At 38.9% G+C, this 72,089-nt stretch overlaps 2 protein-coding genes and 2 pseudogenes across 2 annotated transcripts; 1 reads left to right on the top strand and 3 right to left on the bottom strand.

Moving 5' to 3' along the window:
• The first annotated feature begins 13,971 nt into the window (after positions 1 to 13,971).
• LOC143880362 (TOM1-like protein 6) lies at positions 13,972 to 65,560 on the top strand. Its single transcript, XM_077383278.1, has 9 exons — positions 13,972 to 14,355; positions 17,721 to 17,799; positions 35,032 to 35,130; positions 36,876 to 36,989; positions 47,132 to 47,295; positions 47,464 to 47,545; positions 61,557 to 61,642; positions 63,410 to 63,688; positions 64,472 to 65,560. Exons 1-9 carry the CDS (start codon positions 14,249 to 14,251, stop codon positions 65,322 to 65,324), a joined length of 1,863 nt encoding a protein of 620 aa, XP_077239393.1. The 5' UTR covers positions 13,972 to 14,248; the 3' UTR covers positions 65,325 to 65,560.
• On the bottom strand, positions 30,466 to 31,793 carry LOC143878094 (heat shock protein 90-5, chloroplastic pseudogene; annotated as a pseudogene).
• LOC143878092 (heat shock protein 90-5, chloroplastic pseudogene) lies at positions 31,903 to 33,438 on the bottom strand (annotated as a pseudogene).
• LOC143880363 (pentatricopeptide repeat-containing protein ELI1, chloroplastic-like) lies at positions 64,391 to 67,694 on the bottom strand. The gene is made up of 2 exons (XM_077383280.1): positions 67,437 to 67,694; positions 64,391 to 67,345 (listed from the first exon to the last, which is right to left on the bottom strand). The coding sequence occupies exons 1-2, from the start codon at positions 67,476 to 67,478 to the stop codon at positions 65,660 to 65,662; spliced, it is 1,728 nt and encodes a 575-aa protein (XP_077239395.1). The 5' UTR covers positions 67,479 to 67,694; the 3' UTR covers positions 64,391 to 65,659.
• Between the last annotated feature and the right edge of the window lie 4,395 nt (positions 67,695 to 72,089).

The raw sequence follows: 72,089 nt of genomic DNA, 5'->3' as shown, positions 1-72,089 counted from the left end.
GATTGCCTAAATGACCAAATAGAAGGGGTTTCTACTGACTATGACATTTCAAGAGGGGTGTTTTCTAAATCACCAATTAAGAGTGCATATGACTAAAATGCCCTTGACTCTCTCTCTCTCTCTCTCCCCCTATCAAATCACCTTTTTGAAATGATTACATTTAGAGAAAAACAAATCCCAAAATCCACATTTTTCCCTCTTCTTCTTCTTCCTCCCACCTACCAAAAAACGTACGTATGAAAAACCCAAAAACCTCCATTTTTGAAACCCAAAAACCTCCATTGTTAGATGTCAAAAGCTCCATTCTATTGCTGAAAACCTCATTTTTAGATGTGAAAGCCTTCCTAACCCTTCATTGCATTGCACAACGCCTCCATTTTCAACAAATATTGGAAAAAAACGTTATTGGATTTGGAAATCTTAAAAATCTTCACTAGAAACCACCATTCCATTGCAGAAAGCTTCCATTTAATGGAAAGGTGTGTATTTTTACCCTTCTCCTCTCTCTTTCCATTATAAGGCATGTTTATAAACTTGAATGAAAGTTTTTCATGTTAAACTACTGTCTTCCATTGCAGAAAGCCTTCAATCACTATTTAATCTTATTTAAATTACTTTAAACACTTTATAATCATTGTTATTTTTCTGTAAACCACTAATTTCTTAAGTTTAACCAGTATTTCACTACCATAAACCGGTACTGAAGTGGGTGTTTATAAGTGGTTTATATAGCTTCTTTGGTTAAGAATCCTCCGTAGTGGTTTATAATCGTAATTAGTGGTTTATTAAGGCTTACCAGTGGTTTAGAGTGTTTATAATTGGTTTATAAGGATTTATAAATGATTTATACAGGGTGAGCAGTAGTTTATAGTGTTTATAAGTGGTTTAGAGTGTTTACAACTGGTTTATATAGGGTAAACAGTGGTTTATATAAGGCTATCAGTGATTTAGAGTGTTTATAAGTGGTTTATGTAGGCTTATCAGTGGTTTAGAGTGTTTATCATTGGTTTATACAGGGTAAGAAGTAGTTTATACTGTTTATAAGTGGTTTATATAAGCTTATCAGTGGTTTAGAGTGTTTACAACTGGTTTATATAGGGTAAACAGTGGCTTATATAAGCCTATCAGTGGTTTAGACTGTTTATAAGTGGTTTATGTAGGCTTATCAGTGGTTTATAGTATTTATACATGGTTTATACAAGGTAAGAAGTAGTTTATAGTGTTTGTAAGTGGTTTATATAGGTTTATCACTGGTTTAGAGTTTTTACAACTGGTTTATATAGGGTAAACAGTGGTTTATATAAGCCTATCAGTGGTTTAGACTGTTTATAAGTGGTTTATGTAGGCTTATCAGTGGTTTAGAGTATTTATACATGGTTTATACAGGGTAAGAAGTGGTTTATATAGACTTACCAGTGGTTTTAGAGTGGCTTATCAGTGGTTTATAGTGTTTATAAGTGGTTAATATAACCCTATCAGTGGTTTAGAGTGTTTATAAGTGGTTTATATAGACTTACCAGTGGTTTTAGAGTGTTTATAAATTGTTTATTTAGGATTACCAATGGTTTAGAGTGTTTATAAGTGGTTTATATTGGCTTAACAGTGGTTTATAGAATTTATAAGTGGTTTATATAGGGTAAGCAGTGGTTCATATTTCCTTGTCATGACTTAGTAGTGGTCTAGAGTGTTTAAAAGTGGCCCGAATTGTCTTAGTAGTGGTTTATGTTGTTTTATGGAGATTTAGTAGTGGTTGAAGTTGTGTATAATTCTAAAATGGCTGCTTTACTTGTTAATTGGAATGATTTTTTTTCAATTGGTTATTTTGACAATAGTTTAATTTTGTGTAAACAGAAGAACGGTAGAACGAAGAGCTTCTTTTATCTTACACGTCGACGGCTTTGTAAAGGATGCGGTATCATTTGAATACATCGGCGGGAAGAAGTTGCCCGTAATTGTGGGTCGAAAAAAAATTGTGAAAAAATTGGAAGCAATTAGGGGTTTAAACCAAACTTTAGGGCTCTAAACCATACAATTCTAAGAAATTAGGGGTTCAAACAAAACTTTACGACTTTAAACCATATATTTCTAAAAAAACATAACCAAACTTTAAGGCTTTAAACCATAGATTTCTAAAAAAAATTAGGGTTTTAGTTGCTGATTTTTCAAACTGAAAGAGAGAGAGAGTACCAACCCTAACTTATTGGTTTGAGTCTAAACTGATTTGGGAAAATTATAGAGTTTTCTAAACTGATTTTCCAAAATATACGGTTTTCTCAACTAATTTGGGAAAATATAGGGTTTTCTAAACTAAATTTCTAAACCAAACTTGGAGGTTTAAACCAATAATCTGTGAAAAATTTGGGGAAAATTAGGGGTTTAAACCAAACTTTAAGGCTTTAAACTAGGGGTGAACATGGTTCCGGTTCGAACCGAGGAACCGAACCGAACCGGCACATATGGTTCGGTTCGGTTCGGTTCTATATGTATATGGTTCGGTTCCGGTTCCGAAATCCGGGAACCGGTTCAGATTCGGTTCGGTTCTGGGTTTCGGATTCCGGAACCGAAAATCGAACCGAGAACCGACCCTCACCTTAAGTTCTTAAAATCACCCCCCGCCAATTTGATAAAATCACCCCACTATCTATATAAAGTTATAAACACTCTGGACTGCCAGAAAAATGGAAAATGGTACAATAAAAAAGTGCATGAGAGGCCTGATATACGCCCACTCATGTCAGATAGTGTGATCTGAACCCTTTATTTGGTAGACCCTGTTGTGAACATGACATGATCAGAAAATTAGTCTCACCGGATGATCCCAAACATCCAATCAATGCCTACAGACAGACAGCTGCAAAAACAGAGTAATATCCACAATCAGGTTGTATGGATGAATTGTTAGAAATTAGGGGTGGACATGGCCTAATAAACAAGGCCATTGGTGAAGGTTGGGTAAACTCGGAACCGAACTGAACCGAACCGATTATATATGGTTCTGGTTCGGTTCGGTTCCATATATATATGGTTCGGTTCTGGTTCCAATTTCAGGGAACCGATTATATATGGTTCGGTTTTGGGTTTAGCCCAAAACCGAACCGAACCGAACCATGTCCACCCCTACTTTAAACCATAGATTTCTAAAAAAATTAAGGGTTTAAACAACTGAAAGGGAGAGACTACCAACCTGTGAGAGGAGGTTCACTCAGAATAAGAGGATACCGGAGAGAGGTGCACGAACCTGATGGGCATTGTGACCCTCTAATGGACGGTTGGGATCATCCCATGAGAGAAAAGGGCATTGTGGCCCTCTAATGGACGGTTGGGATCATCCCATGAGAGAGAGAGGGGCATTGTGACCTTCTAATAGACGGTTGGGATCATCCCATGAGAGAGAGAGAGGGGCATTGTGGCCCTTTAATGGACGGTTGGGATCATCCCATGAGAGAGAGGGGGGCATTGGGGCCCTCTAATGGATGGTTGGGATCATCCCACGAGAGAGAGAGAGAGAGAGGGCATTGTGGCCCTCTAATGGACTGTTGGGATCATCCCATGAGAGAGAAAGAGAGAGGAATTGTGGCCCTCTAATAGACGGTTGGGATCATCCCAAGAGAGAGAGGGGGGCATTGTGGTCCTTTAATGGACGGTTGGATCATCCCATGAGAGAGAGGGGGGCATTGGGGCCCTTTAATGGACGGTTGGGATCATCCCATGATAGAGAGGGGGGCATTGGGGCCCTCTAATGGACGGTTGGGATCATCCCACGAGAGAGAGAGAGAGAGAGAGAGAGAGAGAGAGAGAGAGCCCTCTAATGGACTGTTGGGATCATCCCATGAGAGAGAAAGAGAGAGGAATTGTGACCCTCTAATTGATGGTTGGGATCATCCCATGAGAGAGAGAGAGAGGTGACGGTATTTTAAAAATGAGGGTATTTTTGTCCTAAACCCTTGCAAACCAGTCACCATCACTATAGATTGGTTATTTCCAAGTCTCCCCTCTTCATATGTCATAGTCAGTAGAAAGTCCTTTCATTTGGTCATTTTCCCTAATTTCTTCTAGCAATGGGATTTTCCTTCAAGGGCATTTGTAGGTTCATATAATTACATTTGCATGATTTCACGTATACGTACACTTGTGTTCTAATGTAGGACCCAAAAGCCACTTTTTTACCGTTGATTGTAAAAGTACTGACTTTCAATCGTAGTAGCTCACTTGTAAGTTTGTAACTTAGATTTATGCCACTTAATCCTCAAATATACCCCTGGCAGAATTGGAACAAGACAGCACCCTAAACAGCAAACACATCATTAGATATTTTCTTTTTCTTTTCTTTTTTGAATGATACATCACTAGATATTTTCAACTCATCGTCAACGTTAAAACACTAGGAAAATTTTGTTGCGCATAAAAGCTGATGATGTGTTTGTGTTTAGATACAAACTACTAGTGCTGTGAAAGGAAATGATATTTCCTCCCGGTTTTTACTAGGGGTGCAACTCGGGTCGGGCGGGTCGGGTTTTCCAAAACCCTACGCTTCCCGAGAATTATCTCGGGTCGGGTCGGGTCTAATTTTTTACATGAAAACCCGAGATTCCTAAACCCGACCCTACAAGATAGTTTCTCGGGTTGGGTAGGGTCGGGTTTTCATTTTTTAGTGTAGGATAGTGGCTAATTTTAAAGATTGTATAAAAAACAAATCTTCACACCAAAATTTTCTAAATTTATGTCATCAAGTGTATAACTTTAAGAAGGACACTATATTTTCACATAACAGACATGATCACCTCAATCAAAACAATTGTATCAATATATTGGAAACTAATTTTCTATGTTATTCAAGAGATATTTAAGAAAGTCACAGTGTACCCATATGAGTCGGGTCAGGTTTCAGGCTTTTTATCTTTAAACCTGGCCCTACCCAAGATTGAGTCGGGTTTTCCAATTTAGAACCCGACCCTACCCAAGACCCATGATTTCTAAATCCGACCCATGTTATTTTTGGGTCGGGACGATGCGGTTGCAACTCTAGTTTTTACAATATATTTACCCCACTTTTGTTGTTCTTCCCTAAAAAAGACTACATGCCCACCTACTTTTGTTAGTCTTCTATTAAAAATGAAGTCACTTGTAAGAAAAGACAAACAGTAAGGGATGTGAATATCATTTGCCTATTATTTCTTAAAATGCATCTTTTCATTAAGAGGCAGTTAATCTACATTCCAATTAGAGAAGCTTGGAACGAACAAATCAAAGAATGATTGGAATCCTATGGGGATTGTTGATTTGGTGATTATGGATTGGTTCTAAGCTAACTATATCGTAAAAGCGTATCCCTTTGATTAATAGGATCAAACAAGTTTCTCGGTGCAATTCTTTATTTCAGGATTCTAGTTTCTTTTTCTTTTTCTTTTTTTTGGAGTTATATTCGAGTCAAAGGTATTACAATTTTGAATGCCTAAAAAGTGACACCAAACCATGTAACTTTTGAAATTCACTCCATTGCCAAGTTACATGGTCAGTTAACCCCCCACACCCCCTGGCAAAAAAAAAAGAGTAGCAGCAGCAAGTGAGTTCCTTGGTACTATCTGGACGGATTGGATATACGCTCCTAATTCATATAGTGACCAGAGTAGAGTGCTGGTAGAGGAGTTCCTAGGAATGCCATTTCCTACATGCCCTACATGTGTGCCAGACTGTCTGTATAGTATGACCCACATTTAGGGCATCCAAGGAGTGGAACTCTTATGGACGCCATCTCCTGCCTTCAAAGCTTATGGACACCATCTCCTGCCTTCAAAGCAGCTTTCATCTAGCTTTCATCTAGACTTAGCCCGCATATGTGTGGTTTTTTAATATTAAAGAGTTGGTACGTGTGGTTTTCTTAATATCAAAGAGTTGCTGGGGTTTGAACAGTGGACATGCCGCAAGGCACTAACTCCGATACAATATGAAACGGCGTTAATCCAAAAGCTTATGCTATTTGAGATGGTGTTATTTAATCAATCATCTGTATGTAAACAAACAACACCGCCCTCTCTTTTCATCTCCTAATTATTTTCTATTCATTCGCGACTGATCATCAACCCACGGCCCAGATCGCACCTGATTGGCTTTGGAACGTCGAGCATGAATGAATACAACACAATTAACAGTCTGGATCATACCCGATCGGACACTAGCCTTTTGGCACGATCCAACACACCACTTTTAGCCCGATCCAGCACTAGCCGTTAGACTCATTCGAGCACGATCCTCGGGCCCGGATCGCACCCGCTCGGGATCACCATCGAATCGTGATGCGTACGTGTACAGTGCAAAGTACACCCCACTGCCCACGCCGCGTGCTCGGATGTAAAACCAGTAGTGTGGCTACTGCAAGGCTACTGTGACAAACAAGGTCCAGGTTGTGGTGAGGGCAGGGCCATACGATTAACGTTTACAGAAACACCTTTAGATAATGGCTATTATTATAAATATTCTGAGGGTATTTTTGGAATCTGTGGAAAAAAAATTTGGATCGTGACTCCTCGACAGTTTTTTCTTTCTCGTCTTGATTCGATCCAAAAATATTTCGGATCTTACGGTGGAGATTGGAAATATGTCCATGGATCCCCTTTATGTGCCTAGATCCCTTCCATCAAGGTTTGAATTCTGATTTTTTAAAATCTTGTTTTTTGAGTCAAAATTATCATTTGGAAAATATTTTCTTAAAGCATTTGGAAAAGAAAAGTTTTTCTTTTGGAAAAAGTCGTTTTTTACAAGAGCAAGTAGAAGTGAGTGCAAAAAGATAGTCCCACATTGAATGTTTAGAATGTTGGACAGGCTTCTTATAACCACTTTACCCGTCACTAATTTTTTTTTTTAAAGATATGCGTGCTTTTCATTGGGATGAAGATTTTAGAGTCTGAATCTGGTCACCATAATTTTTGTGGAAGGAATTTCTTGAATTTTTTTTTTTTTTCCATATCCGTCTAGATCCGCCATTAATTTTGGTGGTTCTCTTAGCACAAGAAAACAATTGTCATATATTAAAGCTGTTAATAGAAAATGCAGAAGGTAAATGGTTTCCATTGTTAGTGTTCGATACAATATGAACACCGGCAACGGATCTTAGCGATTCAACATTAAGAAAATCACAGATAACAATATGGAATAAATTGAAATAAGAAAAAGACATACCGGAAGCCATGCATCTTGTTTTTCTTTCTCTTAAGGTTTCTCTTTGCTACACAATAGTTGGTGATGGGGACCGGTTTTCTTTCTCTTCAAGCGTGGATTCTCAAAGTTTGGAAACAAATTCGTTGTGTGCAAATAGGACCCAAGAGTTCTTTTTATAAGTGTTTGTGGGAAGAGATGCGACTCCTCATCGCGCCGATCCCTCTCCCCAAACATCTCTTTTAAACGTTTATACCTTTTCACATAAAGTCTTTTCATTAATGACTTTTCACAAAAGTAATTAACTAACCAAATGATCTCGACCATCGATCTTGCAAAAGCCACATCCACCGTTAGGATTATTTCCTAACATCCATCCCTTTATTTTTCTTTTCTTTTTTTCCTAAGAAAATCCTAGTTTATTACAGAGTTGTCTCATAAACCATGTTCAGGAAACATTATGAAAAGTTGAGTTTTTTTTTCCTTCGTCTTACCTGATTTTACCTTCTTTTTTGAACTTAGAGGAACTATCATGGATACACAATTTGTTTATATTTGCTACAAAGCTACAATTTGCATTTTTTAAGCAGTAAGAGATTGGAAATGCAAAGCACATGACCACCGTATTAGTAACTCACACTAATTCTGTGGCAAAATTAAAAGAAAGCAATTCATTCTAGATGAAAATGTCATCATGTTAGCAGATACACAGATGTTCGTTCCCAGTCATAGTAGGTTAGGTCCTTGGAATGTTCATGTTTAAGAGGAATCATATAAATCAATAGGATAATTAATACGCCAATAGTCAAAGCAAGTTCATAATAATCTGCATGTGTCATTCATCTGGTCCATCTAAATAAGTGCCGTGAAACATATATAAAGGGAGAGGATTTAAACAGCCTCCCGCAACACACAACAACAACAACAACAACAAAGGGTAATGTGCCCCCCATTTAACGTGATTTGACGTAAAAAAAACGTTAAAGTATGCCCACAATTCACGTTATAAGGGGGGCGCATTATCCTACATGGGGCGAAAAAATCATCTCCCCGTATAAAAGTGCATATGTATTTCAAAATGCACTTTATTGTTGTTAATTACACTACATTCTTATAAGTAATTTAGATTAGTTTATTGTTTACCAGCATTATTTTACTTGTTTAAAAGTTTATATTAGTTATATATAAATGATTTAGTTATTTGAAAAGAGAAATTATATGGTGGACACCTTTTACATATAATGGGCAAGGAGAGAAAAAATCAACCACGTTGATTTTTAATCAAGGTAAAAGTCAAAAATGAGAGTTTGACCTGGATCAAAAATCAAGGGGGAGAGTTTTTTCTCTCTCTGCCCTTTCGGCCACCATATAAAAACTCATTTGAAAGTATACATAGAGACATTCTTCTTAAAATTATAATTATGTACACTGCTTAGTAGGGCCTATTAGGGCACTCTATGGACGGTCCGATTTGAAATGGATCGTGACCATGACATGGAAGTAAGATCTAAAGAACAATCCTAATCCGATTCGACCGATGAGGAATTTGAATGGATCTTCAGTGGGACATAGCTCGATCCGATCTGAAGTGGATCCATCAACACCCCTAATCGTCACCCCTTTCCCATAAGTAATAGCAGTAAGTAAGTTCCTTAGTACTATATGGACAGATTGGATGTACGCTCCTAATTAATGACCATCTTAGAGTGCTAGCAGGATGTATGGGAGTTGGAGTCTCTAGGAGTTTCATTTCCTTTATGCCCTACATGTGTGCCAGACTGTCTTTTTAGTATGACCCACATTTTGAAAATATGACTTGCCTGGGGCAGAGGCCATGCCACTCCACCCCCCACGCACCCACACACCACACCCCGGCCCAATGATATGCAAAATCCTTTTTATGGTTTATGGCCTTACATGCATGCTTAGCTAGTTCAGTGGCTTTACATGCATGCTTAGTTGCCATGGCCCCCCAATGACCAATTCACGCAACTGTAAATTAGTCCCGTCCCCCCAAGTGTAAAATCCTGGCTCTGCACCTGACCTGCCGCGAGGCAACAACTCTGATACCATATGAAACTATCAGTTATTCCAAAAGCTTAGGCTATTAGTGTAGGTGTTATTTAATTATCTATACTTCAACAAACAATACCACCTCCTCTTTTCATCTACAAATTATTTTCCATTCAATTAATGTTAAGGTCACCACCTGGATCAATATTTCCTCCCATGCTAGCTATATCGAGCCGCCCATGTGGCATGGATGTAACCATGTAGTAGCCAATGTTGAAACGGAAGAACCTTGGCCCCACTATCAAAAGGGACTTTTAAACTATATTTGATCGAAATTTGACTGTCAATAAGTTTGAGGATTGTGCAATTTCGCAAAAAACTCATTTCACAGTCACTTTTGCAATAGAGAACAACTTCCTCAGACCGGTTAAAAGAATATGACAAAATTACTAGGTGCCTCTCACAGGGGTGCAACTCGGGTTGGGTTGGATCGGGTTGAGGCCAACCCTAACTCAACCCGAGATAGCATTACCTCGACCCTAACCCAACACGAGGAGCGGGTTGGGGATGGTCAACCCTAATCCAACCCACCTCTAAAATCAGAGGACCGAGGTCGGGTTCGGGTCAAGTAGGGTTGGATTGGGTTGCCAAGGCCTCAACTCTAACCCAACCCGAAATTAAATCGGGTTGGCTTTTCCCAACTCCAACCAAACCAAACCAAACCCAATCCAAGAAAATGCCAACCCAACCCGAGCCAAAATCAGGTTGAACCGGTCGGGTTCGGGTTGATCCCGATTCAAGTTGCACCCCTAGTCTCTCATGAAAACGTAAGCTGCTGAAAGACTTTTTGCGAAACTGCCTACACAATCCCATAATTTTGCAGGCTAGATGAAGTAAACGACTTCTCGCTGCCTTTAGTTGACGCCCACCATATCAAAGTCTCCCCGCATCTCATTCTCACACGAGGGACCAACAAAACCTTGTTCGCGTTTGAGTCTAGCATTCCTTGCCTAATTTATATCCTTTTCTATCACGTGCCTTCCACGTGCCTTTAACAGGTATAATTGACTAATTTAATTTATTAAATAATGCCCGATATGCCACTCGGAAAGGACCAAATCATTGTCCTTGTTCGGAAGGCATTTTCTTGGATCAGCTTCATTATAAAAGGTATTATCGTAATTTAACCAATATACCGGTGTATTTCCGTAAGTCCTGGATATAAACCCTCTAGGGCCTAGGCTCCTGACACCATATAAAAACTCATAAAAAGTAGTCAGGCTTTTAAATGAGAGAAATTTCCTTTTGCTTTTTTGTCCTTATATATTGTTCGATGCACCGGTTTGAGACGCTAAGAAGACACTTATTTGATCTCCACCGTGAAAAATGCCTCAGTGGGGCCCAACCTCATTGATTACAATGTGTTGATCCAATTACTGTGTACTGGGTCCCACCCATCATCAATCTGAACCGTTCACTTTATAGGCCTTGCTATAAATCTTCTATAGCCCAAAAAAGTAACATAACATGAGTTTTTAAATGATGAAAGGCCTTAGAGTCCATTATTTTCAAAAAGTACCGTACGGCCACACTATAGGATGATCCAAACCGTCCATAAGATGAGAAACAACCTAAATAGGTTGTGCCCAAAAAATCATTTCCATAGGTTGAACCTAACCATCCGATCTATGATCAACCCTCTAATGCGCGATTTCTCTATAGATCGGATGGTTAGGATCAATCTATGGAAATGATTTTTGTCCCATCCCATGTTTGGTTGCCTTTTAGCACTATAATTTTTTTAATCACACTCTTGTAATGATTGCTTCTGTTGTGACATGGACTCCTTGTCCCCTCTTTTTCTTTCCTAGAGAATGATGTCCTATCTCTTTCTCTCTCTCATCCCTTCCCATATTTGGTAATGACACCCATAAATTTGGGCAGGAATTTTAGGAATTGTGGGGAAAAAAAAAACCTCGCAAATCCCGTTGACTTCACTGTTTGGATTAAAAACTACCTAGAATAATAATTTTACTGGCAACCAAACATAGCTCATGAGAGGAGAGGCAAGGGAGGGGAGAGAGACTCAAGAGGGTCCAAGGAGACCTTAGCAAGAGGCTAAAAATCTAAGAAATAAAGACCTATTTTTTAAAAGGGTAGAAAACCCTTTCCTTTCTATCTCTTTCAACCACTTTCCAGCAAACCAAACAGGCCTAGCCTCCTATCAATTCTCACTCAGCCTTACTCCACCTGCCTCTCTCATACAATTGGCCCCATAAATACTTCATGAAATATTTTTTCACTATTTCCAAACATGTCTTAATTTATTTTTATAGTGCACTACTAGCATGCTGGAAAAAAGAACAGCCCACATAGCCACATAGATGGATGATCTAAGCCATTCATTTTTGGGCTTATCGTAGATAGGCTGTGCCTCAGATAGAAGCCATAGGATGACCCTCCATTTGTAACCCGTTAAGATGCAATAAAAGGTAATTTTACACATGTTTTTAGAAATGCATGCAATTACCTTTTTATAGCACCTTAAGGGCACTGGTTAGCAAAAAACCCTTTGGCTCTGTTCACTTGCGTTCCCTGGAAAGCAAATCTCTGGAAAACAGCCTCTTTTTTCCTTGACAAGACAGAATTCTGGTGTTCACTTGTTTTCCAGGAAAAATAGAATTACACATGTGGAATTTCTGCAATAAGTCAAAAAATGACATGGAAAAGCCCATTTTCCCCCTTTTTAGGTATTTCATTTCCGACAAAAAATACAAGGATTTCGTTTCCCTGGAAATCTAGTGCAAAAAGAAGGGCAAGCAGTTTCCCTGGAAACCTTTTCCTGTGCAAGTAAACAGTCGAGAAATAGTCTAGGGAAACATATTCCTGCATAGATTCCCTGGATTTCTTTTCCTAATGCCACATCAGATTCCCGGGAAACATTTTCGTTTCCTTTCCCGGGAAACAAGTGAACAGAGCCTTTTTTTGAAAGCACGATAATGAAACACTCATCAAATCGAAGGGTTCAGACTAATTCAACAACACGGCCCGAAAAAATAAGGGCGCTGATATCCCTCCCCCCTTTGACGGCTGGCTAACGTTAAACGTTAGGATATGTCACTTTCCCACCATTTGACCTCTCTCTCTCTCTCTCTCTCTCTCTCTCTCTCTCTCTCTCTCTCCCTACACACACAACAGGACCAGTTGGTGGGCCCAACAGAAACCGTTGGTGGAATGGTGGGCCCATCTTTAAACAACGTAGGCCCCGCCCATACCACCGTAGGATAATCCAAACCATCCATTTGATGGGCCATAAACGTTAATAGGTTGTGTCCCAAAATATCATTTCCATAGGCTGATCCTAGCCCTCCGATCTAAATAGAAACTACATCTTATGCAACCTCTATAGATTGTAGGGTTGTGATCATCCCATGGAAATGATTTTTGGGGCACAACCTATTTACATTGTGGCCCATCAAATGAATGGTTTGGATCATTCTATGGAGTTGGTCGTAAAGTAACATTAAGGCCGTCCACAACATAGGGCGATCCAAGCCGTCCATGGTTTGGATAATCCTATGGAGTTGGTTGTACAGTAACATTGAGGCCCAATCATAGGCCCCATCGATTTTTTTTCAAATTGAAGCGTACCGTCCACAACATAGGATGATCCAAGCCGTCCATGGTTTGGATCCTCCTATGGTGTGGTTCGTACAGTAACATTAAGGCCCAATTTAGGCCCCACCCATATTTTTGAAAATGAAGTGTACCGTCCAAACCATAGGATGATCCAAGCCGTCCATTTGATGGGCCATAACGTAAATGGGTTGTGCCCCCAAAAGGGTTGGCCCATCAAATGAATGGTTTGGATCATCCTGTGGTCGTACAATAACATTAAGGCCCGTCCACAACATAGGATGATCCAAGCCGTCCATGGTTTGGGTAATCCTATGGAGTTGGTCGTACACTAACATTAAGGCCCAATCGTAGGCCCCATTGATATTTTTCAAATTGAAGCATACCGTCCACAACATAGGATGATCCAAGCCGTCCATGGTTTGGATCATCCTATGGTGTGGTTCGTACCAATTTAGGCCCCACCCATATTTTTGAAAATGAAGTGTACCGTCCAGACCATAGGATGATCCGAGCTGGCCATTTGATGAGCCACACTGTAAATAGGTTGTGCCCCAAAAATCATTTCCGTAGGATGATCACAACCCTACAATCTATAGAGGTTACATAAGATGTAGTTTCTATTTAGTTCAGAGGGCTAGGATCCGCCTATGGAAAAATATTTTGGGACGCAACCTATTTACGTTTATGGCCCATCAAATGGACGGTTTCGATTATCCTATGGTGTGGTATGGGCGGGGCCTACGTTGTTCAAAGTTGGGCCCACCATTCCACCAATGGTTTCTGTTGGGCCCACCAACTGTTCCTGTTGTGTTTGTGTGGAGAGAGAGAGAGAGAGACCGGTCAAATGGTGGGAATACGTTAGCCAGCGGTCAAGGCCGGGGGCGGGGGAATATCAGCGCCCAAAAATAAATGGTTTGGATAATCTACTCATGTAGGCCCCACAGGACCCAATACCTTTTTGGTCTGTAGGCTGTAGCTGCATGCAGAATATAAAACTCAATAAAAGAGGCTGCCCGTCTTTTTGGGCATGTTTGCCACGCGGACATGGAAGCACCAATAAATCTCAACCCGATCAACGGTCTTGATTGCAAATAAATCTTACCGTCGTGGGACTCGTAAATTGATCATTAGGAGGATTGACCCCAATGTGGAGTGTCCGCCTAGTCGTAGTCGGACACAAAATAAAACAGAAAAGAGAAAAAAATGGAACATGTGAAAGAAGAGAGATACAGAGAGCTCTTCAAACAGACCTTTCTAGGGTTTTAATTTATTCACCTATTTGTTTTTATTATATTTAGTTTTCAGTACTTGGAAGGTCTTCTCTCCCTTTTCTCTGCATAAAAAATCTCCGCCTTTTTTTCATGCCCTAGCTTTTCTTTTCTTTTCTTTTCATTATCTCTCTATCTTTCTGTTCTTTCTCGAATTGGAAGACCTAGGGAGAAATATGTCGTCGGCTACGGTTCGAGTCGAGAAGGCGACGAGCGATCTTTTGATCGGTCCCGATTGGACGATGAATATCGACATCTGTGATTCAATCAATACGGATCACTGGTAAATATATATGCCTTTTATTCCTTGGGGATTCTCGTCATAGGTACAAATTTACGCGATTTTTGTTCCTGTTCTCTCTAGGTTTTTTTTAAGAAATTTTTTTTTAAACGTAGTAGAAATTGGATGCGTAATGATTTGATTGCTTAAACTCTATCCTGAAACGAATCCGTGTGATTATTGGATATTCATGCTTCTTTTTTAAATTTTCATTGTTTGAATTTGCTATTGGATTATGAAGTTTATAGATTTTTTATTGAATGGCATGAAGTTTATTGATATTATGGGGTTGAAATTTAATTCCTCTTTTTTTTAGCAAATAGAACCTTATTTTGTAAATTTTATAGTATGTTTGATGGAAATGGACAGTATCATAGAAGCACGAAGCCAGTGCGGGGGCGGGTGCGGATGTGGGAGCGGGGAAGCATGGGGTCTAGAAGAGTACGGTTGGGAGGGAGTGTTTATGTAATGTTTTCTATATACGTCTTTGAGTAATTTCTAACCATCTTCATATATATATATATATATATATATATATATATATATATATATATATATAGAGAGAGAGAGAGAGAGAGAGAGAGAGAGAGAGAGAGAGAGAGAGAAAACGGTTCCTACAGTTCTCTACACACTAGCTTAAAATACAGTGGGGCCCCACATTGTTTGGGTGATCCAAGCCATCCATTTTAAAGGCCCTCACATAGATAGGGTGTCTACAAAAAATCAAATCCATAGGATCATCCCAACCCTACGATTTGTGGAGGTAAAATGGATGTCTTTAAACCTTCACAAATTAGTCCATTTTTTGCCTCCACAGTTCGAATGGTTAGGATGATCCTATGGATCTGATTTTTTGTGGACACCCTATCTATGTGAGGGCCTTAAAAATGAATGGTTTGGATCACCCAAGTAATGTGGCCCCCACTGTATTTTAAGCTAGTGTGTAGATAACTTATCTACACATATGTGTAGGAACCGTTTTCTCATATATATATATATATATATATCTTTCAAAATTTAAGTACATTGAAAAGTAGTAAGTTTCTAACCATCTTCATTTTCGCGCCCTCTTCCCTCATGCCTTCTGAATATGCCTTTGTGCTTGCTCCAATGAAGTACTTAAAAGAGCTAGAGGAGTTTGATGCGAGGCAGTTGGTGATGGTGAGACTGGCGGAGTAATAGGGGCCGGTTAGGAGTGACATGGGAGCGGTTTCCGTCTCTTCGGGGTCGCGCTCCCTAGAAGCTCCTTCCTAAGGAGCACCGAATCGTGGTTCCGGGGAGGGAGCGACACCCATGAGGGAAGATTCCTCCTTCTAAGGATAGTACAGTACTGGCGTAAACGATAGTTGGCTTTACAGGTGTCTAAATAAATTTTTCGAATAGATAACAGTGATCTTGGTTTTCTAAGTGTTGTTTCCTTGTTTAGATACTGTACAAAATTCTTGATGAATTCTACATTTCTTCGTAGAAGGCAAGACTCAATAGATATTCCTTGTGAAAACTGGTCCCTAGGGTCTTTAGATGCCCTTGTGAAAGTCTGCTTCTTTGTGAAAAACTTTTGATGAAAGTCCTAGCCAATTTTCCAATTTACCAACTGTCGGTCTTCATATGCCATGTGAGTGTCATCAGTCGGATTGAGCAAATTCAGAGGAACTTCCTTTTGAGGGGGGCGGTCGGATGACAAGAAAAAAATCCATCTAGTAAGTTGGGAGGAAGTGACAAAGCCGATTAAAGATGGGGCTTGGAATCAGAAAGATGAAAGTAGTTAATGAAGCTCTCTTAGGGAAGTGGTTGTGGAGATTTGCTGAAGGAATGCATAACCTTTGGGTGAAAGCCATAGAAGGAAAATATGGGGCATCTTCGGGCCATTGGATACCAGTTGACAAGTTTGGGTTCAGAGGAAAAACTATTTGGAGGGATGTGTTGGCTCTTCCGGGTCTTTCAGTGTGAAATCATTCCACTTCAGAATTGTTGATAACTCTGATTCCTCCCGCCTAGCCAGAGTATGGAGCATCCCAACTCCTCCCAGGGTGTGCGCATTTGGACGGTCGGCTCTGCTTGATGTAATTCTCACGGTGGATCATTGACGGAATCGCCAGATGGTAATTGTAGATCACTGCGCTCTATGTTTGGAGGCGGGTGAGACCGTCCCTCATATATTTATCCACTGTAAGCTTGCCAGGTTTGTGTAGAGTCGGATTATTTCGAGGTTTGGGATTTCTTGGGTGTTCCATGCTCATTACCAGATTTGTTGGAGTCTTGGTCTATGACCCCATGGAGAAAAAAAGGAAAAATACTATGTAAAGTGTCATTGCTTGCTATTATTTGGGTGCTCTGGAAGGAGAGAAATGCCCGAGTGTTTAGATGTGAGGTGAAAAGTCCTTATTTCCTTGTTACCAAGGTTATAGCTCTGACTATATTCTGCGTTAGGATCCTCCCTGAGTTTTGATCTGTGTCAGCATATGATTTATGGTAGGAATGGCGTGAGATATGCTATAGCGAGGAGCATCGTCGGACTATCTCTCCATGTTGGGCCCCTCCCTAACCTGGGAAGCTCAAACTAAACTTTGATGGTTCAAGCGTGGAGAATCTAGGCCTTGCAGGAATAGGGGGGTTGTTAAGGGATGAGAGGGGAGTGACTTCTTAGTCGTTTCGGGCCCCATTAGCATTTGTAATTCTAATGAGGTGGAAGTTAGAGCTGTCTTACAAGGGATAAGGCATCTAGAGGCACGATTATTGGATAGAGTGATTGTGGAAGGGGATTCCTTAAATGTGATGAGGTGGTTGAAGGGGAGTCTTCTTCCTCCGTGTCGTTTTGTGCCATGGCTGACCAGATCAAAGAATGAGTGGAGGGCTCATCTATTTAATACACTCATGTTAGAAGGTCGGCTAATTCGGAGGCAGATCGGCTATCTAGACAGGGAGTTCATCACGACTCCATTCATTTCTTTGACTTTCTCTCACTTTGATTTCTGTGATATGTTTCTGTATTTTTTTTTACTTTTCCTTGTGGCTCTTTTGCTTGTTCTCCTCGATCAAGCTGTTGTCGCCTCTAGATTCTCCTTTCTTTCTTAATGAAATTCTTTATCATTTAAAAAAAAAAACTGCTTCCTTTCTTCTGTCCTTTTAACTATAAGAAAGTTAAAATTTTCGTTTGTCGTGCTGATGCTAGAATAGTTACATGTAAGATTAGGCTATATTTTTGATTCGCATGTGCTTTTGTTGTGGCAGCTTATTGATTAAATTGTGCACACAGTTCCAATTCCATTTTGATTTCTTGTTAATTGGATTTGACTATAATTATTTTTGTTTTCCACTCAAAAGATTTTAGGGTTTTTTATTGAACTCTATTGGTCGATTTGGATCAGGTTGGCAAAAGATGTAGTGAAAGCTGTAAAGAAACGTTTACAGAATAAAAATCCAAAGGTTCAACTGCTTGCTTTGACGGTATGTACTGAGACTTTCTCAATTTTCTTCCCAGTTGACATATACAGGCATACCTTTTTTTTTTCTTGAAATGAATACACATGCATACCCTCCTTAATACATTAGTAAATAATTAAACATATGCATGTTTCATGTTTGTTCTTTCTGGTAACCATTCGTAATTTTATTAGAGAAGAGCAAGACGAAATGACATACAAAACAAAAATTTTTCGCCGACTGATGAGAATAGAATTCTAAATAGAACAAGTTTCATTACATCATTCACAATGAGCGGAATGTGATCCCATTTGCCCCCTTATGAATAGGATGAACATATTTGAATACTGCCCGAGTCTTGAATGTTATCCACAAGACAAGTGGCCATGAGTAAGGAGGCCCTCCTGGAAAATATTTTCTGTGCATTCTGCTGTTTATGGTGAAAATATTTTCTTTGTATTCTGCTGTTTATGGTTCAACTATGTGGCTTTGTTGTTTATGGTTCAGCCAATCATAGGAGGCATACAAGTTTGTTGGCAGAGCTTGATGTTGTGAAGAGGCCAATGAAATTATCGATGGTGCCTCAATGATATCTTTAATGCCATCCTTTTTGCTCATGAAAAAAATGTCAATAGAAGTGGAACTGCCACAATTTGATTAGTCTTGAAATTCTCAATAGGATTGAGTTGGTGGTTCTCCTGTTCGGAGGCATGCCCTACAAATTTCCAATATCTGTGAGACCTGATAAGGTAAAGGTTAGATGGATTTCTTATTTTTAAAGATTGGAGGGATCGATTCAATGGGGTTTAGTTAGAGAGAACTCCAAGGCCTTTGTCCAATCATACTTTTATTGTTCCCAACTCCAACGGTATAGTTTGATGATCATGTCCATTATTGTTTGAAAATATGTGGTTGGAGGATGAAGGCTTCAAAGAACCAAGGTCTTAAATTTTGACCGAAATCCTCAGGTTTCGGTCAATCCCGAAACCGAAATTCGGTGAACTCGAAACGTTACAAAATTTCGACCGAAATCCTCAGGTTTCGGTCAATCCCGAAACCGAAATTTCGGGTGCGTTTTCCCTGATATTTCGGTCTGAAATTTAAGGAAAATCTCCAAAAAATCTGGATTGTATTCTTTATTTAAAGTTTTCCTGAAATTTTTTACGAGATAAAATATTATTTTATTTGATTTCGTTAGATTTCGTCCGAAATTTTAGTTTCGGTGAGTAACGAAACTCATTCCAAAACTGAAATTTGAAACCTTGCAAAGCACGAGGTTGATGGTGGAAGGGGATTGAAGTTGAAGGATGGGAGGCTTCAACTTCGTAAGGAAATTAGAGGATCCAGTGATGCGGATTGTAGCCCAAAAGAGGCATATTTGCCCATTAGGACTTGTACGGATTTATTCCCTTGGTATTTAGTTTTTAGGATTTTTATTTACATGGTATTTAGTCTTAGGGCTTTTATTTTCCATGAAATTTTAGTTCCATTGCCTATATATAGGCCTCATATATTAGAGGTTATTAGTTTTTGAAGAATAAAGATTGATTGAGATTTCTCCCCTCAGATTTGTTCTTCTTCCTCCTACTCATTCTCCTCTATTCTTCCTCTTCTCTTCCTCTTCTCTTATATCTTCTTTCTTCTATTTCTCTTCTTTGGCCTACGTCATCTTGGCTTGAGGTCTATGGTCATGTGGGATCCATCAATTCATTTCTGTCATATTGATTGGGGTAAGTGGTCCATATCGGTTCAGTTAGCCATGAACTCTTTCTCCTGGCTGATGTCGATTCTATGTGCCGTGCAATGATTTTGAGAGAGAACTCCTCTGGTAGAGTTGGCTAATGCCAGAGCCTTCTATCAAGGGCCCTGGTGGGTATCTGGAGATTTTAACGTTGTCATATGGCTTGAAGAAAAATTTAGTTCTACCAATATATTTGCTCCAATGGCAAGATTTTTTGGTTTTATCTCGACACATGTCTTGAGCAACCGGGATTTGGCCTTTAGCTCAACGATTAAGCCTTTGTATCTCAACCTTGAGGTCGCAGGTTCGATGCCAACTTACCGACCAAAAAATATGTCTTGGTCAACCTCCCTTTGCTGGGAGGGAGGCTGTTTTCAACCCTGAAAAAGACAGAGCCCCGGGCTCGATGGGTTCTCGTTCTTTTTCCATGAGTTTAGGGAGTCCCTAGCTGGTGATATTATGCAGGTCATGTATGAGTTTTATTATTTCCATGAAACTTGCTTGTCTCTTAATACTTCCTTCATTGCCCTGATTCCAAAGTCCAAAAATGCCCAGGACATTAGGGACTTCCGACCTGTTAGTCTGGTTATGGGAATATAAAAGTTCATCTTCAAAGTCCTCTCCTAGAAAATCAAGAAAGTCATGCCTTATGGTTGCCCTACACCAATCGGATTTTGTCGAAGGTAGATGGATTCTGGACAGTGTCATAACAACTAATGAGGTGACTGAAACTACAGAAGTCAGTGGTCCGGGTGATATGTTGCTAAAATTGGACTTGGAGAAGGCTTGTGTCAAAGTCATTGTCATTGTTATTAAAATTGTATGATTCCCGATTGAAACATTGTTATTAAAATTGTATGATTCCCGATTGAAACGTATGATTCAAATGAAATCGAGGGTTGAACGATTCAAATCGGAAGAATTATTTTCCGTAAAAAAAATTCTATTCAAAATTAAATCGTGCGATTTCTATGATTCTTTTTACGATTCTTTTTTGTTTGCATATTTTTCTATGGTGGGCTCTTTACGATTAGAAATAAATCGTATATAAACCCCCCACCCCAACTTATAACCTAAAAACATGTAAAGAAAACCTAACTCTGTTCTTCTCATCATCCCTTCCTTTTCTCCGTTTTCCTTCTCCTCACTTTTCGTACTTCATACCAATGTCAACAGGCATTTTTTTCCGTTACAGGGTTTTTTCCGTGTTTCAACAACGATTTAGGTAATGTTTGTTATGTATTCTGAGAACTGATTGGACTCACAATCGATTCTCAAAATATAAAACAAATAGGGCAATTTGCTGGTTTCTTCAGCATATCTTTGCCAAGTAATTTATAGTACAATGAATATAGTTTGTGCTTTGGATTACTAATTATGAAATTTTATATTTAATTTAATATTTTGAATGAAAAATAAATAATTACCCATTTTATTCTTGTTTTTAACCTTTTTTATATTTTTATTATTTGCTCATTTTTATATATAAATTTGGAAAAAATCTTACAATTAGATACGATTCGAACCCTACGATTTGATTCCGATTTTCAGAACCTTGGTCATTGGTGCCTTACACTAGACGTCTTATGAAGGGGACTCACTTTCTCGTTTTCTTTTCGCCTTGATTGTGGAAACCATCAGTTAAATCATTTCAAAATCTCATGAGATTGGCCTTCTCATCGGTCTCAAAGCTTCGTTGGGCAGAGTTGTGGTCTCCCACTTCCTATATGTAGATGACATGTTCATCATGGCAAACTTTTCAGTTTGTCGAATGACCAACCTCAGTGTTTTTTTAACCACAATTGAGGAAACTTCTAGATTAATTATTATTTTTTGAATGATCATGAATTTTTTTGCAGAAAAAAGGACCGAGATGGCCAATACACGGGAGAGAAAAAAAACAAAAAAATACAAAGAAGCAAATAAATAAAGATAGTCAAGGCGGGAGGGAGGCAAACAACTCCAATGATTCCTTATGGGCCCCTTCACGGGCAAGACCATCAGCCACAACATTTGTGGATCGGCACATGCTGGAACATGCTGTAAGGCAATAGAATAAGCACCCATCCAATCTTTCATTTAATCAAAGAACCGATCAAACCTCCATGAATGAATGGACGATCCCTTAAGCCAATGGATGACATTCAGGGAGGCCCCTTCCACCACATACTCTAGCCATGGTTTTAAATTTCGGTCGAAATATTTCGTTTCGGCAGAAAATGAAACAAAATGCACATAATTTCGGAAAAGTACAAAATTTCGGCCGAAACGCTTCGTTTCGGCTGAAATGTTTCGTTTCAGCAGAAAATGAAACAACATGCACATAATTTCGGAAAAGTACAAAATTTCGGCCGAAACGTTTTGGAAATTTCGGTGAAACGTTTCGGTGAAGTACAAAATTTCACCCGAAATTTCGGTGAAACGTTTCGGAAATTTCACTGAAATTTTGGTGAAATTTTTACAAGATTTCGTCCGAAATTTCGTACCGAAACCGAAACTGATGATCGAAACCGAAACCGATATTTAAAACCTTGACTCTAGCCGGTCCCGAGCATGGTTTTAAATTTCGGCCAAAATCCGAAATTTCGGCCGAAATGTTTCGGTTTCGGTTTGGACCGAAACCGAAATTACATTGAATCGGATTTTTACATGATTTCCCCGAAATCCGAAATTTCTTTTTTCACCCTTATTTACAAAATTTCTGCCGAAATGTAAAAGATTTCCACTGAAATGTAAAGATTTCCACCGAAATTTCCACTGAAATGGCCGAAATTTCCACCGAAATTTTGTACTTTTCAGTGGAAATTTTAAGGAAACCGAAATTCTTGTCAAATTTTTACATGATTTCGGCCGAAATTCGGTTTTCATTGTGGCCGAAACCGACATTGAAAACCTTGGTCCCGAGTCACTAACTTCATACCTTGGTGCACAACTCTCAGCTCCGCTTCAGCAGCGTCCGCCACGCCAATGGGACCCGTGAAGGCTAAAATCACTTACCCACGCTCGTTCCTTAGGACACTTCCAACCCCAGCTGCACCAGGATTCCCAAGTTCGGAGCCATCAAAATTTTCAAGAATCCTGGCTCTGGATGGACCCACTCTTGCACTATTTTTTGCCTATTCTGCAGACTGAAGCATACATCTCTCCACCCTTCCCATAACTCAAAGGCTAAAACAAATTTGAAGCAAGGGAGAGACTTGACCCAAGAGATCGTCAGGGCTATCACTTTGTAGAAGACACACCCTTGAAAACCCGGACATTTCTTTCTTTCCACAGTACCCATTTGGTAGCTAAGAAAGACAAATTCCACAAAAGCTTACCTTTCTTCTTTCCTTCAGAGCTGTAAGGAATATCTGGTGTAAATTTGTTAGTAGGTTTGGTATAGCTTGGGTGTTCTCAGAAAAGCTCCTTGACCTTCTTAATTGTTAATTTACCATCCTTTCCAAAAGCTTAAGCTGTTGGAGAAAGGTTTTATTTATCTTTTATACTTTAACACTCCCCCGCACGGCCCACTTGGCAAACACGTGGCACATGTGGTCCCACTTTGGGCCGACCGTCGCATGTGGATTTTTTTGCTATCCGAGAGGTTTGAACTCGAGACATTTGGCTCTGGTAGCATGTTAATTTACCAACTTCTCCAAAAGCTTAAGTTGTTGGAGAAAGGTGTTATTTATCTTTTATATTTTAACATTAATTATTAAGAGGAATCAATCATTTCTCTGTATTAATCTCGATTAGAAATCTTTATTGCCAATAAATTAAGATTTCCCTCAAATCCTCTTTCAAAGAGTTATATGAGTTTTCCTCTTAAAGATAGTAATAGTTTCTCTTTTAATCGGGATTAAGTGGTGGAAAGGCTCCAATCCAGGTTGGAATCCTGGCAAGGGAGGTACCTATTGTTTCTTGGTCGGATCACGTTTCTTAAGGTTACCCTTGCTATTCTTCTAATCTACTTCCATTCTATGTACCGTATTCCCCTTCCCCTTACGAACGACTAAAGAAAGAAACTTTATTACTTATTTATTTTAATTTTCATTTTTGCAGTATTTTTACGAATTCTTGAAAGTCCATGTTTGGGAGAAAATTAGGTTGTTTGAAGCTTCAAGAATTTCTATTTTGAATTGAGGAGATTTATATTGTAGTAGGATAGTTGAATTAGGACTGGTTTATTTACCCCTTTAAGTCTTACTATGCGCTTTCCAATCCTCTTCCCTCCATATTCTGGGCTTCCTTAGGGCCCCTCCATTTGTGGGGTGGCTTAAATGATTGTTGATGACATTATAAACTTTTTAATCTTGGTTGTGCTACGATTAGGAAGACAAATGTTTGTTTTGTGGTTTTTTGGAGAGAGAGAGAGAGAGAGAGAGAGAGAGAGAGAGAGAGAGAGAGAGAGAGAGAGAGAGAGAGAGAGAGAGAGAGAGAGAGGGTGTCTCTGATCCTAATTTGCAGATTATCCTTCCAATGTAGGGCCCTTATGTACATTGTGATGTAGCGGAAGACTGAAGTTCGTGGTGCATCATGGAATTGACTAGATTTGGTTTCTCATAATAACGCTTCAAAATTTTGGATTGAAAGTGATTCCCTTAACATATTCGATCTCTTAGGGGGAGTCCTCTCTGGAGATTTACTTTAATCTATTGAGGGATGTTGAATGCTCCTTCTCCCATATTGATAGATATGTCACCTCTTCTCTTATATTGAAGGATCTTGAGAAAAAAAGATTGAGTGGAAACCAGTCTTTTGATTCATTAGATTATTAAAAAGTTGCCATCTTGGGGTAGATTGAGCCACTTGAAAAAGAAGAGGCGGCAATGAACCATGCAAGGAGGGGCCGCATTCAAGCCTACTGTAGAAACTAATCCTTTGATGCATTAGCTAGAATTTTTTACATCAAACTTACTAAATTTCTAAAGAAAATTTGAAAACTAACCCAAATTTCCTCTAATTCTAAAATATTCCTTTATATCTTGAGCCATTTCTATTCTTAAACACGCCTCAACTTTTCTTCTTCAACTTCAACCTCCTTAGTTCAAAATAGATCTTTATAAGCTTCAAGCAACCACATTTCTCCCCAAACGTAGAAATTCTAAAACCCAACAAAAATATTCCAAAAGTTCAAATAAAATTACCAAAATCCATACAAAAATTCATTCTTAAAAGGTCATCCTTCTTTCTCCAATTTTTAATGTAAAAGGAACCTATGGATTTGTTTTTTGTTTATTTTTTGAAAAGTAGCGGAATATATTAAAAAAAGAAGCAGACCGAGATGGTCAAATACAAAGACGAGAGACATCCATATAGCCGATTACATAAAATGAAAAGGGGACAAAGAAAATTATAAACAATTCAAGGGGGCAGCTCATCAAAGAGGGCAAGAACATCATTAGAGACCCCTTCCCGCGCAAGCCTATCAGCGATGCCATTTGCCGATCTATGGATTTGTGTTGCGTAAATTCTCTCCTGGTTGGAGAAAATTTGCCCTAGTTGGAGAAAATTTGACCCTCAGCGGATTGATAACATTACAAGATTTTTCTTAAGTTTTGAATGAGGATATTGGGGAGAACCCTTCCATTGAATGAGGTATTGAAGTAGATCTCCATCCACATACTTCAAAAATTCTTGTTCAAAGTACTTTCTAAAAGAGAATAACTTCTTCTTGATTGAATTTTACACGACCACTTTCTACAATGAGTTTAGCAGCCTCTCATCTCCTATGAGTAATCCATTAAAGGCGTTTGCCTCTTCTCAAAGGGCTCTTTTGCTTCCAGCCTTCAAAAAATGTGTAGGGGCAATGACATCCTTCATTTTTGTCCTTGGCAATTTCAGAGGCTAATAATGTGATAGTGGATTCCTTTGGAAAATAAGGTATGTATGGAAGTGGTTTTGTGGTGTAGATCTAATCAGAACGAAAATACAATGGCAATGAGTAGATTGAATTGTTTGGTGAATTTCACTAGACAACTAATCCTAGACGCAAGTACTAAGATGAACGAGTGAAGGGCAATGCTCAGACCGACTGATGAGTATTTCACATCCGATAGGATTCGTGATAGACTCTAAGGTACTGAGCCTAAATTCACTCAGGAAAATTGGAGATGTCAAACGAACCAGCAGGGGCTTAACTTGGATCTGAATTTTGGACTGGCATCTCCAGGGAACTATTAGATCAGATCTTTATTGTTCTCGAGCTGCTATTGTAGTTAAAGGAGGAGTTCTGGAGGCAATCATCCAAGTATTCTTGTATATAGACCTGGTTAACAACCTATGGCAGCAATAAAATATGGAATATAAAGAAACTGGTTCGACTGGTTGTCAATGACTTGCAGATCCACTTGCAAATGGGAATTCTAGACAGACAATTGGAGATGGAGAACATAACTGAACTTAGGGGGAAATTCCTGACGGCATTTTAGGTAGAACCAGCAAATCATGGACAGTCACATGGCCATGGATATAAATTTTATTTGTTTAGTATATCACGATTGAATCTATGTCAGTGAACCCTTGGCCTGTGGAAATAGGACAGATCTTCACACAATTCGTTACAATTGTGTAAGTCTATGAAGGAAGTATGTTCAGGAGGACAACTTAGCATAATCCAGATGGAAACTGAGTCAATATCAGAGGAGCTTTCTTCCGAACTACAGCATATGGCAGCATGTTCATTTGATGATCCTTGCTGTAAAAATGTTTGAATCTTGCAATTAAATCCCTGATCTGATTTATATGATCAGGTCTAGTGTTTGACTTCACAGGATCTTTCATCTAGCTCAACTGGATACAAATCTAATGAAATTCTTGCAACAAAGACAGCTATCCTCCGTTGGAATTGCATATTTCATCAATGCAAAGAGCTTAGGGCGTTCACTTACAGATCCGTTGGAAATCAAATAAATTCTCTACTTCATACCTGTTAGAAGGGTATGTTGGACTTTATATGTGCAACCCTATTTTATGTGTGTGTGTGTGTGTGTGTGTGTGTGTGTTCGTCATTCTACATGGGAGCTCCCTAAGGAGACTCTCCCTTGCTTCCTCACATCTCCTTCTTGCTCTTCCCTTTCTCTCGAACATGGCACCAGAGCAAAGGTCTTAGATTAAAAAATCCTTGATATTAAAAACCCACATATAGTGGCCAACCTATAAGAGGGGCAACATGGGCCACATGTAGGCCAACCCTAAAAAAAGAGGCCACACGTGAGTGTGACTGCTAAAGTATAAGTCACGCCACATGATGATCTAAACCGTCCAAGTGATGGCCACAACATAAAAGGGTTGCCCTCCAAAACATCATTCTCATGGGCTGATCTTAACCGCTCGTTTGAATGTCATAATATAAATCAATTGTACTCCTCCATAGGGTGATCCAAAATGTCCACTTGGTGGGCCACACTGTTAATTGATCGAATCGCCATCTTAGAGTTTCATCTCTTGGAACTAAATTTTCCATAAGGAAAATTCCTTGAAAAACGATGGAAAGTTCTTCCCTTTTTGGTCTTCTTAGCTCCATTTTACGTGGAATTCATGAGTAACCCTGAAACACCAAAAGACACACAAAATACCTTAGTAGCACCGCTTTAATTATGAAAAATGCATGATTCCTACCACTATAATTCACACATAAATGTGTTCATCAGATTCCCCCATACTTAGGCTTTGCGTGTCCTCAAGCAAATAAGAAGAAAATAAAGAAAAATAGAAATAAAATAAAATCATAACTCACTTTCGTAGGAATCACGATTGCACTTAGCACGTGCAACAAGCCTTTGAACCCCTAGGTTACCCTAGTGGACGAGTTGTGTCTCGTGAGTGTTTGCAGTGAATATACACACAAACTTCCAAAAATAAACTTTTCTTTCCAAATCTCACTACAAAATAAAGCTAAATCCTTTTTCTTTGATAAATTACTCAAAATAGAAGACCAAGAATACCCCCATACTTAAACTTTGCATCCTATCCCAAGTTGGAAAAATTAGAAAAATATTTTAATCAAGGAATCCTCTTTTGAATTTGTCCTACTTTGCTCCCTTAAAATTGCCTCTAATGTAATCCAACAGCTCTAGTATCTGGAGTAATTGGTTTTTCGACAATACCATTGCATCTTCACCACATTACAACAGAAATACTGGGATGCCGTTGCTAAATCTGAAATGTTATTGGACAGTCATAGTTTTTTTATGTAACTGTATTCTTCTTTCGCTTCAATAAATTATTTTCTTCCTAAAGAAAAATTATTAAATCGACCAAAATCTTGAACTTCTTTTTGCATATTGCAACGGCTAGAACAATTGATGGTGCCAGCAACTCCCAAGATTATGTTGTCATATGGTCCCTTTTACTTATGCTCTTGGCTTCTTTATTGTTCGTCAATTTTGGGTGACTTATGGGCCACGTAGTTCAATTTTTTTGGAGAAAGAAAACAAGGATTACAACAGGGACTACTAAATTGGACTACAGTTGAAGCAAATGCCCAACAAAGTTAGCTCTTTGTACACTGCATGAACCCCAATCCACACATCAATATGACATCAAAGAAGGTTAGTGGGACCCCTTTTGGTCCACATACCTAATTCCCACTAACAGAGAACTATTTTTAAACCTCGTAGTAAAAGTATTCTTTAGACAAAACTATTTTCTTTTACATCACATAAAATAGGAAGCCTATTCAAGGATGCCCTCCACCATGGATCTGCATAGTAAACATTGCCAACTCTTGATCTTGAATAGAGAGGGGACTCAACCTTGAAATTAGTCTTTTAAATGATAGGGACATTGTAAGTAATGTTATCAAATTATATAAATTAAGTGAGTCTACATTCCCAGTTTGATTGTATCGGTTCGTGGTTTGGTGGTGCAACAAAATACTGGTGGTATTTGTTTTTTAAACTAGTATTGTATTAAAAGAAAAGGCCAACGTCAATGCAATATAACATATATACATTGGATGCCAAATGCAAAAAACAAAACTAGATCAATGAGGCACGCTACAGAAAAAAACAATGGAGCCGATATGTCACTCCCAGAATAAACAAAACCTAGAAAAAATATATACCAATAGAAGGTATCCCATGCTGTATTTTTAAAGCATTACAAGATACCCCAAAGTTTGCTAGTTTATCAGCTATGCCATTTCCTTCCCTATGTATATGAGAAAAAGGTATATTCATGCATGCAATTAATGATATCTATCATTTTATGAAATGATGACGAAAATTCCATGGCAGGAGATTCAAGTTCTTGAGCCACCTAATGACATTAAAAGCATAATTTTCGATCCAAAGTTTCTTAATATTGTGTAACACCACAATCTTCAAACCAGTTCATATTGCCAAGACCTCTACATCAATAACATGACTCTTCCCATATGTACCTGCAAAAGCAAGAATGAAATTACCTCTAGAGTCCGCAAGAGTGCCCCCAACATTGCCAAGACCTCTACATCAATAACATGACTCTTCCCATATGTACCTGCAAAAGCAAGAATGATATTACCTCTAGAGTCCGCAAGAGTGCCCCCAACATTGGCTCGCCTGACTTGATATTGTGCGGTTGAGATACCATACTGCTTGTGCTTGAGCCACCAACGGAGCAGGGTGCTCCATGTGTCATGGAGCCAGGATGGGGGCACAAAGTCATTAGTCATGGAGAGCTAGTCATCCATAATCTCTTGTTGGTTGATACCTTGTAAATCTTTAGCTTTGATGTATGCTCTGAAACGTCATTGATAAATGAGTTGATTAATGGATCTTCCAAATGCATTGGAACCTCTTGTTCCCAATCTGTCTGCACCACCATTCCCAAAAGACAATGATGGAAGCGAAGGGATTGGGATCAGGGTTGATACGAAATAGGCCAGGGAAGAAGGCTCAGATGCACACAGATCATGTGCATTTGGATGAAGATATGGGTCGGGGTTTTGCTAAGAGTGACACAACAAGGTCAGTCCCTATCAACACTGATATGTCTCTTAAGCAGCTGATTTCGTTGAGAATTTTTCTATGCATAGCACAACAGAGGAAGGCAATTGACTTGGGGGATGCAAAAGATATCCAAATATTTGGGAATGAACAAGAGGAGATGGATGGACAATCGAGTAGTAGGATTTTATAGGATTTTACTGAGTAGTAACCCATCTGATCAGTTTGTCCATACAGATCCAGATCGGGAAGTAGGAGGAGTTCAAGTGGTCATCCAGGGCAAGATACTCTCTGAAACAGCGGGGGACTCCTCTCAAAAAAGGGGTAATGGAAAGTGACTTGCCCTTTTTTTTTTTGAAAAACTACCCTTTCATGACTGAATTGTGTGGTCATACTTCATAGAATCTTTGCAAACCAAATCAGAACCCCTACCTTTTCAACCCATGCTACGATTTCTAGCAATCTTCTCAACTTCTGTAAACTATTATTGTATCTGCTACAACAAAACTTGTTAAAGTATAAAAGATAAATAACGCCTTTTTCCAACAGCTTAAGCTTTTGGAGAAGTTGGTAAGTTAACAAAACCAAAAGAGTTTGTTCTCATACTGCCTAAGATACAAAATTTAATCCTTCCAAAAATCTATACACCCCTCCTCAGAGGGCTGTGCTACCCTTGATTCTGAAGCTCCAGTTGCTTCGAAATTCACTTCGGAATCAGCTTCTGTTTTTGGTTTCTCTGATTCCAATCTCCTCCATGTCCAAGGTTTAAAATTTCGGTTTCAGTCACTGCGGAAATGGAAACGGTTTGGTTTCAGTTGAAAAATTTGGTGGAAATCCTGTAAAATCACTGTACGTATGGAAAGATATGAAAATGATATAATTTTAAGATGAAACTTCATGAAGTACTAGAATAAACACAAATACAAACTTTGAAACCATCACATAATCAAGACAACCATTCATACTAGTTTAAAAAGACCGAACACCTAGTGACATGTATTTTCTCACATGTGATAATTTAGCACATACCACATTTCACATGAATACATAGTACATATACCACATTTCCCATATAATCGCCATCATCTCATATATTTTACTACCCAACTCAGCTGGACTGTCAGGAGAGAATCCACTCGAGATCAAAGCTGTATCTTAAAATAGGTCATCAACTCTCTTAGTTTTAGTGCTCTTTGGGGCATTCTTTCATGCAGCATTGAGGTCGTTAATGACGGGATGATCTGGATTGATCTCTAATGTTCTTCCTCTCATGAACTCCATGCTTGACGTGTCCCCAAAGGTTGGTGTTTTCGTGAGCCTTTCCATGTCAGCAGACCCTCCAAACTTTCCAGAAACAAGCACACAAGGTGATGAATTGAGACTCTTCAAAACTTGCACTTTAGCGACCTTATCATCTAGCTGTTGCTTTACTCAGTCACATAAAGGATTGTTACTCTTGCACGTCTTCTCTTTCTTTTACCTCATCTTCACCACCTAACCCTAATTCTTCTATGCTGACTTGCTGATATCAACAAATTTCTTCTCTTTGCATGTCTGTAGGTTCTTAATAGCAATCTCATCCATGGGCTCTACTAGATATGTAACCTCAATATCGTTTTGTAGCAGCTTCTCCAAGAATGGGGCAGTTCTTGCACTTTTCAAGCTGTCTGTCGCCGAGTAATAGATAGCCTTTTGGTTCTTGCCCATGTTTTTGATATAGTCACCTATGCTTATCAGCTCTTTCTCACTTTTGGAACAGTTGAATCGCAACAGAGGAGTGATGTGCTTGTGATATTGCCGAGTCCTCAATGCATCCCAATTTGGGAAGCTTACTAATGTTCTCCCAGAATTTTTTGTAATCCCCTATGTTTTTACTCCCAGATATGTCCCAAATCAAGTCAAATGTTTTCCTCACAAGCCTCTTTTGCATTATCCTTGAAATTCGGCCTTTTTGAAGGATTTATTGAGAAACATTACGTGGAAGGTCATTTGAATTGACCACACGCTTTATAGAGTTCAAGTACCAGGGAAACAACCCACCATCTAAATCATATGAAATGAACACACATGATGTACAAACGTATATTCTTTGTCTTGTGGTTTACCATGTCCACATTGTTAAGAGGTTCCATTCTATGATTATGATTATGTACGTTGGTTAGTTCCATTAATCTTTTTTTTTTTTTTGAATGATTCCATTAATCTTTTGTTATATTTAAAAAACTTAGCATTTTTACGCTTATGAGTTTTATCTAGTTTCTCAGGTGATCTGGGTTGCGGATTTCCTCCAAAATTCCGGGTCGTTACAGGTGGTATCAGAGCTAGGTTTACGAAAAACCTAGTACGTTGTATGGGTATATCATCGGAAGGGTAGATAGGATATATAGCTCTAAGGGGTATATTGGTGATATACCTGATATTTATTAGTTATATGAGTATAAGGTCTTATTACTCATTTATACGTCTTAAATTTTAATTAAGTAGATCCTCGAGAAATCGATTTTAGCAATTTATGATTATGAAGTGGGTGTGCGCAAGTGGGTCCAAGAACAACTTGAATTTCTTCTTGTAGAACATACTATATTCAGCTTTCTCAATCTCATTAGGGTCTTACGTCCAGATAGGTTTGGTTTCATTTGCTAACTCCCAGTCCCAATATTTGGTTTCATTTCCCAATATTTCCCAGTTGTCATATTTTTCTACTTTTTACACCTCTGTTTTGCCCTTTTCACCCTCTTTTGGCTCGTCCTCATCTTTTGCCTCAACAATCCTTGATTCTTCTTGCCACGTGTAGATAGGGAAGGAGACGAACCACGAATAATTATTAACCAATCCTTGAATCATCGTTGGCTCTGCATATTCGTACTTATCGTCTGTCCATAGATAGAGGGTAATTTGTGTTCCACGATATAATATGTTTCCATGATCAGTTTCTTCCCATATCACATAAGAGCTCCTATCAACTACTGGTTACCAGACATCTGCATATCTGACCGTAGAATTTTTTGTTGACACAAACACTCTGTCCGGAACAAGTTGAGTAGAATTCAACTCCAAACTGTCCAATCAAACCATTGTCTACACCAAGATCTTTGTTTTCCTCAAGTGCCTTCAAGAATTTTGAGGTTCCACTCTGAGGAATGGTTCTAAAACTGTCAATGAGCTCTTTCCTGGTCTTCCCAATGCCAATATCTCTTGTGGTAATGGTCTTGTTGTTTGTATTATGAGTCTTGATGTGTATCTCCAATTCACTAGCATCTCCCTGAAGAAAAGGCTCAATCACACTTAAACATCTTAACTATCCAGTTTGTCCCTTGCATCAGTCACTAGGTCTCGAAGAAATACTTCCTTGTGGCTATACAAACTGAACAATTAAGTCCAATAGACGGCTAACCTCCCCTTGGTACTTGAAGTTCTCTATTCGGAGGTTACCGGGGATTATTTTTCCGCAACTGTTGCCTCGCCTTAAACCACAGTTTGATTCTGCCTCCTCTCGAGCTTCCATTTCAAACCAGAAGCAGAGAATCCAATTCTGCCAATGAAGGATTGGGGCAGAAAGGAAGTTCTAAATCTCAGTACTCTGTTGCTATTTATTGAAGAAGAAAAGAGGATAGATGCTATGGAAGCAGAGGCTAGGAGCTCTCCTGCCTAAAATAGGTGCCATTAATACTCAACTCAACTCAACAAAGCCTTTGTCCCAAGCTAGTTGGGGTTGACCATTAATAAAAATTACAAAATAACTTGAGGGAAAGCCTAGAAAATGCGAGTGACTCCATTCTTCTTAGCTTGAGACAGAGGCCCTATGTTTAAGAACATAGCAAAATAGTTTATGAAATCAATAGCAAAGCTGGAGTCCCCGGTTCCTTCTTTGAAGGAAAAACAATCCTTTAAAAAGTTTACTTATAAAATTAAATAACTGCCTTTATTTCTAAATTTATATAACGGCTTCAAAATTTACTCATGGAAGTAAATGGGGGCTCGTATAGGCACACAACGACAAACTGGCATGGTGCAAAATGTGTCAACTTATGGGTGTCAGTCAATGTCTCGACTAAATTTATAAATTATATGGCACTACAATAACACATATCAATTTAATTTATCAAAAGAGACTCATTGACCGTATTCATGGAATTTATCGATACTAATTAATATAACAATTTAAATGAAAGTAATATAATGTTACATATCTTGAAAGTAACTTAGCTTGAATAGGAGTGGGCCAATTTAGGACAATGCAATTACGTCACAATGGTTTCACATGTGGGAGCCACAACTTCCCTTTAAACTAGGGTGCTAGATCGGCTTTGTTCTCAAGTGGCAACAACTCCAACTTTGATGTTTAAAGTAATTTGTATGTATATCATTATCACATTTGAGGGTATTATTGGAATTTAAAAAATCACTCACCCGTGGATGTTTTTAAGTAATTTAACTTCACAATAAAAGGAACAGACAAATAAATTGTATTTGGGGTTGTTTCTTTAATTTCAAACTTATGAACATGATGAATGTCTGATAATTGGCTCAATAATTCTCAACTCAACAAAGCCTTTGTCCCAAACTAGTTGGGGTTGGCTCAATAATGATGCAACAATTTGCATGAACACAACGAAAATTGATAGAAATCAAAATAAAACAGTTGAAGGAGATAAATAGTTTTAGATACTAGAATGACTTCGGAAGCATGGAAAATTTATCTTGGAATATTTTTTCCATTGAAAATGAATTTAGACCATTTGGCTATTCGTTTTCCATGGAAAACATATTAGCTCAATAGCCATAGACAAAAATTGTCCCTGTTTTCTAGGAAGATTACAATCCTACGAGATCGTGGAATATTAAGGATTTTTTTTTCCATTATCCTTTTTTTTTGCTTAGACCAAACAGCCCCTAAGATGAATTAGGCATTTTAATTTCATAGAAATTCTAGCAAAGATGCTATCAAACCCAGCAAATAAGGACTGTTTGTTATAAAAATTAGGTTATGTATAAGCGCTTGAATTGTCCCAAATCCTGAAACTAAGTTTAGTTTTAGATATAAAATTCCCTAAGGACCGAACCTAATTTGCAAGCTTATCTTGGAAATCCCAGATACGGACATTTACAAATAAACCCAAACCCAACTTCTGAAATTCCTGGATATTCAAAGCTTGCTTAAAGAAAATTATAGAATGACTAAAACCCATGACTTTCTACGGGCAGCTAACAGCACATGCGTTGCTCACTATACCAGATTCTGCAGAATTTCTAACAAATTAAAATTTAGAAGCTAATTGTGGCAATGCCTTTTTGTAAATTCAGCTTCCCAATCACTAGAGATGAGTAATCAACAACACCAGGTCTGCTTTATTAGTGGGCCCTAAAAGTTTATCCCTGCAATTAGATATTAATAAGCCTGGGTATCAAACTAGGTTTATGTAGATGCAGAAATTCATGTTATTTTATACTGATATGCGATTTGGCTCATTTGTTTGTTTTTTAATAAGGCCTGCTGTAATCCATTTGCAGAATTATTATATACTACATGAGAATTATGGATTACTATTTGTTATCCAAGTTTTTACAGCTTTTCTCTATAATTACTGGTGTGCTTTGCAGCTGTTGGAGACGATGATTAAAAACTGCGGTGATTATGTGCATCTTCAAGTTGTTGAGCGGAATATTCTTCAGGAGATGATAAAAATTGTTAGGAAAAAGGTAATTTTCTGGATATGTTTTAATTGTCTCCATGAATGATGAGAACACAGGCAAAGTTATAATGGACCATTATTTTCCACTTATTGCATAGTCTCTTCATTTTGCTTCATTGCACGTGATGCTTTAATTCATATAATGTATTATAGTGATGAACTTGTTACTTTTCCATGATTAATGTTTTTACGACTGTAAAAAACATCATAGGTATCAAGTATTCACATCCTTCTAATATGAATGAGGAAGTGTTGATAACAAGAAGCCTATATGTGTCACGTTGAGCATCTGCCTAAATGTTATTACAGCAGTTGCTATGGATCTTCAAGCTATAAGATTTCACTCTCATAATTAATAGGATATTACTACATACGTTGGATGGTTGGATGTATTACAATTCATTATTTACATGTTACATGTGTTGTATGGAGTTACTTTTTCATTAAGGGTACGTAGTCATTTTTATGTCATTGATACAAGTCACTTGTTTATTTACTACATAATGATTGAAATCTCTCATTCACCTCACAAATACCACTTCTCTATCCTCTTCTCTTAGCTCATCTTAGCGGTCCAAGGCTAGTAGTATTTTTCTTTTGGTCGGTTAAGATTCTTCACATGGCACTAGAGCTAACGCATCAAGCATATATTGACACGTTGGATCTAACAACAGAGAACAGAATGATTTTTGGTGATAGAAGAAGCTACCTTCTCTGTCTTCTAATCAATATATATCAAACATACATATTACATGATTGCATAAATGCCCCTTAATATGTTTCGTAATGACAACAAAAAATAAGATGGCTAAACTACACTTACATTATATTGTAAACCGTCTATTAATGCTTCCATTCAAATTGATGCTCTGGTTCTGGCTCGAAAAGCGTCAATTTGAAGAAAATCATGTTGAGTCATTGTCATGGTGTTTGTAGAAAATCTTCCAGCTGATACAGATGGTACATAAGGAAGAATGAGAACATGTTCAGTTAGGTATTGATGAATGCATTATTAATCTGCTCTGATGTGTTTAGTGCATTCATGAAATGTTTTTTTTTTTTGAATGGCGTGCATTCGTGAAATGTTGGATGTGTGATGATTTGAATAGCACTTTTCGACTGTTCATTTCTCCATCGTTATTAATGGGGGTCTTGTAAGGCATTTTGGTATATCCAGAGATCTTAGACAAGAAGATCCTCTATCGTTGTTCCTATTCACTTTGGTGTCAGATCCCATAAGTTTTATATTTTCTAAAGCCTCGGTGATTGGATCTATAATGGGTCTTCTGGTGGCCTGCTGATTTTTCATCTTCAATGTGTACTTCATACATTGTGTTTTCTAGGCTTCCCTTCACCAAGCGACGAGAATCATTGTGTTGATTTTCCTTATTGAGGAAACCCCTGATTTAAGAATTAATAAAAGCAAATCATTTGTATGTGGTATGAATATGGACTATCACGAGAGTTCATCTTCTATGGTTATTCCTTTCTCACAAAACTGAATATTGCCTAGTTGTGTGACTCTGTGAGGGTTCATCTTATGAAAGCATGCATACCATTAAAAAATCAAATATAAATGCATACGTAATTACATTTCATGGCATAGGCATAAATCCTTGCACTTCGCATGTGCTCTCTGACAGATGTGTGGCCTCTTTTTATTTTTACCGTTATTGACTTTCATTTTTCTTAACTGGCCTTTTCTTACTTTCCTTTTTATGGAGATAACATGATTTTTGCTGGATTTTTCAGACTGATATGCATGTGAGGGATAAAATTTTGGTATTGCTAGACTCTTGGCAAGAAGCATTTGGTGGCCCCGGAGGAAAATATCCTCAGTACTACTGGGCATATGATGAATTGCGGGTAACCATATATTACTGAGGAACTCTTTGATTTATTTCATTGTATTTTTCTCAACCAATAAAACCTTTACATTTGAAATATTAAGTTGTTCTTCCTTGATCATAAATTGTCATGATAACTCTTTTCTTGATTCTATGATCATAATATTGTATGAAAACATAATGTTGGTTAACTTGGTAAGATGCACGAGCTACAGGCGGTAACAACTAGCACCATAGCGGCCCCTTGGTAATTCACAGTTTCTTTCCTTATTTTATTTCGACTCGACTACCACAATGTCTGATGTGAATTGTGATTTAGTGTACGGTTTAGGAGCAGTTTATTAATCGACCTGATTATTTACATTTTATAGCATTTATTTTAGATTTAATTATATCATTTCATCCTAGACGTGGGGGATGTCCACATCACCCTATGGCCCATCTTATTCCTTTTCCCCATGGCCCACTACCCACCACAGTCACTTTTTCCTCCGTGGCCCACCACCACTTAAACCCAAGCCCAAATCCTCTTATACCTTATTGGCCACTACCATGGCCCATCACTTATAACCTGAATGCTTAGTTATTTCCCCATTGGCCAACCTCTCTTATGTCCTATTACCGTTGAGTTATGGCCTACTACTTAAACCGTCTCCCTTCCCTCTTCCTAAAAAAACTCGTCAAACCCCTTTAAGACCTAGTTTGTGAAATTGACAAGAAGAGCCTCCCTCCCCCTTGCATCAAGGTACACCCCTCTCTCCCTTTCCTCCTTTCTTCTCTTCTTCCAATCCTCTCTCCCTTCTTCCCGGTTCTTCTCCCCCACCTTTCTTTCTTCCCCCTCCTATCCTACGGCTTGGAACCTGCAGCTGCCAACCCTTGGTCATTATTTCTTCACTTTGAGCCCCTCTCATTTTTGTGCTGCTGCTGCTGTAGCCCCTAACTTCCTTCTTTTCTTTCATTTTTCTATTGTCGTTGCAGCCCTTCTCCTATTTTTTGCTGCTATCACAACTACCCTCTCATCTACGCTCGCATCCCCTTTCTTCTCTCTATTTCTCTTTTCTTTCTTCACCTTTCTTTCCTATCTCAGCTTACGTCTGTAAGCCTTATACAACCATTCTCTTTCTCTTCTCTTTCTCATATTTCCTCTTGTTCTCTTCTGATATCTTCTTGACTGAGGTGAGTCCCTTCTTCGAACCTCTCTCTCTCTTGTGCACGCACGAACTTCCTTTGTAGCTGGACGACCATAGCACAAAGCCCATCATGCCTTCCCATCCATCCCAAGTACTGTTCCCATTCTACTCATGTTCAGCAGCCTGCCCACATAACCTCTATCCCCATGAACCTTTCCCACCTCTCTGTTACATTTACTTACCCAAACTTTTCCCAGATCTTACTATTTTCACCTTCCCGTACATTGAGAACATGCATGGTACCGGGCATATTATCCACCCTATCCACCCTTAGACATTGTTTGAGCTATAGGCTGTTTTGTTTCATAGAACTGATTTTTACAATACATTACTTGAGATATTTTTACTTCCATTAGCTCTCTGTTTTGATTATAGATTTGATGTATGAAATCTGCATGGGGTGAGTTACAATTTGATGAATGAATTTCCATAATTATGATTTCTTACGAAGCTCTATCTATAATTGAATCTTAACTGATGTTTAATTTGATTTTGGGAATCCATGTTGCTGTTTTGTTGAATTAGGACCCTCTTATTGCTCCTAAATTCCCAGAAGTTCAGTTACGAACCCTAGGTTTGCACTAGTGGCCCCTTGGCTATTCACCATTTCTTTCCTAATTTTATTCGACTCGGCAACCTATGACACCCAATTACATGTAGAGGTCGAATGTATTGTGTTCGATACGATGTGATACTAATAGTCGTATCAGATACATCATGGATACTTCTATCGGTCAAAATAACCGTCAACTTTCAAATAGATTTCACTCTAATTAAAGTGATTTCTTTTATTTTAAATGTTATAGTTGTTGGACATAAAAGGGTATTAGTTTATTTTATAAAATGGGTTTAAGTGAAGGGTAGTTTAATAATTTAATCTTATTATGTAGACGATCCATGGAAGCCGACCCCAACTAGTTTGGGACTATGAAGCACGGGTGCTTCAAAATGGCCCACGTACCCGTATCGGGTGCGTACCCGACACGGGTGCGCTCGGGTGCGTCCCGGGTGCGTGTCGGGTGCGCACCCGATTCAAAAACCCTTTTTTTAAAATTTTGACGGTCGGGTGCGTGTCGGGTGCGCTTGGGGTGCGCACCCCGACGCACCCGACACGTTTTTAAGTGTTTTAAAACAAAAAACAAAAAAAAAAAGAGGAGGGCTGCCAATAACATTTTTTTTTGGGGGGGGTTTAAATTATAAAAGCCCTTTTCCCATTTTGGTGAATGGTGATGTTATTGTTATTTGATTGCTTTCCTATTTTTTTTTAAAAAATTTAATAAAAAATATTATTATATTCAACGCACCCGAACGCACCCGCACCCAAGTTTTTTGGAAAATCACGTACCCACGTACCCGTGTCGTGTCGCACCCGCACCCCGCACCCGCACCCGTGCTTCATAGGTTTGGGACAAAGGCTTTGTTGAGTTGAGTTATGTAGACGATCCATGGAAGCTAGGCTATTGAGTTTTATTTTGTTTAAGAAAAGATGATAGATTACTACTTTTGCTTCAATCCGTTTAAGTGAAGGGTAGTTCAGTAAGTTAATCTCATCATGGAGACGAGGGGTTTAATTGGGGAGAAGATCCATGGAAGCTAGGCTTTTAAGTTTTATTTTCTTTAAGAGAAGATAATAGGTTACTACTTTTGCTTCAACCTCCGAGACATGGACTTAGGTGGAGCTCCTACTAGATTTCAACCATTTTTTCCTTCAAGTGATTTTCTCTCGTCACCCTATTGTTGGGTTGCCTCTTTCTATTTTTTGTTTGGATTATTATCGCTTAATGTCATATTCTTCCCTGGATCTTTACTTTGAGTAATTTTAGAATTGTTTCCATGATATGGAAGTCCTAAATTATTTTTAATGATATTAGATTATTTAAAATGAAATTGTTTGGATTAGTTCCAACACTCATCATGTACTGATTTAGTATGTGAAACCCTTCTCGGGACTGCATCAATGATGCATTGATGGTGACTTCAATGTCATTTGCTTTGTGTGTGAGAAGAATGAGGGTGACCTCTAATATGGTGGACTTTTTCCAACTTCGTCAACTGGCACTTGTTCGTGTACCTTCCTTTTAAAGGTTCTCATTTCATTTAGTTCAACCACCAGCCTTAGCCTTATCCCATTCTATGTCGATTGAACAAGTTTTTGGTTGGTGCTGAGTGGTCATCTTAGTACCCTTGTGATGCAAATATTAGGCCTAAATAAGTGGCATATTTGTCAATTAGTATTTTATTAGGGGTATTTTAGTAATTTGGTTATTTAGAGTTCTTATTTTAGTAGGCTTCTTTAAGAGTTCATGTTTTAGTAGGTTACTATTTCCTAGGTTGTTTATTTGCCTATATATAGGCCTCTTTACAGCTTATTTTGTAACTTTTGATGATTATTGAATAAAGATTGATTCTCCCCTCTAATTTCCTTTCTTCTTCTCCCGAAGTCTCTTACTCCTCTATTCTTCTTCTTCTCCCATAATTTCGTCTCTTCTTCTTTTCTTATTCTTCTTCTTCTTCTTCTTCTTCTTCTTCCCCTATTCTTCTAATTCTATCCCCTTTCGTCTATTTCTCTCTCCTTTCCTCCATTTTTCATCACGGTGTTGTATCAATTTGGTATCAAAGCGAAAGATCCAAATGTCTTCAACGAGTTTCAAAAGTGCTCTTCATCTTCTTCATCCTTGCAGATCGCATACCCACAACCCATCTTCGTTAACCCTTTATAACAATCCTTTTGCCCATAATTCAGTTCCTCAATTTCCCTTCCCGATCCAAGAATCTTTTGGCGAATTCAAGTCGCACAAGATCAGTCCCAATTTGCTATTTTTTAAAACCAAACCCTTCAACAACCCAACAAGAAAGAAATTTCTGTAGATCACCAGCCACCATTTCGTTTCAATCCCAACCTCCACCCAGTTACAAAACCTCTTCGTTTCAGCCACCACTCCTATAAGCCTCATATCGGCCCTTGTTTACACCCTTAATTGATACCCATCTTTCACTTTGAGAGTTCCGCCAGCCATCATTAGTGTTGCCGGAATCGTCGCTATCGCTTGTGGATCCTCTACGAACAGAAGTGCGGAAACCATTGTTTTCCAGCCCCTTTGCTCTTCTCCAGTCCACTTCCTCGAGGGAGAAGGATAGTATTCACAGGTTTCTATTTTTTTTTTTTTGGACTCTCTTTTTATGCCATCTCAAGAACGACTTTCGGTGAAAGGGTGAGAGACATACTTTCTTTTATTTTTCCATACCTGCTAACCTACAGCTGTAAGGAGCAAAAGTCAAGGCAACTTTGCAGCAACTTGTAAAGCAAGTTACCAAGTGACATCACTGTGGCTAAAGTTGAGGGTCACGTCACTGTGACTTAAGGTGATTGATAGCTTTTACAAAAAGGCAAGCATCAGCTATCTTTAGTAGTCTGAGATCTATATATTAGAAGCTGCATATATTAAGAGGGTTACTTGACTTGCAAGTCAAGTCACTTATTGGATTCTTTTTATTTATCCGGTTGATGGTGTGCCACATCATATTGAAGAGACATATGATAGGTAAGTTATCTAATATCTTATTCCTTTGGCACTCCCGTTTTTTACTTTGGGCACCCGACCCATTTAACTTCAATCTCACGTGACTGAGAGTTGAAAAATAAGAAAAGACTTATTACCCTCCTTCTTCTCTTTGGGCACCCCTCTCCATTTAAGTTACACCTATTTAACCCCCCTCTTTTATAGTAGCAACCCCCCCCGCCCAAAAAAAAAAAAAATCAGAAAAAAAAGAAGAGAAATAGAATTTTCTTCTCTCCCTTCTTCCATACTTTCTCTCTCTTCATTCGAGCCATTTCCGCTAGAAATTGGCCATCGACCTCAACACAAAAGTTGTTCGTGACAACTTTTAGAGCGTATCCAGCATATTTTCAGCAACGGACAACAGTTTTCAGCACAGTTACAGGGGCCATCTCAGCCGTTAATCGCGCCCCTCTTCCGATCATCAGCCTTCACTCATCCGATTTCAGATCCGCGACAGACGTTGTGCTTCTTTCGACATGCCATACAGACCAGACGGTTGATTTCAGTTTTCGTCATCGATCTCTATGACTCCACAATTTATTCCATTTTTTGATGGGTACGACGAAAGCTATTGGAATGGCCGCACTCACTTTCGCTATTATGAGGATGCATGTTTACGTTGGATTGATGCTCTAGACGCATATCATGAGTACAATGGCCATGATCACCAAGCGACTATCTACTGGGCTAAAGAAACTGTGCGACGACAAGCCCGATGCTCATGGAGCCACATTGAAACGAACCGTCGTAGAAGACATGAGCAGCCAATCTGTCGTTGGAAGGATGTCCGTGATGCGTTTATGAATATTTATGCGCTCTACTATTTAAATCAACAGAGATTGAATCGTGAGCGAGCATACAGAGTGTTGTGTAGTTTTGAAAGTAAAGTTGAAGCCCTCCTTGAACGACTAAAAGAAGACCGTCATTATATATGCGAAGCTAAAATTGTAGCTGAAAATTCAGTGCGTCGTATACGTGCGTCAGATTTGCAGCGACAGCTTCACACTTCTAAGGCAGATATTGTGGCAGTTCCACGTGAGGCTTTTCCCTTGACAGAGTTGATCGAGCATCGTCCTGAGTCTGTGACATGCCTGTTGAGCCTTTACCCAAGACAGATGATTGCGGGCATATTATAGAGAATTGCCCTATATTTGCGCCGATTGATCAGATTGCCGAGACTTGTGCCGACACAGATGATCTTGTTCCGCAGATTGATCATGAGGTCCATCAGCCTGACATCACTGGCCCCGCTTCAGTCCTAGACGCTGATTTTATCATTGATTCTACTGAGCTTGATGAGATACCAGCGGATGACTTTCATGTTGATTCTCCTGCACCTACTGAGCTACCAGTTGATGTTGATTATGTGGAGGATGTTCCCCGATTGGTACCACGCATAACTGTTTTGCAGATCACGCCGATCCAGGACGAATACGTTGCCATCTTCCCCGCTTCTCTGATTCTCACGAAAGGCTTATATTTTGATGACTTTGCATGGATGCTTTCTTCCATATTCTGCCGCCAGCCTTTCAGATCGCTTTCATTGCTGTCTCAAGCATTAGCTATTAGGATTGCTTCAGACGGATTGCGCCTCCTTCTGCTTCAATGTATTATTTTCATATTTGACCCAGGCAGACTAGAACTCGAGGGCGAGTTCTTTTCAACTGGGGGAGAATGATGCAAATATTAGGCCTAAATAAGTGGCATATTTGCCAATTAGTATTTTACTATGGGTATTTTAGTCATTTGGTTATTTAGAGTTCTTATTTTAGTAGGCTTCTTTAAGAGTTCATGTTTTAGTAGGTTACTATTTCCTAGGTTGTTTATTTGCCTATATATGCCCCTTTACAACTTATTTTGTAATTTTTGATGATTATTGAATAAAGATTGATTCTCCCCTCTAATTTCGTTTCTTCTTCTTCGCAAGTCTTCTCTTTCTCCTCTATTCTTCTTCTTCTCCCCTAATTTCGTCTCTTATTCTCTTCTTATTCTTCTTCTTCTTCTTCTTCTTCTTCTCCTATTATTCTAATTCTATCCCCTTTCGTCTATTTCTCTCCCCTTTCCTCTATTTTTCTTCACGGTGCTGTATCACCTTGATTATTGCAGATTGCCCCTGAGCCTACTTCCATATTCTGACATTGCTCTGTTGTGTTGGACTCCGCAATGGGCTTGTGGGGCCTATGATATGTCTTTTGAGCTAGCTTGGCTAAAGGAGCTAAAGATGGCTGAAAGGTTGAGAGTGGAAGATGTTTGCAGATGTTAATAGGAGGGCCGATCAATATATTGCATGCCGGGTTTTAAATTTCGGTTTTGGTTTCCACAGAAACAAAAACGTTTCGGATTCAGTTGGAAATTTCAGTGGAAATCCTGTAAAATCACTAAAATGTATGGAAACATATGCAAACGGTAGAATTTTAAAATGAAACTTCAGGAAGTGCTAGAATAATCATAAATACACTCTTAGAAACCATTACATAAGCAAGACAATGGTTTAATATCATCGAACACTCAATGCGGGTTTCATAATTCTGTATGTGCCACATTTCACTTGTAATTCAGATAAATATTTATACATGATACACACACGCCATTTCACATGCATTTCATATAAATATAATACATGCAATTCACTTGCTGAGACAGTATACTGCTAATACAGTTATAATTTTGGTTTCGATATGTGGTTTGGCTTCATTATCGTTTCGGTGGGGATGAACACGAAAACATTTCGGCTGTTTGTCTTGGTTCCAGTGGAAATTTAAAACCATCATTGCATGTAAACTAATGCACGTCATATTATTATGACGGAAATGTAAAGTTGTGGTGGAATTATTCAGAAAAAATAGATAAAAATTTCTAAAAGTTTCGCATAGAATCCCAAAGTATTGGAATCCGACACGTGTCCGACATACTTTGCCCATTCAGAAAGATTCATGTAACATGGATCAAGAGTCATACTTTTTGAAAGTATGCCCCTCCAGCAATGTGATAGAAGATAGGAGGCAACTCTGTTTAACTCTGTTGAATCACGAGAAGGGAAACTACTCAAAGGAGTAAGGTTGGCCATTCTAGAAGAGATAAAGTGGGTGTAGTGTGCTAGAGTTAAGTGGTGGAAGGGGACAAGAATATGGCATTCTTCTATGAAATGAAGTGATATCCCTGATATGTCTTCTCAAGAACATTGAATTCCACCAAGATCTTTATCTGCTCGAGGTTTGCTTTAAAACTAAGTAGAATGATCTTGAGTTTGTTTCCTTAAACTTGGGACCCATGACAATTTGAAAGTGCAGTTCTCGTTCCAGGGGTTGGAGGTGTTGTTTTCTTCGCATTTCCTACTTTTATGAGTTTGTTGTTATCTTCAAAGTCAATATAATGGCATTTGTTGAATTCCATGACAACTCACCTATATAGAAGTATAAAGGTGACCATCATTTTCATCCTATTGTGGATCGTGAAGACAACCTCATGGAATTTAGATCAGTGTTTCAAAATATGAATACGGGTCAAAACACGGCCAAAGGAAATCCTAGTCGTCTCCGCATGACGAGGTTGAGTAATCGGTTGATGTGCTTATAAACCAGGAGTGTCAAAGCAGTTTTGATTGACTTTATAGGGCAAACTGCTGACTCGGACAAGAATGTGGACAAGGCAAAAGGGAGTCAACTTGGGGAGTCAACGATGACGTGGAGGAGTTCTGAAACTATGCTTTAGATTGATGAAGTGTGTACACGATATTGGAATAAGTACTTGCCATCTGACTCAAAAAAGCTTTGTGTAAGATCATTTTGATGCTGAAAAAAGCTCTGTGTAAGATCATTTTGAGGCTGCAAGGTTTGTTCGTTCTTGGTGGCAGATCCTTGATGGAGATCTTATTGCTCATGAGTGCATTCTTCGCACCGTAAGAACAAGGAGAGGGAGAGAGATGTATGACCGGGTGGAGTGAGATCTATACAGAATAGGATTTAAAGCTTGGAAATATCATTCCTCCTGTGTGTGCGTCTCTGTGTCTGTCTATTTCTTATATGGGGAACTTGCATACATGCGAGTAGCAAAAGGGAAAAAGATAAAAACTAGTGGGGTCCATATTTTTGGGTGATCTAAACCATTCAAAAGTTGGGCCCTGGTGTAGATAGAATGTGCAACAAAAAATCTTTTCCGTAGGATGCTGCTTACCCTCTGATTTGTGAAGGTTTCTATGCCGTGCCATCCATTTTAAACCTCCACAGATTGGAGGGTTTGGATCATCCTATGTAGAGGATTTTTGGGGCACGAGATATTTCCAAGCTTCAAATCCTATGCAATCTAGATCTCACTCCACTCAATCATACGTCTCTCTCTTTCTCGCTGTGTTTGCATGAGCAATGAGATCTACATCAAGGATCTGCCTCCACAGAACGAACACACACACAAACACCTACACAGATTCTCCATATTATGTGTGTGTGTGTAATATTCACACACACAGATGTGTGTGTGTGTGTGTGTAATTGAATGAATCTTTATATGGTGAACTTGCATACATGCGAGTAGCAAAAAAATAGTGGGGCCCGCGTTGCTGGGCAACATAGATAGGTCATGCCCCAAAAAATCTTTTCCATAGGATGATCCAAACCCTCCAATCTTTGGAGGTTTAAAATGGATGGCTCTGTATAGAAACCTTCACAAATCGGAGGGTAAGGATGATCCTATGGAAAATTTTTTTTGGGGCAAAGATTATCTACACTGCAGTCCAACTTTTAAATGGTTTAGGTCACCCAATGATGTGGGCCCCACTGGGTTTTTTTGCTACTCACATGTATGCGAGTTCACCATATAAAAATTTATCTATCTATATACAATATACATGCGTGTGTGCATGTGTTCTAGTGCTCTTGGGGCATGGTTACCTCACGCAGCCTAAACCATTCAATCATAAACGTGCTGGCAACCTAGAGCCACCAGTCAGAAAGCCATTGCCTCAACATTCCACCAATCCGAAGATGTAATTGTTTGACCGGTCCACAATATTGTCAGCGGGCATGGTTACCTCATGCAGCCTAAACCATTCAACCATATATGTGTTGGCAACCTAGAGCCACCAGTCAGAAAGCCATTTCCCCAACACTCGACCCAACTGATGAATTTAATTGTTTGACCTGTCCACAATAGTGTCAGCTAAAAACAAAAATGGACAGTGGTAAACTGTTTTATGATATATCGAATACATTTTCCATTCTTATACTCCAAGCCATTTTTATACTGATGCTCATCATTTTTTGAGTGCACTGTTATTAGTAGTACTTTACAAAAAAATAAAAATAAAAATAGAAATGTACGTGAAGGACTTGAAATGCAAGACTGTAATTCTTCTTACTAATACTAGGATTATTCCTGTGCAATACTGATTCATTTGGAAAATGTAATGATTGCAGCGATCTGGAGTAGAGTTCCCACAACGTTCAGCAGATACAGCTCCAATATTTACTCCTCCCATAACTCATCCAACAGAAAGACATTCTCAAGCAGGCTATGGAATGCCCAGTAATATTTCTAGAAGACTTGATGAAGCAATGGCATCTGATATGGAAAGTTTAAGGTAGGATTTTGATTTCAGCTATGTGCATGGTATTGGTGTCTCGTGTTCCCTTCAGTTGGGTTTTTTTTTTTTTTTTCAGTTGGCGGTTATTCTGGCTTTTCCATTGAAATGTATGGTTCTTTGCTGCCAACAGTCTTTTTAGTTTATTGTGTTGTGTTATCTTTTCAGTTTATCAAGCCTTGATAACATTCGGAGTGTCATGGAACTTCTAACTGACATGTTACAAGCTGTGAACCCAAATGATCGTGAGGTGCTTCTTACTGCATTTTTACTTTGTACTAGAAAATTTATAATGTTAATATGGTGTGTTTGATCTAGGAAATTATTTTCTGATGAGGCATTCATGTCAGACATTTTTAGTACTTCCACTGTATAGTCGTTTCTAATGTACCATGAAGTGCACTTTTAATTATCTTCCATAAGGATAATGATGCTGCGAGCCCATCTACACCTTCCTAACAGGCAGTGCTATTTTCAGGTTGTAAAAATTTTAATTGTTAGTTTTGCATGCATAGCATTTGACTTTGTTTTATTATGTGAAATCAAGAGTACTGTCTGACATAATGTTAAATGTATACACATTTTTGTAAAATTAAAAAAGAACCCTAAAAATGTGGTTCCTCCTTTTGTTAACATATATTATTGTGGACTTTGCCTTTTCATCCAAGCAAAGGCCAAAAACTTTACAATTCCTGTTTGCATGTGAATCTGTAGTGCAAGAGTATCATGCCCTCTCTCTGTGCTTTAACATGCGTGCAATCTTGCGGTAGGACGTGTCATTAGGCGACACATCAATATCCATCCAAATAAGCACAGTAGCTGAGGTGTACGTACTTATAAATAATATAGCTTTCCTAGGGGACACCTTGCTATATTTAAGTATTATATGAATAACTCTTCCATATGTGGTTCCCTAGGAGCATGCAAAAACTAACAACCACAACTGACTAAGCAATAATTGGCTTGGTGATTGCCAAATAAACTACGATCACAACAAGAAGCTAATAGGAGCCTAGGTCACTGAGGAAAATAACTTTTGTCTGTACAGAGATGATGATTAACCTAATTGGAGAGACTGATTTAACTCCCAGCCTTTTAAACTCATTTTGGAGGTCTAAATTATTTAGAACTTTCTTCTTTTGAGAAATGAAGATACCTTTTTTGATCGAGCTACTTTAATCCTAAATATGTAAGTGGACTGAGATCTTTAATGTTAGGCTTTATGTTGAAGTAAGAGTTTATTGATGACCTAGATCTTTAATAATAGTGCCTCTCTTTCTTATGCGTATTGTAGGCCCAATAAGTGGCATGTTTACCCATTAAAACTTTTAGGATTTTTATTTCCGTGTCATTTAGTTTCTAGGCCTTTTATTTCCATGTTTTAGTTTTTTAGGGATTTTATTTTCCATGTTATTTCAATTGCCTATATAAGGCCCTCATGTATTAGAGTTTTTAGATTTTTGATGATGAATGAATGAATGAATTGAGAACCGAGATTCTCCCTTATCCCTCTTCTTCTTCCCTTTCTCTTCTCTTATTTTTCTTCTCATATTTCTCCCCGCTCTAATTTCTTGTCTTCTCTCTTCTTTCCTAGTGGATTCTAGGGTTCTTCTCTCCTTCCCTCCTCTTCCCCTTATTCTTCTCTTTTCTCCTCTTTATGCTATTTCTCTTCCCTTGCCCACATCAATTTGGTATCAGAGCAAAAGATCCTAGCTCTCTTCTCCTCTCCCTATTCTCTCTCCCCTTGCTTCTCTCTCTACTTTCTCTGTCCTTCTCTTCACCATCTTCTTCATCTAGCCCAAACTACAAACCCTAACTCTCATCCCACCTTCCCTGCTGCAACAAAACCACCACCGCCATCTTCCTTTCCCTAATCTTTAAACACAACTGCAGGCATCACCTAAACCCATCTTCCATCCATCCTTGGTGTCCTCTAATTCTTCCCTCAAAATCCATTCCTCTTTCTATACCACCAGCCAAACACCACCTTCCATCAGAAGCAGCCATAAGCAACCAAGGAAACCCTGGTTCTTCCTCTTCGTTTGCTCCCTATATACAGAACAAATCGCGACTCGATTGAAACGAAAAATCTGTTCTCAGTTTTTGAATTTCTTAAAGGAAGGAAAATAGGTCGAAGCCCTAGGACAAACGAATTGGCTGATAACGAATCACTAGCTAGCCGATTTTCTGCTATCTTCATCCCAATTTCTACCCGAGATTTACTCTGAAAGGTTCGGAAATGTTTTTGTCTCCAGAAAAGGCTACTCTTTGTGGTTGGCAACGCGATATGAAAGTTATGCTTAAAGGTATGATGCCCCTTAGCATATGTCTGTTGCTAATCTTTGAAGGCAATTTATCTTTGCTTGTAAGCTAAGGAAAGAAAGATACGTGACCATGAAAAGAATCTGCACAATAGAATAAAATCGTGCAAGTGGGGACCGCCAAAAAAGTAAAGAAAAGGCTTGAGGTTGCGTGACTTGCAAGCAAAGGTAGATTTCTTTCTTTTTGATAAGTATCAGCCAGTAAAGATAAGGCAATCTTGCTTTTCTTTTAAAAGACTTAATACCCCCACACACCCCCCCCCCCTTTTCTTCTGCTTGGACACCCCATTTTTCCTTGTGTACCGCCCTCCTCACTTAAATCTCAGGTTTTAGAACTATCACGTGAGTGCAAAGAAAAAAAGAGGACATAGCACCACCCCTGATTCTTACCTTGGGCACTCCTCATTTAGTCTCTCCACACAATTTTACGCCCCCTCTTTTTCCTTTGAAAAATTCAGAAAAAAAAACAGAAAATAGAGTTGTTTTTTTCCCTCTCCTCTCTCCATCTAGTTTCTCTCTCTACTTTCGGGCTATTTTCGCTCGAAATTTGTCCATGACTTCTACACGGAAGTTGTTCTACGCAGAAAGGAGAGCACATCCATCTCATTTTCAGCCACAGACAACAAATTTCAGCACAATTTCAGGAGAAATCTCAGTTGTCGATCACGTTCCATCATCCTATCGGCAACTTTCCGACATCCGATCGACGATCCGCGAAAAGCATTGTTTTCCTTTCAACATCACGGACGTATCTTACGGCTAATTTTCACAGATTCCATTTGGGGACCTTGCGACATTGATTCGCCTCACAATGACTGCACCATGGGTTCCATATTTCTATGGTTCTGATGCCTACTACTGTCCTCATGGCGATTACGATGATGCATGTCTGCAATGGATCAAGGCTCTTGATGCATACCATAAGTACTATGGTTATGATCATCAAATGACCATTCGCCGAGTAAAGGATACAGTATGCAAAGATGACAAGGTGAAATTGAGACACTTCTTACGAGAACGCAATGACTTAGGCATTCCTTGTTTTAGTCAATGGCAAGAAGTCCGAGATGAGTTCGAAAAGGTATACGCTCGAAAGGCTTATCATCGATATCATCAGAGGAAAAGACAAGTCCAACCCCGAGGAGACTGGGAACAACAGACTCAAGCTACTTTAGATCAGCACGCAGACATGATAGCTAATATGGAAGTAACCTTGAATCGCATTAACAAGCATCTTCGGCTTAAGGCTCCCAAGGAGGCCACGACTACCGGGACTTTATACTCAGCTTACCCATCTCTTTCTTCTCTTGTTGATGAGGCTACATCTCAAGAAAGGGAGGAAAATGCCACGACCAATGTTACCGATTCCCACGACATGTCAGACAGTTGATGCTAGTGATGGGTCGGATTTTCTTGGTGATGAGGCTAACACTGATGATCCAGCTGCTGGGCGTACGGAGTCTGAGCCTACTGTAGAGATTGCAGACACTAAGGCCATGATGAGCATTGTGAGTGAGGATGCCGATTCTACAATAGATGAGCGCAGTGACAGTATTGACTCTACAGTCAATGATCTGATCGAGATGATTGTGGAGGTTGAGATTGAGGATTGTCAGTCTGACATCATAGATCCGCATGAGATACTAGTGGATGATGATCTTATGGACGATCATCATGTGGATGCAGATGATAGCTTGGCAATATAGATACATGTGCGGTGCATGGGGATATCGATGTTGCTGACGGTCACACTATTATAGATGAGATTTTGGCAAACTTTGTTCATGTGGATATGGTGATGCCTGTGGATTTTACATTAGGCACGGCCAGGATTTTTTATGCAGTTACCACGAGTGACCATTTATAGTCAATGATTGGCCTCAGCCGGGTTGTCACCTTTCCAGTCCGTCACACTTACTTGGATGGACCGCTTCTGATGGCCTATATTAGATATGACTTCAATGGCCTTCTACTCCTGCTGCGAGAGTGCGTCATTTATATATTTGATCCGGGGGGCTAGAACTCGAGGCGAGTTCTTTTCAATAAGGGGAGAATGATGTGTATTGTAGGCCCAATAAGTGGCATGCTTACCCATTAAAACTTTTAGGATTTTTATTTCCATGTCATTTAGTTTCTAGGACTTTTATTTTCATGTTTTAGTTTTTTAGGGATTTTATTTTCCATGTTATGTTATTTTCCATGTTATTTCAATTGCCTATATAAGGCCCTCATGTATTAGAGTTTTTAGATTTTTGATCATGAATGAATGAATTGAGAACCGAGATTCTCCCTTATCCCTCTTCTTGTTCCCTTTCTCTTTTCTTATTTTTCTTCTCATATTTCTCCTCTCTAATTTCTTGTCTTCTCTCTTCTTTCCTAGTGGATTCTAGGGTTCTTCTCTCCTTCCCTCCTTCTCTTCCCCTTATTCTTATCTTTTCCCCTCTATCTTCTACTTCTCCAACCTTTGGGCCACATCACTTTCTCTCCCTAAAAAAAGAAGATATAATAATCACAAAGCTATTTAATCTTTTAAACATGCTCCTGGTGACTGCTTCAAGCCATGGATATACCTTTTTTTAGCTTGCAAACTTATCTTCTTGCATCCTTGAATGAAAACTAAAGGTGGAACATCTTGCATTATGTTAGTGAAGAGGCCAATCCCTATTAGTTATAATGGATAGAACTCGACCTATATTAGAGAAAAAACTTCAGCATAGTTAACTCTAACCTTTCAGGAGAACATTCTGGGAACAATCTTAGCCTTCTATCTTTCAACAACAACATCAAGTCTACACTTCATAGGCTACACCACTCTTAGGCTCCTTGATTAATGAGAAAGTAGAGACAAGTGCCTTATAAGGAGACAAAGCATGATAGGATGCAATCTGATAATCAAGAGAATTAGTACTAGTTCACTTTTCTTTTCAAACGGCAATGAGTAAATCTTAGTCTGCACTCAAAAAAATATGGAACCGATGGAAAATGAGGTGAGAGAGCAAGAGGATGACCTAAATCATGAGAGGTCATGATAGGAATCTGTTGGGTATCGAGGTAGCGTGCATGATTTTAAGTTTCAACCAAAATCAACAAGAGATGACCGAAATGTTTCTATTTTCATCGAAACTGAAAATGAAACTGCAACGGCTGAATGCATAAACCTTAAGTGCAATAGTGGTATACTCTATCAGTATGTATTACATAATTATATTTATATGATTTGCATGCGAAATGTGGTGCATGCATTATGTATAAATATTTATATGAATTACATTGGAAATTTGGTATATACTAAATCCCTGTTGTTAAAATCATACGATTTACGATTTGAATCTTGCGATTCCAATCGATCCATGGGTTGAACGATTCAAATCAGAAGAAGAATCATTTTTCGTAAAAATCTTACAATTCAAGTATGATTCGATTTTGAATCATGCGATTTTTACGATTCTTTTTATGATTTTTACGATTTTGTCTATTTTGGATTTTGAGAACTGATTGTGATTTCAAAATGCTTTGTTTTTTGCTGTCATGTCTTTGTATGATGATTATTATAGATTTGAGTATGTGCTTTGTTTACTGTAGTGATAAAGTATATAATGATTTATTATATGATAAATATAGTTTGTGCTTTGTTTAGTAATTTATTGTGTGATGAATATGGTTTGTGCTTCAGATTACTAATCATGGAATTTTATATTTAATTTAATAGTTTCAAATGGAAAATAGATAATTACTCATATTTTCTTATTTTTTTCCTTTTTATATATTTTTAATCTTTTTTTCACATTTTTATATATAAACCTTACCGTTGCGAGCCTTGGTGCAACGGTAAGGTTGCTCCATTGTGACCTGGTGGTCACGGGTTCGGGTCACGGAAACAGCCTTTCTTCAAAGCAGGGGTAAGGCTGCGTACATCTAGCCCTCCCCAGACCCTGCAATGGCAGGAGCCTCGTGCACTGGGCTGCCCTTTTTTATATATATATAAATCTAAAAAAATCTTACGATTTACGATCCTATTTACGATTAGATACGATTCGAACCTTGTTACGATTTACGATTCGATTCCGATTTTCATAACCTTGTACTAAATTATCAGGCTTCCGTGACAATGCATGTTGCTAGGTGTTTGATGTTTTTAAACTAGTATGAATGGTTGTCTTGCTTATGTGATGGTTTCTAAGTGTGTATTTGTGCTCATTCTTGTCTAATGTTTCATCTTTAAATTCAATCATTTGCATATGTTTCCGTGATTTTACAGGATTTCCACCAAAATTTCCAACCAAAACCGAAACATTTCCATTTACATGGTGATGAAAAACCAAAATTTAAAACCTTGGTAGTGTGGGGTAGGCCCTTGAAGGACCATAACAAGTTTAGACACAGAGTTGACCATGAGGCCCTTTCAAAACTCTGTCTGTACTTTGTAGCATATCCCCTTCTTCACAACATTTGAACCAAAAAAATTACATTTTATTGAACAATTATATTACTCATTTCTAAGCTTAAAATCATAAGCTAATGATACACAACCAAACAAAGGTAGCAAATGACAAACTTCAAAACAGGGAAAAGGAATATGATATGGAGATTTGCTAGAATGATCGAAAGAATGTATTCTTTAAGTAATAGTTAGTTATAGAATCTCTTCAAGAATGCTTTTGGAAGACATACAACAGCATGCTCCTAACGGATAGAGTCATCATGATGATATTCAACAGCGTGCACCTAACGATACCCAACTACATGCTTTCCTGGAGAGGAAAGAGCTTGGTAAGGACCTAGGGAGAAAAACACTGGAGAAGGACAAAACAAAAGTATGAAAAGAAGGTGACAATACTTCTACGCAAAGCAATGTGAAGATTTGGAGTACCCGTATCGGTAGATAGAGGCTGCCAAGTAGTCTTAACAATATGGCATGTCAATCATGTCATAAACATTCGTGGTCCTTGAGAACATACCTAGCGTGGTCTCGAAGTCTCAACTGAATATTCTTGTAGGGTACCTTGATCGTTAGAAACAACGGGAAGAGGTATGTTAGTAGACAAATGTCTCCCCGCCATTAAAAAAAAGTAGAAAAATGTGACCCCCTCCCCTCCCTAGAACAATCAAAGGATGCAGAATCCAATCTTCTACCAAGCACTGAAAAGAATGATGTGCTCTCAATAAATGTGACATCAGCAGATACTACATAATGATAGGACACCGAATTCCAACACTTATAGTCCTTGGATTCATCTTGTCACACCCTAGGCCGACACACATCTAAAAACACGAGGTGTAAGATCAAACGCTTAATGAGAGGGGAATAACACAGTGAAAGGAGAGTGCGCTTTTAACATTGAGGAAGGGAGACAATTAATTAACAAGCAGTTAACATCTTTTCGAAGATCATTGGGAGCATTCATATTAAATAGCAAAGTACGGGCTGCCATTTAAAAAAAAAAAGTACAAACTGCATCCAACAAATGCCTATTCTTTCTCTCAACTGCATTTTGTTGATGGATATAACTAAGTCGGGTGAATAAACCCTTTTGAGTAAGAGAAGGTTTTAAGTTCATTCTTTAACGTACTCTAAACCATAACCAAAGCGTAAAACACTGATGGGTGAACTAAATTGCACCCCAATTTCTTTCTGAAGAAAGTTGAGAACAAGAAAATAGCTCATATATATCTCTTAACAAATAAAGCCATGTCATTCTAGAAAAATCATCAATAAAGGTAACAAAATATGAGAAAACCGAATAGGTTCTTGCGTCTTGAAGGACACCAAGTATCAGTGTGAACCAAATCAAAAGGCCGAGAGATACGGTTATCAACTATAGACGGATAAGACACATGATGATGCTTGCCCAACTGGCAAACCTCATTTTAAATTAGAAACAAACGACAATGAATCGACAACTTCAATGAAGGCAGTGGAGGATGGCCAAGTCGACAGTGCCACTGGCTGGCAAAGATGCTTGAATGAAAAGCCATTACATCATGACAAGGAGTACACTCTAGATAGTATATTCTACAATGCTCATACTTTCCACCAATCGTCCTCTTTGTCTTGAGGTCCTGAAACTTCCGTTTCGGCCACTGAAACGAAATTTTGGCCGAAATTTCCGGAATGGACCGAAATCCGGAACAAAATGAAATTTTCGTCTTTCGTTCCGGTTTCCGGCCAAAACCGAAACGTTTCGTCCATTTCGGATGAAACAAAACAAAATTTATAACGATGCTTGAAACACAAGAAGACAGATAACATAACCACCACGTTGCATGGATTCTTTGCCCCCTGTGCCGAATCCGTGTCAAATGTCGACACGCGAATCAGACATAGATTCGACACATCCGGATTCTTGTTGTAGCCGTGTGTTTCATGAAGCCTTTTTTTTTCATGCGAATGCAACATATCATTGTCGATTTTAAAATGCGAATCATGTATATTTTTCCTTTTAACACGTTTTCTTACTTAATTATTTTTATAAAAGCACAACCCATCCTCTCGATAAAAATCCTAGTGTCTCAGACCCTCCACCCTCGAACATCGATTCACTTCCCCCTTCTTAGATCATCTTAATAAAAACCCTAACGTCTCAACCTTCCATCCTCAAAGTTTTTATTAATATATATATATATATATATATATATATATATATATATATATATATATATATATATAGAGAGAGAGAGAGAGAGAGAGAGAGAGAGAGAGCATTTCCTACACACTTGTGTAGGTAAGTTACCTACGCACTACCTTAAAATACAGTGGGGGCCCACATTGTTTGGGTGATCCAAACAATTCATTTGAATGGTCCTCACATAGATAGGGTGTCCACAAAAAATCAGATCCATAGGATCATCCCAACCCTACGATTTGTGGAGGTAAAATGGACGTGTATAAACTTTCACAAATTAGTCCATTTTTTGCCTCCATAGTTTGAATGGTTAGGATGATCCTATGGATCTGATTTTTTGTAGACACCCTATCTATGTGAGGACCATTCAAATGAATTGTTTGGATCACCCAAACAATGTGGGCCCCCACTGTATTTTAAGGTAGTGCGTAGGTAACTTACCTACACAAGTGTGTAGGAAATGTTCTCTCATATATATATATATATATATATATATATATATATATATATATATATATATATATATGAGGAAATGGTTTGTGATAAGCTTATCTGAGCGGACCTCACAAACCATAAGGGGGGCCCACATTTTGGGGGTGATCACATTTTGGGGGTGATCCTAAGCATTCATTTGGAAGCCGTGTGTACCAAATATCAGCTCCATTGGATCATCCTAACCCTTCCATTTGTGGAGGGAAAAAATGGGCAGATTTGTTTTCCCTCCACAAATGGACACCCTAAGATGATCCAATGGAGCTGATTTTTGGTACGCACACCACCCATGATGGGGGCTTCCAAATGAATGCTTAGGATTATATGACCTAGAGCTCACAAACATAGGGGGCCCACTTTAATTCGATGATCCAAAGCATTCATTTGATAGGCCCTCATATAGATAGGGTGTGCCCAAAAAATCAGCTTCATTGGATCATCCTAACCCTTCCATTTGTGGAGGTTAAATGGACGGGTATAAACCTCCACGAATCCAAGAATCGTAGTTTTTGGGGTTTGTCGAATCCGACACCTTGAATCCGTGTCAGATCCCGACACTCGAATCCGAATCCATGCAACACAGCATAACCGAGAACTGCAAAGATTTTGGTAATTAACTCACATGTAATAGACTCATGGGAAACTGAGGCATATAATGAACAGACGACAAGGGAGGAAGTGGGAAACACATAACCCCTGCCAGATATTTTATGAGAATTGCCATCAGCAAGAATAACTGAGTTAGAAGGATTAGATGGTGAAAACAACAAAACTAAAGATGATATACCTGTCATATGCTCAGAGGCTCCCGAGTCAATAACCAGGAGGAGGTTGTTGGGAGGTGAGAAGGCAGTAGTGCCTGAATGAGCAAATGTAGCTGTACAGAGGGTACTAGTGGATGAAGACTATGCTATGTGAAGGAGAGAATGATATTTCTCCATCGATAACAGAATTCTATGGCCTCCAGTGATACCAAAAGTAATAATTACTTCAGACGACCTGGGAGGTGGAGTAGGCTCCTCTGCAACATAAATGGCCTGATTAGACCAAGTCGGTGGCTTACCATGCAGATCATAGTAATAATCAACAATATGACCATTCAGGCCACAACGAATACACTTATATAACTCATGCCCACCATGACCATGATCATTATCTCTCCCATGAACTCCAACTCCCCTACGACCACCAAACTGGCCACCACCCGGAGAGCCACACCCATCAGGTGGACCACCACGACTACCACGACCTCGATTGGAACCCCTACAATCCTGAACAAGATGATAGCAGTCACCCAAAATTGTCAAAGCTATTGTCTTCCAAAATAGTCAAAGACCAAAGCTAATTTCTTTGCAGTAGGAGGAGAATCTATAGATGCAGCAATAGAGTCATGATTGACTCTAGGATAAACACTATCAATGGAGGGCTATCCACCCTCACCTACTAGAATATGTTCTCAGATAGCTTGGAAAGAAGGATCTCAGCCCATACAGCTTGAAACTCCTCATGTTTTTCCATACCTGAAGTGTGTAAAGTTAAACCAGATTTAGGAGGGCTAGAAGTTAAAGTCAAGCGAGCCTTGGGTTTTCTTCGCAGGAGTGCGGGCGAGGACAGATTTAAACCAAGAATATTGCAGAAGAAAAATGATTTCACACGCGAGTGGAGGAGGGAAAGTGTGGTCCCTTTAGTTGGTTCTTTAATGGAAAAGCAAGAAAAATCGAGAATTAAAAATCCAAATCCAAGACATGATGACACTCGGTCTCTGCTCCCGATGGAAATTTTTCCAGCCTCGCTCTTGGGAAAGGTTCTTTTGAACCTTTTGTCAATAGGGTTGGTTCTGATAAAAATATAGAAAAAAAAGAGAAAAAGGAAAAGAGAGGAAAAAAGGAAAAAAAGAGGTCTATATTACTAAGGTTTCCTTGCTCCTAATGAAGATGGGATCCCAATATACCAATAGATTGGGAGTAGATTATCAGAGTCCGTTTTTATCACCAATTAGACCTGGGGGTATTTTGGGAATTAGAATAATGGGGGTCATCAGATTTCTGAGGCGGTCGAATCACCTCTCAGATATGGGTTTCCTTGGAATCTATGATGAGGATGACATGTCTTCTGCAAGCAGAGGGCGGTGATAGTACGTATCTTTGACGTTATCATAATTAGTTTCTTTGGAAAAGAAGTTTATTTATCAATATCTGCTTCAGTCGAGGCATTCTGGTTGTGGGGCCCAAGGGAGTGTCAGTCTAATAGCTTTTTGAGTAGTTTTAGAAGGACACATAATCCTTGTGCGTAGTTCAAGAATGCGATGTGTTTGGACTATGGTCACAATCCTAGGATAGTTTGGCCTCTGTCATGAATATCTAAAGGATGGTGGTCAGATGATCTCGGGGGATGAGTGAGAAAGGATAGGAATTATCACTCCCTTGATTTTCGGTTAAAGAGCTTCTCCTTCGCCCTCTTAATGGTTGAGTGGTGATGGTTCCTTTTGCTGGCTTCATGATTACCTCTATGGGCTAAACCAATCTCGATATAACCACCTCTTCGAGAATGGTTAGTGGGCCTATTACATGATTGAGGACGTCTAATTACCTACTTTTGGTTAGCAAAGGTGAGTGTAACCTTAAGTTCTTGATAATGGATGTTTCCTCCTCTTCCGCGGGTCCTAGAACTTTCAAGAGACGAAGGAGAGAACTCCTGGACCTTTCCGAATGGTTTGAGCACCGTCGATGGGTTCGAAGCTTACAATACAATAGGACTTTGGCCTCGACGAAAACCCCAACTCTCACTTAACTGGTTAAAAAGTCACTCAAACGTCAATGGCGGGATTTCCAGGTGGCTTATGAATGGTCGCTGAAGAATTTTTTCCGATCACAGGTACTTACAATTTAAAGGATATTTGTATAACAATTTACAAATTTCCTTTCTTTCAAGGCTGGTTGGATTTTGCAAATGATTTAAGGCGGTCAGAATGGGAGGTAAAGAAAAATCTTAGCCTCCGGAAAATAGCTGATTTGATTTCACTTCGGAAGAACCTTGTAGAAGAGGTCCCTTTCCCGCAGTTTGCCCTAGAATATTGGCCTGATGACATGGAACTGGAATTGGACATTGGAGTCCTATCAGTGGAGTTGAGCGTTGTGCTTGATAATTGTTGGGCTTAGGTATTTCGCTCTTTGTTCAAAAGGTTTTAAAAAGAAAGGGATAGACAAAGGAACAGAGGAAAGGATTATGTGCAGATTAGAATTAGGTGTAGTTCAAGGACCATGTGCAGTACAATAGAGGAAATGAATAGTTGGCTTTTTGTAACTTATTATGGTTACTTTTTAATTGGCTTCGGGTATGCCCTTGCCAATCTGTTAATATTTTGTATTGCAGGATGGGACTCTTGGTCACGAATGCCTTCTGAATATTAATGAAATTTGTCATCTTTCAAAAAAAAAAAAAAATTGTATAAAGAAATCAGATGATACATGTGCACCTCCTTCCACTTACATGTAAGTGTACTAACGTACTCGCTTAAGGATTTACTATGATTAGTTTGAAATATCTTCTCTCACATCTCCTATATCCTCGACATGTTGTGTTCATTGGAATGCCAACTTCTAACTCTGCCCTAGACACCCTTGGTTGTGTTCATGAACCTACAATTAGCACCAATGTGTGACTCGATGCTACTCCACAGCCATGTCATAAGTTATGATCCGATATTGAAAATTCGTAAATCAGATTCCAAAAATTTGAGCTTCTTTTCAATAATGACCGGAGATATTTCATATTGTTCGAAAGGACTGAAAAAGAGAATTGATTTTTCGTTAGAGTTTGAAGGAAAATTCAAGATCGATAATTTCTTAATTATGATTGGTTGATGTTACATCAAGGAATTAGCAATATTATTGCTTTTTTGTTTCCCAAAGATGGTTGTTTATCATGAGTCCAGAGGTGAAAGATGGAAGAACACGCTTATAATAAAAGCTATATGGTTTTCATATGATGACTTACGAACGGACTACTACGAATTATTTCAAACAAAACAAAATCCGGACTACTATAAGTTGTTGGCGATTGAAGATGCAAACTCCAGGGCAAGTTTTGTGCAACCAAGGAGGGGCTGACGCTACCAAAGTTCATGGAAAAGCCCATAATTCAGCAAAGATGATTTGAGAGAAGAAGAGAGCCAATATAGATGAAGCTATGATGTACCTCTCAAGAGCTTAATGAATAGCTATTAGTTTTCCCTATTGAGTTTCATCATGTTCCGGTCAAATTGTTGTCGTTTTATCTCTCCCTACGATTATTTGTGAAGATCCATTGGATTGCTTGTGTGATTGTCACTTCTCTGGCAATATTTCTACTTTTGGTGGAAACCCTTCTAGTGTAGACCAAGGAAAGTTTGCTTGTACTACCTGTTTACATTAGCCGTACGGCTTCTGACATCCAAAGATGCTCTCAAAGCCGGTATGAAAATGATTAGGTAATCTTTCCCTCTTTACATTGGAGCTTTTGTACCATGTTCGAAGCAAGAAAGAGAATTTTGGAGGGATGAATCACAAGAATAATGCCCTCATCATTACTTCTATTAAATATGAGGCTAGTCAGAGAATCTACAATAATTAGTCCTAATTTGTTCACCAACCATGTGTAAAACATAGAAAGTAATAAGAAAAAAACAGTGTCCTTAAGACTGCAAACAATCTCCAACTAGAAGAGTCTGGTGCCTGGAAATTATCTCTTTTAACTATGGATTGTTGTTTATTTTATTGAAGTCCAACATATTTAATTCGTCAGAGATTAAAAGTTAATCTTGCATATTCTTCAATTGTCCTTGTAGGTTGTTAAAGATGAAGTTATAGTCGATCTTGTGAGCCAATGCCGTTCCAACCAAAAAAAATTAATGCAGATGGTAAATTCAACTGGGTAAGTTCTCAGCAATGTAAATATTTTCCTCTTACTATTATTGAGATACTATCTTCATGTGTCTACCCAATTGGAAAATACTAAATAGGTTAGATTTTGTGTTTCAAAGGCTCAATTCTTAGTTTTGAATCTTTGGACTGGATGGGGGCAGTTTGTGATCTCTATGTGGAGCTAATCTACTAAAAAGAGATCATGCCTAAAACAAGTTTAATGATGTTCCAGGTGTATATGCCATCTGGTTTTGTATTTTCGTAATCCAATTCATAAGCTAATAAGGTACAAATGTTACCAATGTCTGGATATCATTTCACTGTGCATCTGTTTAAATTACTCTATAATTTGCTTCAACACTTTTTATAGAAGCTCCTAATGACTAGAAAGGTTTGCCAAAGTGAAATGGTTCATATTCCCCTTTTAACTCAGATCTAGCTAGTAATTTAACTATTTACTACAGATCATGTATATCTTTTGTCAAATTTATCCTTGTAGACTGTTAGCAAGACCGAGTATATGGAATGCAACTTTAGTAATGTAAGGAGGTGGGTTGAGGATGTAGTAAATATGACTGGACAGGAGGTACCTAAGAGGGATATCTTTTGCTATCTTGGTCAATTCTACATAAGGAAGGACAGATTGAAGCCATAGAATAAGAGCAGGTTGGTTGAAGTGGGAAGCTTGCCTCAGGAGTTCTGTGCGACCGTAAAATCCCTACCAAGATGAAGGGAAAGTTCTATAAGACAACTGTGAGGCCACCCATGCTGTACGGCTCAGAATGTTTGGCCACCAAGGAGCAGCATGTGCATAAGATGAGTGTAGCGGAAACACAAATGCTTCAATGGATGTGCAGCCACGCAAGGTTAGATAGAATTTAAAATGAAGACATTCGTAAAAGGGTGGTGGGGGTGGCACCAATTGAGGAGAAGATGAGAGAGCACCGCTTAAGATGGTTTGGACATATCCAAAGTAGGCCTTTGGATGCTCCAACGAGAAGAAGTGACTCATGCCAAGTTGATGTAGTAAATAGAGGTAGGGGCAGACCGAAAATGACTTGGGTAGAAGTAGTGAGGAAAGACTTGATGGCTAGGAACACAACGAAGAACATGGCCTTGGATGGGAGAGAATGGAAGAAAATGATCCACGTAGACGAACCCAACTAGGGCTAGGATTAGACTTAGTCAATTTGAGCCGGGTAGATTCCTTTCACCTTTTTTATGAAATTTTTCTAAAGGATTCATTTAGCCGATCCCAACTAGTTTGGGACAAAGGCTTTGTTGAGTTGAGTTGTAAACTGTTACCAATATAAAAAAATCCTTGTAGATTGTTCACTGTTGTGTACTGGCACAATGGCTTTCTAATTTGTACCATGTAAATCATTTCTTTGCCCCTTTAACTGAAGTTGTATGCCTAATGTACAATCCTTAGTGATACACTGAGTGACTCCATAACCATCTAGTCTTTAGTGTACTGTCGAGAACGTGCATTCAAGTTCCTTAATCCTGAATCCAGTCTAAAACCTTAACTAGATTCTGATCGAACCTTATACTAATGGATTGAAAGCTGAACGTTATACTAATGGATTGAAAGCTATTCTAGTTTTTAAATAGAATGTGTCGGTAATTCAAATCTTATGCCTTGGACAAGTCACAAGGCATTATGATCTAAACTGTTATTCATGTTATGAAGCATCTATGATTGCTGATGTGAATGCATTGTATCAATTTTTTTTCTTTTGGATGACATAGGTTATCAACTTTGTTATGTTTGCAGGGATGAAGACCTTCTTGGACAAGGTCTTACATTAAATGATAACCTACAAAGTCTGCTTGCAAAACACGATGCAATAGCCTCTGGTTCTCCTCTGCCACCCGAATTAATCGGCTCTAGCCACACGCCAAATATGTCTGGTGCACTTGTACCCATTTCTGAGCCTACTCAAGCTGTTGACTCTAGCCTTAGTGCTAATACTCCTGTTTCACCCATAGCTGTTGCAAGTGATCAGGCTGAAGAAGACGAAGAGGATGATGACTTTGCACAGCTAGCTCGCAGGTACAAACTATTCTTCTTGCCATTCAAAAAACAAAAACAAAAAACAAAAACTCATTATCATAATTTTTTTTTGGGTAGGTTAGCTGGGCGACCTCAACGTTGAAAAACAAAGCCTCAGCCATTGAGCTGCAAGCTATGTCACAAATATCATGATTTTATCGCGCCATTTCGATAAAACGACAAAATCCCGAACTAATCCCGAGATTTTAAAAATATAGCAATATTTTTCGTGTTTATCATAAAATATCGCAATATTATCCCGATATTTTTACCGTATTTTTATTTTATTTTATTTTTTTAAATTTTATATTTTTTTATATATTTTTCAATAATTTTATTTTTACTGTTTTCCCCTGTTATAAGCCCGAAAAATTAAAAAAAATTAATATATCCCGAGATTTTCCGGGACATAGGCTACAAGCCCAACCCCTCATTTTCATATCCATGCGACTGAAATCTTCAAATATAGTTTTCATGGGATGAGTTTCTTTCGTGATGTAGATGGAGCCTCTATTGCTTTTAATGAAGTTAGAAGGTCTGCTAATAGTGAGGCAGACAAGCTAGCTCGTGATGGAGTTGGGAGGCAAGGGTTACAGTTTTTCGACTTCCTCCCCACTTCATTTATTTGCTCTTGATGTATCCCCTTTTGGGTCGTCTTGTAGTTCTCTTTGACTGTCTCGGTCTCGGTCTTTTTTCATAAATGAAATTGCTACCATTAAAGAAAAAAAAAGTTTCTTTCGCGATGTAACAGTTTTTTTTTTTTTTTTTTTTTGGTCTCTACAGGCGCTCAAAAAGCAGGGTTGTGCCTTCCCAAAGCACATCTGCCGATACTAATGATAATGCTGTGTCGTTAAACACGGGTGGTGAAGCTTCGACCACAACCACAGCCTCGGGCACATCAGCTACCTTAACCTCCACACTGAGCAACGCATTGGCTCTACCGGACCCACCAACTCCAGTCAGGACTGCCTCTAAAGAGCAAGACATTATCGACCTTCTGAGCATTACATTGTCAACAAACTCAACATCACCCCATACTCCTCTCACGCCTCCCCCGGCTTCTAGCCAATCTGGGCATCAGGTACCAGTTTCCCCCAGTGCACAAGGTTATCCCCATGGTCCTCAGCAATATCCCGTAAACCAGGGACAGGCGCCCTACAGCAGTTATGTTGTCCCTTGGGCTCAACCTCAATATCAAGCTCAACCCCAACCTCAATATCAACCTCAATATCAGCCTCAACCCCAATTCCCCCAGTACTCATCTAGCTTCCCACCCCCACCATGGGCAGCCCATGTGAATCCCATCTATAATCCATTGCCCTCGGCCACTCCCTCATTTCAATCCTCTAATGCAAACACTGCTGCGCCTTACACACCCATGCATGCTACTAGACCTTTGCAGCAGTTCAATTCTTTTAGCTCAAGAGGAAATAATGCTCCGGCAATGCATGGAGAGACACGGGGGAGCCCCAAACCTGCCCATGTGGGCCCTTCAACTGCACATAGTTGGGATTCAAACAGGTTGTTTGAAGACCTGATTGATTTGAGGAATGCAGATGGCAGGGTTAAGACAGGTTCCTCCCACACTGGCTTGGGGGGACCACCCGGCCAAAGCATGCTGAGTGGAAGGAAGTGAAGTCCCTCAATGTATATGTTCTTGTACTGCTGTATCTGCGTGAGGTTCCTGGTGAACTTTCATGTGAATCTGTTGTAAATTTAGTCAGTTTGAAATGTATTTGGGAAAGTGTTATCCTACTTATACACACATTTATCATAAAAATGTACGTATATTTGCGTGCTCCCATTCTGTTGGTAAGAAATCTTTCATGTCTTTACTGAGTTGACTTAAATTAATCTCTCAACTTTCTGAGATATGGTTTGCCATGTTTTAAAATGTTGCCTACCAAAAAAATGTTTTAAAAATGTTTACAGTTTGCCATTCACCATCACACTAGTCTGTAATTGTAGCTCTCACCAGTGGTTTCCACAAGAACATATGCCGCCCTTGAATTGATGAAATCGACTCGCATCCCTTGCCACAATTTCTCGCCCTTCGATCTCTGATATAAACCTGGTTATTGTATGGCAATCGGCACACACCCGGAGATTCTTAACAATCACTATTCTAGTCCCTGGCGGTGTTCTGATAAGCCCTAGTCCGATAGCGAGTTTCTCGCTATGCCCAAGAAGAATCTCTTCCTTCAGATGCTCATCCACATTTTGCGCCACCATGTTTGTGTTGGGCACATACCCATGGCTTCTCATTCTCTTAATGAGACCCTCCAAGTAGTTACAGATCTCTTTGTAGAGAGGGTGAGATCTATCTCCTGACTCAAAAGCATGAACCCTTCTATTAATTTCAATCCATGTACACGCATTCTCTTTCCTTATTCCCCTATCCAACATCAGCCTTCTAACCTTTGCCACACCTTCCCAATCTCTAATCAAACCATAGAAATTAGACAGCAACATATAAGCTCCTGCTTGAGGCTTCAATTCAAGTACTTTGTCGCCAACACTCTTTGTTAGCTCTACATTCATGTGGAAACAACAAGAGCTGAGAAAAGCTGTCCACAGCTTCGCGTCCGTCTCGACAGGCATTCCGTTGATGAATTCATGGGCCTCTCGAAGCTGGCCGGCTCGCCCGAGGAGATCCACCATGCATGTATAATGCTCCATTGTGGGTTTAAGAGAGTATGTATGTATCATGGAGTCGAAGATTTTCCACCCTTCTTGTACAAGGCCAGAGTGACTACATGCAGAAAGGGTGCCTAAAAATGTTATTTGGTTAGGGACAAACCCTTTCAATTCCATTTGATCAAATGTTCTCAAAGCCTCCCTTCCAAGGCCATGTTTTCCATAACCCACTATAAGAGAAGTCCAAGAAATTATATTCTTGATTGGCATATTATCAAAGCTTTGGTTTGCATCCTCCATGCATCCACTTTTAGCATACATGTCAATGATAGCATTCCCAACTGGAATATATAACTCAAAACCATGACTAATTACCAAACCATGGATTTGTTTGCCATTAACCAAGGCCGCCAGGTCGGCGCAAACCGATAGAACACTAATCATGGTCGTTAGATCTGCCTTTTCTCCCTCTAATCGCATATTTTTAAAGAAAAACAAAGCTTTCCCGCCATTTCCGTTTTGTGCAAGGCCTGAAATCAAAGAATTCCATGATGCTACATCTCTCCGGGTCATGCCGTAGAAAAATCCGATGGCATCGGACGCTAGGCCACATCGACATAATCCGGCGATCATTCCGTTCATTAAGACCACATCTTTTTCGGGCATCTCGTGGAAAATCTGATGAGCTTCTTCGATACAAGTGCACTTAGAGTACATGTCAACCACTGATGTCATTAGGACCATATCTCTATTGAACCCATATTTCAAAATTATACTATGAGCTCCCCTTCCCTCATCTAAAGCTTGAAGTCTTCCACAAGCCTTAAGAACAGCTGAAAGAAGGAATTCAGTTATATCAACACCTGACTTGTGCAATTGATGGAAGAGAAATAGGCCTTTACGACCTTCTCCTTGATTGACAAGAGATGAAATATGCTTAGCCCATGAAAAATAGTTTCTTTGGAGCATTTTGTTGAACAGATTAATGGTAGAACATGTGACAGACCTCTTAACGTTCACCTGCAAAAAATTTATCAGAATTACGATTGATTGAAGTGATAATGTTGTGTAATGTGTGCAAGTGTTTAGTGTAATTTGGCCTCTTTAATACCTTCCACTTTTTGTATCTCAAACCATGAACGGTCCAGATCATGTTGACACCATGTGGGTGGTCCAGATCATGTTGACATCATGTTTCTCACCACTGTCAGCTTTAACTCCGGGCACCCACACCTTGCAATCGGAACACTTTCCATGTGAAATCAATCACCATTTGGAATCAGGAAGTTTTCCACGAGAACATTTTTCTATGCCTTTCCCTTCCTTTGTCACCACGTCATTACTTTCCATTTCTCAACAGTTCCCAGCATCCAAACAGACCCAATAGAGAAAATTTCTAAGCATCTTACGAGATTTTATAGTGTAAGCTCTTACAGTCCCTCATTTTTCAAATAGTATTGTACGGACCACACGATAGGATGATCCAAACCGTCCATGTGATGGGCCATAACGTAAATAGATTGTGCCCAAAAAGTCATTTCCATAGGATGACCCTAGCCCTCCGATCTATAGATGAACTATAAAAATGATTTTTATGGAAACCTCTATGGATTGGAGGGCTAGGATCATCCTATGGAAATGATTTTTTGGGCACCCTTACCCTAAGCATAGGATATTAAATCAAAGTTCATGTCTTGGAACATTAGAACAAAATGGCGTCACCGTATGCATTTGTAGATATTATTTTGTAATGCTATTTGATTCAAGAGTACCATAAACTGGGTTGAGGGTTTTACCTTTACAATATTTTTAGGGCGATGATATTGTCACCCCCCCTAAATTATGCATTCGCTCCCCTTTTGGCTTGATTTGACGTCAAAAAGCATTAATAAGGGGGGCGAATGCGTACGCAGGGGGGGTGACAATATCATCGCCCTATTTTTATTTCAACAACTCTCTGGACAGTTAAAGATGAAGTGTCCATTTGGTCTTTTGTTCAGTGAACACCCCAACTATTTTAGTTTGCTAGTGTTTGGCAACAAGTATTATTCGAACCTTCGGGAGATACCATATGTACTCTTGGGTAATGGTGAAAAGCATAAGGATCCAGAAAATATCATTCATGTTATGCACTTTCACAATCCGAATTAGTTCATATTTAAACATGCATGGCTCAATCTTTGGGACAAGTATATGACTACTGGGTGGGTCAACTAGGTAACATTCCTCTACAAAAGCTGACCCTTTTGTGCCTGTCCCGAAGGAACGGTAGCAAAAAGGCAATTGTGATTCATCGTAGGCAGCAAAGGCAAAGAAACCAAAAGATTTTGGGTGGTCACATCATTCACATCCATAAGTACAATTAGGACCCTTGGACCAAGGCAAGTAGCAAACTTGCCATCCCAAGGAACGAAGGGCACTCTACTTCTTAGGACACCTAACTGCACCACTAAATTGGCAATGACAACCAATAAGATCCAACACGGAAAAAAAGACCTAATAAAATGGTTAACACGCATAGGCATCTTAATGCAAGCCATGTAAGGCACCGGATTTGAATTGATAAGGAATAAACGGGGTTGGTTAGCTGCGCAATGGAAGAGGGCACACCAGCATGCACAATCCAAATGCCACTCACATATTAATGGGCGACAACCCATCTCTTCCTGGCTCTTTCACCTCTTAACTCATAACTATTTCTCTAATGGCATTTATTTGACTCAAGATAAGTATGCTAAGGGAGTTTGCATTCTTGCACATAGTTCATAAGAGCCCTGTTCCTTTTTCAATGCCGAATGGTTTGGATTCTTTTCTACCAGATGATCCACCACCGACATATGTACATTAATTTTTTGGAGCTAATTGTCTTTCCTGGAGTGCTAAGAAACAATTTACAGTCATTTGATCCAATGCCCAGGCTGCCTAATGGGCAATGACATTTGCCACAATGGAATTGACATGGATTTCATTTACCGTATGTGACATCAAATCATTTCTCTTAATTAATATCAATGCCTTAAACATGGTTGAATTCAATATTTTCACGCTTGGAGCAAGTATATTAACGTAGACCGCGACTTCATTACTGAGAAGTAGCCCATGTATCTCACTTGATTTGTTTCTTCACACCTATAGTTGGCCGATATTTTTACTAAGACTTCGATGAGTTTGAAATTCTTGTTAAATTAGGCCTGTAGCCTTCTTCTAGGTCCAGTTTGAGGGGCATATAAAAGGAAACATTATAAAAAGGAAGACTAAAGGCACAGCCACATGGAAACTCAAGATGGGACCCATAGGCACCTTCCCAAGCACATTCATGCAAAAGAGAAATCTAATCTTGACCTAGGTGGTTTACAATATCAAGATCTATAATTATTTGTAATTATCCATTTCCTTGTATTCATCTATCCTCCTCAATAGAAACAATCGTATATAATGAATATAAAACCCATCTATATCACCTATCTCTTTCCAATGTTTTGAGAAGAGACAAACCCAAAAACTTGTTTGCTTTTACCTTTAGGCCATGTTTGGCCGCTAGGAATTTTTTTTTTAATGATAAATCGGAGTCTCCAAGTGGAGATGAGGGTGAAGTTGCCTAAAATCAGAAAACAAAATCCAGGAAACTAGTGTCTCTGGTGATGACAAGTTCCTAAAAATCAAGAGAAGGCCAATCTGATTTTGATTAGAGTTTTTGGTTTCCTGATTCTTAGCCATATCTCATCACCAGAGACACTAGTTTCCTGATTTTGTTTATAATTTTTAGCGACTTCACCCTCATCTCTATTGGTAAACACCGATTTATCATAAAAAAATCAGATCGATCAAGTGTATGACATGTATTTAATTTACCCTATGTGACATCATATTATTTCTTTTAATTAATGTCAATGCTTTACACATGACTGAATTCAATTTTTTCACTCTTGGATCATGTATATTGAGATAGAATGCGACTTCATTACTGAGAAGTGGCCCATGGATCCCTCGTCACTTGATTTGTTTCTTCTCACCTATAGTTGGCCGATATTTTTACCAAGACTTTGATGAGTTTGAAAATCTTGTTAAACTGGGCCTTGGCCTTCTTCTAAGTCCAGTTTGAGGGGCATATAAAAGGAAACATTATAAAAGGAAGACTCTAAAGGCACAGCCACATTCAAACTCAAGATGGGACCCATAGGCACCTTCCCAAGCACATTCATGCAAAAGAGAAATCTAATCCTGACGTAGGTGGCAAGATCTCTTCACAATTGGTTTGTTGTTTTACAATGTCAAGATCGATAATAATTTGGAATTATCCATTTCCTTGTACCCATCTATCCTCCTTAATAGTTTCTAAATCATTTATACTCTTTATCTTCTGTAAACTATAAACAATCATATACAATGTATATAAAACCTATCTATATCGCATTATCTCTTTCTAACGTTTTGAGAAGAGACAAGCCCAAAAACTTGTTTGTTTTTACCTTTAGGCCATGTTTGGCAGCTAGGGATTTTGTATTTTTATTTATTTTTAATGATAAATCGGAGTCTCCAAGTGGAGATGAGGGTGGAGTTGCTTAAAATCAGGAAACAAAATCCAGAAAACTAGCGTCTCCGGTGATGAGAAGTTCCTAAAAATCAAGAAAAGGCCAGTCTGATTTTGATTAGAGTTTTTAGTTTCCTGATTTTTAGCCATATCTCATCACCAGAGACACTAGTTTCCTGCTTTTGTTTTTAATTTTTAGAGATTTCACCCTCATCTCTACTTGTAAACACCGATTTATCATAAAAAAGAATCAGATCGACCAAGTGTATGACATGGATTTAATTTACCCTTGTGACATCATATTATTTCTTTTAATGAATTTCAATGCTTTACACATGATTGAATTCAATTTTTTCACTCTTGGACCAAGTATATTGAGATAGAATGCGACTTCATTACTGAGAAGTAGCCCGTGGATCCCTTGTCACTTGATTTGTTTCTTCTCACCTATAGTTGGCCGATATTTTTACCAAGACTTCGATGAGTTTGAAAAACTAGTTAAATTGGGCCTTGGCCTTCTTCTAAGTCTAGTTTGAGGGGCATATAAAAGGAAACATTACAAAAGGGAAGACTCTAAAGGCACAGCCACATGCAAACTCAAGATGGGACCCATAAGCACCTTCCCAAGCACATTGATGCAAAAGAGAAATCTTTTTTTTTGAAATGGTAATTTATATATTGAAGGAAGAGAAACCGAGATGGTTCTCAATGATTACATTAAAAGATAAACAACAAAATAAAATGACTCAAGGGGGAAAATAGTCGAACCATTCCAGACCCAACCTAGGCACACCCGATCTCCTTATATGATTAAAAGCTATAGAAGATCCGAAGGTTAAGTCTGAGATCTCATCAAAGAAGGAGAGAAACCTCCATGGAGGGTCAACCTTTCTCGAGAGCCAACTGATCACATTTAAGGAATCACCTTTTACAACCACCTTATTATAGGAATCTTTATTCAGATGCTTGATGCCATGAAAAGCCGCCCTAACCTCCGCTTCACTAGAATCACATATGCCAATAGGACCAGAATAGGCCCACATGACCAAACCAGAAGAATCTCTGCATAGACCCCCAACACCTGAAGGACCCGGATTGCCTAAACAAGAACCATCAAAATTTAGTTTAATAAAATCATTAGGAGAGGCTTCCCACTTTTGTACAATCATGGATCTTCTCTCCCTATCATTGCACACTATCCGCCAACCCTCCCAGAGATCAAAAGCCGATACA

Source organism: Tasmannia lanceolata, unplaced genomic scaffold, assembly GCF_043159265.1.
Source record: "Tasmannia lanceolata isolate RefF3 unplaced genomic scaffold, GAP_Taslan_0.1 ptg000006l, whole genome shotgun sequence".
Lineage (NCBI taxonomy): Eukaryota > Viridiplantae > Streptophyta > Magnoliopsida > Canellales > Winteraceae > Tasmannia > Tasmannia lanceolata.
This window is presented reverse-complemented; position numbering and strand designations above follow the sequence as displayed.

Bases quoted from the DNA above. Each gene is read 5' to 3' on its own strand.
- LOC143880362 (XM_077383278.1), top strand. From the start codon at position 14,249: ATGTCGTCGGCTACGGTTCGAGTCGAGAAGGCGACGAGCGATCTTTTG. The intron at 36,990-47,131 runs GTAACCATATAT...TAATGATTGCAG, and splicing joins GGGCATATGATGAATTGCGG to CGATCTGGAGTAGAGTTCCC. The intron at 47,546-61,556 runs GTGCTTCTTACT...TTGTCCTTGTAG, and splicing joins TGAACCCAAATGATCGTGAG to GTTGTTAAAGATGAAGTTAT.
- LOC143880363 (XM_077383280.1), bottom strand. From the start codon at position 67,478: ATGATCTGGACCGTTCATGGTTTGAGATACAAAAAGTGGAAG. The intron at 67,346-67,436 runs GTATTAAAGAGG...AATTTTTTGCAG, and splicing joins TGAGATACAAAAAGTGGAAG to GTGAACGTTAAGAGGTCTGT.